Source organism: Gossypium hirsutum, chromosome A01 (assembly GCF_007990345.1).
Source record: "Gossypium hirsutum isolate 1008001.06 chromosome A01, Gossypium_hirsutum_v2.1, whole genome shotgun sequence".
In the NCBI taxonomy this organism is placed as follows: Eukaryota; Viridiplantae; Streptophyta; class Magnoliopsida; order Malvales; family Malvaceae; genus Gossypium; species Gossypium hirsutum.
The window spans coordinates 41781313-41853401 of record NC_053424.1 but is presented as its reverse complement, the minus strand read 5'-3'; the positions used below and the strand labels follow the sequence as shown (position 1 = coordinate 41853401).

General features: G+C 33.2%; 2 protein-coding genes across 8 annotated transcripts in view; both read right to left on the bottom strand.

Moving 5' to 3' along the window:
* The window catches only part of LOC107922017 (insulin-degrading enzyme-like 1, peroxisomal), a 20434-nt gene extending 5509 nt beyond the window's left edge, over positions 1–14925 (bottom strand). The window contains exons 1-18 of one of the 4 annotated variants that reach the window (XM_041111061.1): positions 14623–14925; positions 14433–14508; positions 13917–13984; positions 13097–13188; positions 12925–12998; positions 12793–12836; positions 11780–11831; positions 10843–10965; positions 10622–10734; positions 10301–10469; positions 9485–9577; positions 9232–9317; positions 7893–7979; positions 1515–1618; positions 924–1026; positions 698–793; positions 423–612; positions 155–216 (exon numbers count right to left, since the gene is read on the bottom strand). In XM_041111061.1, the coding sequence (XP_040966995.1) occupies positions 155–216; positions 423–612; positions 698–793; positions 924–1026; positions 1515–1618; positions 7893–7979; positions 9232–9317; positions 9485–9577; positions 10301–10469; positions 10622–10734; positions 10843–10965; positions 11780–11831; positions 12793–12836; positions 12925–12998; positions 13097–13188; positions 13917–13984; positions 14433–14508; positions 14623–14745 (1755 nt within the window). In that variant the 5' untranslated portion in view covers positions 14746–14925. Of the gene's footprint in view, positions 1–154; positions 217–422; positions 613–697; positions 794–923; positions 1027–1514; positions 1619–7892; positions 7980–9231; positions 9318–9484; positions 9578–10300; positions 10470–10621; positions 10735–10842; positions 10966–11779; positions 11832–12792; positions 12837–12924; positions 12999–13096; positions 13189–13916; positions 13985–14432; positions 14509–14622 lie in introns of those variants that run through there. The other 3 variants (XM_016851842.2, XM_041111074.1, XM_041111070.1) reach the window with 3 other exon arrangements.
* Positions 14926–37458: 22533 nt separating this feature from the next.
* Positions 37459–60281, bottom strand: LOC107921220 (insulin-degrading enzyme-like 1, peroxisomal). 4 transcript variants are annotated; one of them, XM_041111075.1, is made up of 26 exons: positions 59889–60281; positions 59702–59777; positions 59189–59256; positions 58391–58482; positions 58226–58299; positions 58095–58138; positions 56941–56992; positions 56166–56288; positions 55932–56044; positions 55611–55773; positions 54189–54281; positions 53932–54017; positions 52777–52863; positions 49112–49215; positions 48574–48676; positions 48361–48456; positions 48083–48272; positions 47844–47905; positions 46866–46970; positions 40822–41023; positions 40485–40693; positions 39412–39536; positions 39278–39329; positions 39113–39199; positions 38121–38243; positions 37459–37973 (listed from the first exon to the last, which is right to left on the bottom strand). In XM_041111075.1, the coding sequence occupies exons 1-26, from the start codon at positions 60009–60011 to the stop codon at positions 37746–37748; spliced, it is 2880 nt and encodes a 959-aa protein (XP_040967009.1). In that variant the 5' UTR covers positions 60012–60281; the 3' UTR covers positions 37459–37745. The 4 variants fall into 4 exon arrangements, with proteins under 4 accessions (XP_040967009.1, XP_040967016.1, XP_040967012.1 ...); XM_041111082.1 differs by lacking the exon at positions 46866–46970; XM_041111078.1 differs by lacking the exon at positions 52777–52863.
* Between the last annotated feature and the right edge of the window lie 11808 nt (positions 60282–72089).

The following is a 72089-nucleotide window of genomic DNA, read 5'->3' as shown; positions in this document are numbered from 1 at the left end:
AAAGATATAATCTTTTTCAATAAGTAATACATTTAAGACATGTATGTGTCATAAAAATTCATCACCTTATCCATAGATAATTACCATTTAATTCAAAGAAAAAAAATTATCAGATAGAATCACATCAATGCCACAAAAAGAAAAGAAAAAGTACCTCAAAACCACTATCTGTGTGGCTTATGCCATAAAGAAGACCAGCAACCCGAGCATAATAAGCTGAAGAATGCCACAAAAAAAAAAGGCATTAATAAAGAATATAATCCTATTCAAAGGATAAGAACAATCTACTGTCACTATAGAAGGCTTTGCATATCAAATGCTCAACAAAGAGAAAAACAAAAGATGGGTCAGGAGGAAAGTGTAGAATCATACAGGCAAATCACATTAAACCACTATGGCAAAAGCATTGGCATTTATCATACCATATTCATTCAAGTAATCCACCAATAACTGTGCAAAAAGATCTGCAAGAACCTCAGTTTCGGGAGAGTTTCCAGCATGGGGACAGTTGAAGTCTATCTTAACATATGCCTTTGGAGTAGAGAACACTGTATCTGGCTTGTACCATAATTTGGAATAGGATGACTTTCTCAATAAAACAGGAAACTTGACCTGTTTCGAAGGATAATCATATGAGAAGTCAGAATGTCTGTAAAAAGAAGGTGATTATACTAAAATCAAATAAGACTCATCAAACCTCCTCTTGTGCATTCTTAATAGATAAGTCTTTTGGTATGAAGACATTAGGTGCAGGTAGATGCAAGTTCTCATTAGGAGCTGAGGACATCCATGCCTGCAGTCAAAAAAGGGTGATGAAGCACCTTTTTTTTTTTCAGTAGAACCAAATGACTAGTTCATCCATAGACAACAAACTTATTTTAAAAATATAATTAACGTATCATCAGCAAGATCCGACTACAGACCTGAATTGTTGAGGAGCTAACTTTCTCAATGGAATATGCAGTACCATACCATGGCTCAACCTTGTCAGTCAGTCCCTCAAATTTCTTTGACTCCCAGAAGATTCTGTCAAAAAAAAAAAGTACGCTTATCAGAAATAAACTGTATCAGAGCAAAACAGTAACTTCTCTAAACTGATAAGATACAAAAACATTCCTACTATTAAGAGGGGAAAAAAAGACCACTGGGAAAGTTTCCAGGTAGCTCCCAGAAACAGTTTGTAACGAGATAAATAAGATTAATAGTAATTGTGTTTAAGGGGAGCTCAGATGACTTAAGGCAAATTCATTTGATAACTTGATAACCCATTTATTTAGTAACATGTATAATATAATTCACACAAGCACAGAAGAAATTTTGGATGCCAAATTTAAGGAAAAGCCTCAAACTAATTAGAGAGAATGATCGTGTTTGAAAATTTATAAGAGTTACAAATGGAGGGCCAAACAAGTCAAGTAGATTTACTTGCATTAAAATAAAGGTAAATAGTGCTGTCTCTAATGGGATAATTGAATGCTTCAAATCTTCCAGTTTAACCTTACTCAAACATATACCTGACATTCTCAGGAGAAAGCTCATTTAGTATCTTCTGTATGATGGCTGGATTGAAATCCAAAGGCAATAATGACCCAACCAACCAATCTTTTGGAGGATATATCTGAAAATCACTTTTCAAAATATCAGAGTCAAAGCTTCAACAAGGGATCATCAATATTGAAGGAAATGCACAACAGAGTGAACAACTTATAGATGAGGGCAATTGAGACATAGAATGACAGTTTAAAGGAAGTCCTAAAGGCCAAAGCTAAACACATGCTAGTTAAATGATCAGCGATTTTCCTTAGAAAGCTCTAAAAGAAACTTGACAAGGAACTAAACAAGCATTTAAGAGAGCTACCAAATGAGCTTGAGAAAGATATTGCTTCTGAAACAATCCTTCAGTATCAGCTTTCACAGATGCACCAAATGAAAAAAATAGTATTCACAGATACAGAACCTCAGGAGTGTCCATCAAGTAATTTGAATTGGTGACCTTTCTATTTCCATAATTGCTTCTAGGTCAATCACAAGTTGCATTACACTTCTTCTAAGGGAAGACTAACATCATCTAGCATAAGGAAAAGCTGTTCCAAATAAGCATAACCATATAATATGAACAAGTTTAGGAAGAAGAATTATTCTTATTTTTTCTAATCTGACTATAGCCTTTTAAAGAATAGCAGGAAAAATAAAAAGGAAATAATCTCTAGAAATTAGCCTATCCCTAAAAATTAGTAATTTGATTATGGCTAATAGTACAAGGAAATTCCTAGAACTAAGGTAGAAAATCTGCTTAATTTAAGGAATTCCAACACTCCCCCTCAAGCTGGAGTGTAGATGTTAATCAAACCCAGCTTGCCCATAATTTCTTCGAACATTTTTCTGCTCAAGCTTTTGGTTAACACGTTTGCTACTTGTCTTGTAGGTAGATATGAAACACAAACTTCCCCTTTGTTAATTTTCTCCGTAATAAAGTGGTGATCAATTTCCACATGCTTGGTACGGTCATGGTGTACAGGGTTATGAGCTATGCTAATTGCTGCCTAGTTGTCACAGTATAATGTTATAGGTGTTGTATAGGATAATTTTAGTTCTCCCATTAGCCGTTGTAACCACATTCCTTCACATATACCGTGGGACAAAGCTCGATATTCAGATTCAGCACTGCTGCGTGCCACAACAGATTGCTTTTTACTCCTCCATGTCACGAGATTACCCCAAACATAGCTGCAATAACCACTTGTGGAGCGCCCGTCATTAACTACCCCTGCCCAGTCTGCATCAGTGTAGACTTCTATGCTTCGATTTACATCTTTCTTGAAATGCAACCCCTTACTAGGAGTCCCTTTTAAGTATCTCAATATCCTGTAGGCAGCTTCCAAATGTTTCTCCCTAGGAGCATGCATAAATTGACTTATAACACTTACTCCAAAAGCCATGTCCGGATGAGTGTGAGAAAGATAAGTTTTCCCACTAACCGTTCATATCTCCCCCTATCTACCTCTTCTCCATCCTTATTAGTTCCTAATTTAAGGTTGGGTTCCATAGGAGTCTCGGCTGGTTTGCAACCCAACAGTCCGACTTCAGAAAGTAGATCAAGAACATACTTTCTTTGAGAGATTGAAATACCTGCCTTTGACCTTGCTATCTCCATTCCTAGAAAATATCAAAGATTCCCCAAGTCTTTAAGTTGAAACTCAAGACTTAAGAACTCTTTTAGTCTTTCAATTTCAATAGAATCATCCCCTGTCAATATTATGTCATCTACATAGACAATGAGAATACAGCACTTCCCATTATCCGAGTGTTTGTAGAATAAGGTGTGATCAGCTTGACCTTGAGTATAATGTCTACTAGTCATGGCTTTGGCAAAACGATTAAACCAAGCCCTAGGGGATTGCTTTAGTCCATACAAGGACTTCTTCAACTTGCATACTTGGCCCTTGCTTCCTTCGAATCCAGGCGGAAAATCCAAGTAGACTTCTTCGTTTAATTCTCCATTGAGAAAAGCGTTCTTTACATCCAATTGGATCAAAGGCCATTCTAAGTTGACAGCAATTGAGAGAAGCACTCGAATAGTATTCAATTTGGCCACCGGTGCAAATGTTTCCTCATAGTCCAACCCATATGTTTGAGTGAAACCCCTGGCCACAAGTCTAGCCTTGTAACGATCAATGCTCCCATCTGGTTTAAATTTTGTGGTGAAAATCCACTTACAACCCACGGTCTTCTTCCCAGTAGGTAGTTTAAATGTTTCCCAAGTTCCATTGTCTTCAAGAGCCTTTATTTCTTCCAACACAGCTTGCCTCCATTTGGTTGACTTAAGAGCCTCTTCTATGTTTTTGGAGTTTCTATAGAGTCAACATTAGAAACAAAGGCATTGTAGGATTTAGACAAGTTCCCATAGGATACAAACCGAGAAATGGGATGTTGAGTGCAGCTCCTAGTGCCCTTTCTTACTACAATTGGAACATAGATGGAAGATGAAGGAGGTGAAACTTCTTCCTCAAGACAGTCCTCGGGTAAAGATGGCATTGGCACTGCTGTTTCTGTTTCAGGCAGCTGATGTCTCCGAGAGTGTACACGAAGCCCCTGAGTTTTTTCTTGTTTTTCAGAATGAGTAGGCTGTTTTTCTTCATTAGTATGGTTAATCACCCTTGTTTCTTGTTGCTGAACAGTGGAGATAGGAAAAACAGGTTCTAAAATAGGAAAAATAGTGGCTGTAGGATTTTCAGCAAGTTTTGTAGTGGTGGTAAGGTTGATAGAGTCTTGAGGTATAATGAAAAGATTGCTCAAGGTCTCATCTTCACTAAGTATCTCCCCCTGAAGATGAGAGGCTGAAAAATATGGCTCGTTTTCGAAGAAAGTAACATCAAGGGACACAAACATCCGGTGTAAGGTTGGAGTGTAGCACTTGTACCCTTTTTGTGTAGGTGAGTAACCAATAAAGACACAAGTGTGGGCTCTAGGATTAAGTTTAGATCGGTTAGGTTGATGGTTGTAGACAAATGCTTTGCAACCAAATGTTTTGGTTGGGAGATTAGGAACACGAAACAAGGGAAAAAAATTTTGAAGAGTATGTAAAGGTGTTTGAAAGTTTAATACCTTAGATGGGAGTCAGTTTATAAGATAACAAGCAGTGAGGGCAACTTCTCCCCATAAATACTTTGGTACACCCATAGTAAACATAAGAGCACGAGCCATGGCTACAATGTGTCTATTTTTCCTCTCGGAAACCCCGTTTTGTTGAGGGGTGTCAGGACAAGAACTTTGATGTATGATTCCTTGCTCAGAAAGATAAGGACTTAGGATAGAATTAAAGTACTCTCTCCCATTATCAGTTCTAAGGGTGTGAATATTTGAATTGAACTGGGTTCGAATCATTGAATGAAAATTTTTGAAGGCTCTAGAGACTTCGGATTTTTCTTTAAGGAGATAGATCCAACAAACTCTAGTGTGGTCATCAATGAAAGTTATGAACCACCTAGCCCCTGTGATGTTTTTTACTCGACTGGCTCCCCGTAGATCACTGTGAGTTAAAGAGAAAGGTTGAGATTGAACATAAGGTTTCAAAGGATAAGGGACACGAGTGTGTTTAGAAAGTTGGCAAACTTCACAATTCAATGAACTTATTTTCTTATTTAGAAATAGTAGAGGAAACAATTTCTTCAAGTACATGAAATTTGGGTGTCCTAGTCTACGGTGCCATAGCATGATAGAATCTTCTTTTGATGTAGATAAGGCCATCCCTTCTTGTGAACTGTTTTTGTTCCAAACATATAAGCCATCATCAACTTTAGCAGTGCCAATCATCTTCCCCGATTCCTGTTCCTGAACCACACAACCTAAAGCAGAAAATTCAACAAGTACTTTTTCATCCTTGGTAAGCTTGCTAATTGAGAGTAAATTATAAGATTTGGAACATGTAAAACTTTATCAAGGGAAAAATTTTCAGTAAGTCTAACTGTCCCAATTCCAGCCACGAGCGAGTAAAATCCATCAGCTATGCGAATCCGAGAGTGATCATGACAAGGTAAATAGGTGTGAAACAAACTTAGATTACCTGTCATGTGGTCGGATGCACCCGAGTCTAGTATCCAGGAAGTTGTGATAGGTTCGTTTGTAGTATTTAAAGCAGTACCTTGAATAGCTAGTGACCCACTGGCTGTAGGAGTCCTGAGTAGTTTATGAAGAGCCTCAAGTTGAGTTTTGGTTAGCCGAAGTTTATGAAGAGTCTCAGAGGAATTTTCGGTGTCACCCATGGTAGTAGGGTTTCTAACAGAGAAAACAGAACAAGAAAAGAGAAGAAAGAGTAGGATCAACTGAATTCCTGATGCTCTGATACCATGAACAAGTTTAGGAAGAAGAATTATTCTTATTTTTTCTAATCTGACTAAGCCTTTTAAAGAATAGCAGGAAAAATAAAAAAGAAATAATCTCTAGAAATTAGCCCATCCCTAAAAATTAGTAATTTGATTATGGCTAATAGTACAAGGAAATTCCTAGAACTAAGGTAGAAATCTGCTTAATTTAAGGAATTCCAACACAGTATATTTTGCCAAAATATACAACATAAAAACACTCAATGGAAAAATAGCCAACTCCTTTTAGCCAGAAGAGACAAGCATATATCTCTCCTAGAGCATGGTAAAACCTAATATACATATTATGCAACTTCAGGACCAGAGGGATAAATCACCATGGTCAAACACACGTTTAAGAAATCTCTCAGTAGTCAAACAGCTCTTTTTCATAGAAAACCCTCTCAAAACACCATACAAATTAGGACATTCATGAACAGTTGCTTAGTTTTGCTCAGTAGGAATGACGCGAAGAGGAAAGATGGAATGATGGATTAAATTTTTTCTTTTGGATTGGAAAAATTTAAAGCTAAGTTCAAAATGCCATAACTAGAGGAGTTTTACAGCATAGATCTGATTGAAAAAAACTTTCCCTTCCATCTCCCACCAAGTGAAGCCTAGAAGGGATATTTCTAGTTAATTGCCACGATCCAAGAAAACTCTAAACAACTCAGCTTCATCCAGGTTTTCTCTATTTGGACAGGAGCTAGATTAAGTCTAATGTAGCATCCTTGACCCTACACGCAGTACTTAAGCCACCAGCTATGGTTGAGTTACCTGATATTACACCATGCTAACCTTTAAAAGAAGAAATGTATTTGGAGAAGAAAAAAGTGTAAAACTGTTTGATAAAAATTCAGAAATTTACTCCAAAATCTAAAGAACCCAAGTGAGAGAAAACTATAACATCATATGGCCAATGTGTTTTGGTGAATTTAAGGCAATTCAATAGGCCATACAAGATTTGGACAAATAACTGGAACTTTCAAAACAGAAATGATACAAAATAGTACCTTTATAATCCTAAACAGCTCCAAATGTTTAGTAAAACCACAAGGCAAAACTTTTGGACCAATTTATACATCTGTTTTTACCAGAAAAAGATGACTACACAACACTTTGAATTTTCATAAGCTGAATTCTTCAAGTTTTGTGGAGTTTTGCCAATCTATTAATCTGTTTTTACCAGAAAAAGATGACTAAACATCATTTTGAATTTTCATAAGCTGAATTTTTCAAGTTTTGTGGGTACATTATCAGCCTATCTGTCTTATCTCTTCCATTTGATTCTTTCCCACAGCCATATTCTTCTTTTGAAGGATAATAATGGTTTAATTCATAGACCAACATTTAAATAGTGCACTCTCTTCAGTCCTACGAAACTTTTAATAAAATCTCAATATCTTGTAGTGTCTGTTTTCATTGTGTTCTTCCTAATTCCTCTACTTCCACGCTAAACACCTATTCTCGCATGTACCTCAAATGTGTATGTTATGGATTAAATATAGTCCTCATGAATAGATTTGGATTTAACATGTGACCACTTCAAGTTGCAATAGACTCTTCAATTCCATTTTGCAAGTGGTACATAAAATAGAAAGCTGTGATTATTATTAGATGATGGTCATTCCAAGTTCCGTTAACATCAAGTGGTAAAAGCCATTCAAATAATCAAAGTAAATTTACAATTCAAAGACATTGAGTTGCCCATGTTACTTCTATTACACACCAAATATATAACAAAACATGTAAAAATATGTTTCATTTCATGTCATCAAATATACAAAAAAATCCTTTCTTTCCATTCATTGTAATTAAAGTAGCAAAATCAAGAGTAGCTTTACTGGCTTATCCCTCGTGGAAAAGTTCTAATTTAGATAGGTCTTTTCATAAAACTATGGCATGAAACAAAAGAATACAGAACTATAAGTGAAAATGACATCAAAACACTAACGGAAAAACCCTTAAAGAAAAATTTTCAAGCAATAAATGGGGGTTAAAAAGAGATAAAAAGGGATGTAATTGAATTACCTGCATGTTTGATGAAATATTTACAACATAATCGATAGGAGAGATTTTGTCCTGATAGTGAAATCCTGTCTCGCAAACAGCTGATAGCTTCATTCACAAATTAAAGTATCTTAGAATCATTAATATAAAGAGATACCACCCACCACTAAATCAAACCATTGGTGCACATACATAAATTGACACATTGAGCAAACTCTCTACATGAATTCTGAAATCACCATGCCCAATGTGCCTATGGATATGAAAGCTGATCAAGTCTTCTTACACTTGTTCATATGTTTTTAAAAAAGCGCCCCGGGGGGGGGGGGGGGGGAAGACCCCACGAAGAGATCCAAAATGATAAACATGAAAGTTTTCACTTCTATTACCCAAAAATTAACCAAATTAATCATAGGGTAATCAACTGATTTTTGGCTGCAAAAGTACTGCAATAGAATAAATTTCCCCCTAAAAGAGTACCAATCTGATCTTGTATTATTATTTTACAAATTTAGGTTGCTTTCATGTCAAAGGCAAAACTGTAGTTCCTTAATTTTAGTGCACTAGGTTTAAGCTGTTGAGAGTAGATAATTTGAGTTACATTACTTTCTTGGAGACCAAGCTGGTTACATGGTTCTTTTATCAGAAATGGTTTAAATTAGTTCAGAAATCATTGAAACACCAGTTATTTAGATTTCACTGTGCTTTCAATTAGTAAAGTTATGATTCCTAGCTAAAGCCCAAATACTTTCCCAATCTCAATCTTCATGGTCACAAACACATTTCCCCCATATTCTGATATTAACTCCCTCCCTTTCTCCTGACTTCTCTCCATTTCTAGCTTACCCATATATTTAAATCAAATCCCATAGAAAAAAAAAAAAACCCACTCTCTCACTACAATCTTCTTGGGATACTGTTACTGCTCATAGCATAAAATCTCTGCCTCTAAACTGTAATTAACTCTCTTCTTAGTAGCCTTAGTCACATTCCTTTCTATTACCCATCAACCCTTATCCTTACCATAGTTTAACATAATTCCCATAAGCCAAAAACTCAATGACAAAATAAATCCAAATCTTCTTTTTTCCCCCCTGCCAAACAAGTTAAATCTAAGAGAGCCACATTTCCTCTAAAGAGGTTATAGACAAGCCAATAATCACAAATCAATACATTTGTTTTCACAAGATCTAATAAACAGCAGTATATTATCAATCAAAATGCAGTCTTTGTGGGTAAGTTAAAATAGACATATGATCACACACACAAGCAACAAAGACATATTCAAATGATGATAAACAGTAACAATGAATGGTCAACAACTCCTAAAAGAATTAATTTAAGTATAATATATGCATACCTCATCGAATATCCATTTACAAACGCCAGATTGCTGCAACAGCTGAATATATTTAAATAGTAACCCAACTATGTCTTGCATGCGATCTGAAATTTACTCAATGGAAAACAATATTAGTCAAGTTCAAAGACATCATTGTTTTCCGACACAAACTTTACAAGCCTTTGTAATATTTACCATTAAATAAGGCTCCAATGATCATATCAAACACCATATGATATAAGAGAGGATGTTTATGAAAATAAAAACTAACCCTGGCCAGCATCAGTAAGATCAATTACAACGTTGAAGAAAGAAAACTCTGAAGTCCATACACCTTCACCAGCAAACAATCCAGTAGCCCATCCTAAAAGGTTCCATACATATGCATGTACAAAATTCACTAAATATACACATGATAAAGACATATGATGTCCTTAGACATATATAAATAAATATGCATATGCAAATATACATTATGTATTCCTTCCTCAATCATCGAGATGAAATGAACCTTTAAAGAGAAGTGAAGCATATGGAATAAACTAAATATTCAAGTAAAGAAGCACATTACTTTTAGGAACAAATAAAAGATAAACAAATACTCCGATAAAATTTGTCGTAATGATATAAGATCAAAAGGCCAGTCTAAGACTAATAACAAGGCCCATGATTGAGTTCGGTGCAACAAATGCAGTGACGCCAATGAATTGAAAACACAATCATAAAATGAAAAAAGAAATTGTACTAATAAAACCATATATTATTTACTTTTCCTATGAAGTAGGGTCAGAGTCCATAAACCCATTTACATGACAACTTCCGACTAGGTTCTTTTACACACATGTACTCCATCAGACCGACTTCTCTCTTTCATATTTTAAGATGCCTCAAATTCTTTAATATTTCATGTTGTTTAATATTATCTACTTTACCCATATAATGGATAGGCATGGACTAGGATTTTTGTATATGAGAACCAAATGCAATACATGTCTGCATTTAACCTGGATTTTAAGAGGACACATCCTAAATATTAGGGAGGCATGAATTTTGAGATTTCTAAAGCATATAATGACGTGCAACCTACCCAATTTTTTCAAGACATAAAATAAAGATCCTTCTCCTTCATGGCCAATAAGATGACCAAGATACCTGCATGGCCCTTCTTTGTAATGAAGAATGCTGGGAGTTATTGGCCATACAATTCTTAATTTATGGCCTTGTTTTATTGGAACAGCTCTGACAAGAATCTGCAACTTGAAGAGAAAAAAAACAAACAGAAAAGAAACCAGCCAAAAAAAAAAAGTCTCTTAGAACATTGAACCTTGCGGAAGAGTACTCTCTCTTTGCTTAAAACTGTGACAAACATAAGATGATGATGCATAGGCAACATCACAGCACTGTATACCTGAAGGTGTTCTGATGTGCAAGGCTGACCAGGAAACTGGAAACGGCTTCTATCAGAGTTTCGAATTTCCTGGAACTTGTCCTCCACCAGACACTGAATTTTATCAAGGCTTTCTGAAATTAAAGAACAAAGAAATTATAATTTTGATGATTATAGCAACAGCTTCTTTTCTTCTTACCAAAGCCAGAGCCCTTAAGTTACTGGAAAATTTAGTTACCAACCTTTTGAATAAACAACCAGATGCATGAGGTTGGCTGAATATTTGTCTTCATAGAATTTAAGGAGTTCTTGCCTTATGTCTACTCCCTTCGCTTTTGGTCTAACATCCAAAGTATCCCAATTCCCTATACAGGAACAAGTTACTGATAAGCATAAGAAGATAGAGTTACAGAGTAGTATCAATTCTGTCTTTACAAGTTCAAAACACAAAGGAAGATGCCAAAAGGAGGAGAGGCAAACTGTGATAGAGATAAGGGAAATAAAATTCATACACACCCAGTAGAATAAAAGAAGAAAAAAGAGAAAGCCAAAGAAATTATTTGAGAAAGAAACAGATGCATATGTATCTCAAAATTAAGATCCAGTACAAGAACCGATCCTTGCATATTTAAGGAATACTGAAAACAGGAGCATACGCAAAAAGGAAGTAAAGTAATTAAACTGAGCACTTAAATCTAATCCATTCAAGTCCAGATAAGAGTAGGAAGATATTAGCATCTGTCAGGGGAATAAGTATCTCAGAATCAAAGACATCCAGACAGAATTGTTGGCAAAATAAAAAATGTAGAAATGCTAAATTACACATCATCAGCTTCAGAATTGGGTTTTTATTGCAGAACTTTTCATTCAATTTTTTGATAATTAATATCCAATATCACCAGCCAACAAAGCCCCAGTTCTAGTGGCAAGGTTGTTGTTTTAATTGGTACCAATGGCCAGGGTTTAAAACTCCGCAACCCATCTCCCTCCCACAAAATTTGAAATGATCCAAAAGGAAATATATATCCGATATCCAATATCACTAGGTTAATTGATTGACTATAAAGCAGAAAATATGCCCTATAACCTGCTTAGGCAAGAATTCAACTTAACAGAAGAGGGGAGAGAGAAAAGGTAAAGGGAAGAAGGAAGGAAGATCAACTAGGAAAGGTTTTTAACCTGTGCTGAATTTATGATATGGATGACTTTCCAGGCTTAGATGTTTCTGAAGCTGCATAGAAGGAAAAATTAAAACCAGATAGGAATACATCTAAAAGGTTCACCATTGAAGAATATTAACATGAACTTAAATGAGATGGATCAAGTAGTAAGTGCAAACTAGTACAAAATAAAAGTTCTGAATCAATTTGATCACCACCAATACCCATAATCCGTCAAAATTTTCTTCTACTCAACTAAATGCAAGAAACACATTCTCATTTATTTTCAAGAAAGACAAAGATTGGGAAGTTTCTAAATGTTTGCTAATTTTTCCAACAATCATCAATTCTTAATTAATTTTAATAGCATAAATCAACCACTTGAGATGATTAGATTGCATTCAAACTCAAACAATTGCTCAAATACGAACTGCAACCAAGTGTACTTAATAATCACAAATCTCTCTCTCTCTCTAAATAGCAATGAAACCACAATAACCATGACACCATAAACCCTCAACAGGACCAGAGGAAACAATTGATGAATAGCCCTTAATGACATGGTATATCCAATCATCTTCATCTATCAATATCAAAGGATGAAAGAACACTTCAAAACATAAGCTCAGTTCACCACTTTGAGGAATCAACATGTTAGTAAGTGACTTTTGTCTCTGTGAATTCCAGCCAAACACCAAGTTAGTAGTAAATGAGAATCGAAACTTGACAAGCACATACGCATATGGAATTTTCAACAGTAATTTATGGAAAACATTACAAGATGTTCCTAAGACAATAGTTTTTGGGCTTTGGTTTTGATCATTAAAGCAAAAGCGATAAGAATTAACACCATAAAAAGCATTGACGGGAGAGGAATCACAAAAAATATTAAAGTTGCAATTGAGGAATCGGGGATCAATTCGAGGTTCCATTTCTTCCAGAAAAAAATGATTAACATTTTTAAATAGTCAAAGCTGAGATCTTGCAAGCTTCCAGAAGACAAAGGGTGATTCAAAAAAAAGAAAATAATACCTGGTTCATTCTCCATGCATCGGACAGTAAATTTTTCTGGTTCTCTAGAAAGAAAGAGAATAGTGTTGATTAATTATTGATTAAAATAGAGGAAATCCATTTGTAAAGTAAACCAAGAACCAAAAAGCTAACCAGAATCGACAGCTTTAATTTCCCTCATGGTAGCATCAGCTGACATCAATGGTTTGATGAAGAACTGTGCGAACCTAGAGAGCAAGGGACAGGAAAACACCCAATCTCACATACATTAAATGAACATTGATGAAAATAAGAGCTAAAGAAAGACTGCACAAACAACATCTACCGGTCCAAAGCCTCTTCAAAGCAATCACTGTTGACATCAAAATAATAGTTGGTCATCTCAGAAGCTGTGAAGGCGTTTGTGCTGCCTCCATGCTGTAGATCAGGAAAAAAGAACTACGTAAATTTTAAATCAAAGGAATACTATCTGAAAACAAGTCATACAAATAATTTTACTTCACTATAAGCCTCTTGTTTTATGGCATCTCTTCAAAAATTTTGAAGTTAATTTTATTCAAAGTTAGCTAACAATAATCAGTTATTAGATCACATACATCTTACAGGAATCCTTTCAAATTTGATGTTCAATTGGTTTAAGATTAAGATTTCTTATCTATTATGTGTATTTCTGTGATTATAATATTATTGAAATATTTTGGCAAAAAAAGATACCAAGAATTTGTAATCACCCCTTTTATTTATGCTTCAAAAATAATATTGATGCTTTTATAGTTTAAAAGGTTTGTATCAATAAAACATCTTTTGATCTGCTTATCTATTATACAGTTTTATACATCAATAACGCCCAATAACTGATCCAAATACCTGACCTAATAAAGGCACAGTAATTGTAATGGCATGACTATTTAGGTGTGATGCAAGTGACTATGCACTTAGTAAGCAATACTAGAGATACTAAGAACCTTAACCCCTCTCAAACTTGGGATTTTTCTTTCCTTTCCTTTCTTTACAATTTCAATCTACATACTTATATAGCAAGTTAGTAATAAAAACATGAAGAACTTTAACTTTATTAAAAGTAATCATTAAAACTGCATGCACGCATCAATACATGACCATACTGCATTTAAGAAGAGCAATACCTCTGTTATATACTTTGAGTAGCTATCTTCCAAGGGATACTTCTCACTAGCATAAAACAGCATGTGCTCTGCAAGGGAGGACGACATGTTAAACATAAAAAAACTAAGTAAAAATCATAACTATCGCACTACCATGCAATTCTTGTTCATTTGCTGGACCAGAGTTATTTCAACAATTAAATCAATGCACAGAAACAATAATACCACCAAAAATAATCATAAATTCGATAAGATCATTTTGAATTATTTACGATAAGGGAAGTTGAACCCAGAAATAATAAGCTTACTTTTACTGACCAAAAGAATTTTTGTAATCAGCATTAATGGCATATACTAGTGAGCGATACAGATTACAAAATTTTAGCCCCTTCAAATTATTTAATAACACTATGAGGAACAGAATTACTAAAGTCACATACTGTTAAAATTTAAAGTATAAAAGGAACAAAAAATTTCCAGACAGTTCACAAATACAAATGGAAGATAAAATAAACGGATGAAAAAGATAAGCAATACCAAGAAAATGGGCAAGGCCTTCGATGCCGTCAGGGTCACAAAAGGAACCGACACCCACATTCATAGAAGCAGCACACTGTACCATCAAAAAAACAAAGAAATTAGAAAGAAAGAAAAAAAGAAAGGTTCATAATAGTGATGGAATTGCTAATGAAATGAAAGTGAAGAAGGAATTGAAAAATTAATTTGCCTTGTCGGTATCGAGATCGCTAATAAGAAGAACTTGAAGGGAATTCCTAAGGACGATCCTCCGATACTCTCGTTTGTCAATTCTGGGCTTTAAAATCTCCACATCTTCTCTCCCGACCGCCATTTCTCAGTTCTCTGCTTTTCTATGTTTGGATTTTCTTGTTTTGGTTATGGAAAGTGGAAGAGAAGATGGACTTATTGTTTTGCTATTTCCAGGCTTGATAAAGACGTTTTTAAGGACAGAAAGAGGAAGATTCCTAGTTCCTTTGTATATATTTTTTCCGAGAAAATTAAAATATATCCAGTTCTTTTTCGGCCATCAATATATTATCCTCTTAAATTTGAGATGCTTTGAGTGATTGGGCCAAATTGAGTTTATGGATTAGGTTTTTAGATTTGGTCCGGGTATATCAAACAATCAATTCGTTATTTTAATTATATTCGAATTTCAAAAAGAGTTGGAAGTGGATACACTTGTTTTTGGTTACTAACTATTACGGCCACAATACTAGAATGTAGTAGCATTCCTAGCATCAATTTCTAAACGCACCGTTTTTATTACAATTACACTTTGAGAATAACATTCCATATTGAGAAAGTTATGAAGCTAATTTGGGGAACAATATTCCATGTTTTAAAGGTTGAGGAGTTAACTTTGGAAACGACATTCCATGTTAGAAAGGTTGTAAAGTTCACATTAGGAACTGCATTTCATATTGAGAATGTTGTGGTGCTAACCTTAGGAAGATTGATAGGATCTTTACGTTTGTTCCACCATTAGGATGTTGAAAAGCACAGTTTGGAGGACTCAAATATGAAGATTGTTAAGAAGCATGTTTCTTAACCTTTCAATGAAACATATGGGCTCCTCTCCCTTCTCATTATTGAACAAATAGTGCTCTTGCACTTAAGAGTGCAAGTAGCACTGTCCTTGTAACACTCCTTACCCAGCTCGATCGCCTAGTCCAAACTACAGGATTCTAAAGTTGTTGTCAGAGTAACTACAATCATTTAACATTCAATCCAAAGTATAATACATGCAAACATAAGCATTTCAAGAAATAGATATGATATACAACCTTTCTCAAGTCTTATACAAGCCTATGTGTGCTCTTAAAGTTAGCCCGAGATCGAACGAGGACCAATTTGTAAAAGTTACAAAACTTCAGGTCAACATCGCGACATGACATACTGACTTGGCCTCGTCGGGACAATGGTATCCCTCGTCACGTCATAACCTGAAGCCCAGAGCTCGTCACGACAACCATCACCTACGTCTCAACGTGGACTCTGATTTTGGTAAGATTTAAGCCATTTGGTACATATTTCATAACTACCACACAATCTATAAATTTTGTGCACAAAACACTTAAATTTAAATGCACCAAAACATTCCAATTACATACCAAAACAATTCATTTAATCATTTACAAGTTTCGCACATTGGCAATCTACAAGGGAAGGGGAGATAACGGAGTAAGCATATTGAATGCTTAGTAAATCTATAGAAATTTTCTTAACTTACCTTGATTTTTGAATGATGTGCAAATGTACACAGTCATCAACAAGTAATAAAGTAAGTAAAAGTATCGTCTCCACAAGGGCTGTGTAGACAATTATGGTGAAATTTATCACTTAACAACTTGGGGATTAAAATTAATTAAGAGAATTTTGAACTAACTAATTAACTTAACTAAAAATCAACTATGTATGCTAAAAATTTAATGACTAGTGTGAACACAGAGTAATAAGCAATAATCCACAAGTTTTAATTACTGTGGCATAAAAGAATTGCCTTCTTTAACTTAGAATTACTTAAACAATGCTAATGATGTTACAAAAGAATTCCATGGCAACTTGGCTATTTATTAACCCATAAAGTCACACTTAATTAATTATTAAGTTTTTTTAGCATATGTTTATGTTCAATCAACTTAGTAATTTTCATAAGTAGACATCAAATTATGTGAGGTAACAATAATATTTCTATACTAAAACAGTTTAATCACACTAATACTAAGGTTATACAAGGTGATAAATTTCTTTCGATATTATGACTAATTTGACCTAATTTTATCATAAAAAGATCAAACATGCACCATTCAAATATTGTATAATTAATTACAATCTGGTTCTTATTTAATAATGAATTCAATTGCATCCCTACATTTATAATTCATGAATAATATGTTCATGATTTTATCTGAATGAATAAACAACCAAGCCACATAACATCATTAACAAAATTTTAATAATTTAAGCTAAAAGAATGAAATCAATCTAATATAAACAGAGTTAAGCAATTATAATCAAATCTAAAGTAGAAATATATTTAGCAATCATGTTCATAAATTTAGAACAAAATAAAAAGAATTGAGGGAAAGAAACTAGAAGACAAATCTAATGTTTCTCCGTTGCACAGCTTGTATTACTTTTCCTCCGTTCTTCTGCTTTGCTTTTTTGCACAACTACCTTCAAGATACCGAATTTTTGCTGCTTACAAGAACTTCTAAAATACTCCTTACAACTCTTGTGTTGCTCTCTCAAATGAGAAGTGAAAAAAGAGAGAATGAGAGAAGAGATGGTGAGTGAGGGATGAGTTAAATGAGGGAATGACTAGGGGCTATTTATACTTGTAGAGGCTGGCTATTTTTAGCAAATGAGAGCCTTGAAAATCTCTCTTTAAATGATGACCCTTGCTTTAAGGAAAGTGGGTGGATGACTTTTCTATTTTTAGCTTGATTCATTGGAAAGAAAATTTGAAAAGAGGAGGAGAGTTGGATGGTCACATGTGGGATTTCTGTGGCTGATTTTAGATATTCTACCAAATCTTGGTTGGCTGATTTGGGCACCTCTATGGACAGTCGGACCTTCTCCTTCTTAGTGGACAATTTGGGCTTCTATCTCCTTAGTAGACTTTTCATTTTGCTAACCCAATTCTTGAGCTTTGTCAAGAAAATTTCCAAGGTCCAATATTTCTTTAATTGGGCATCCAAATTTGATCATAAATCAACCCTTTTCTACATGGCTTATGCTGTGAAAATGATGCAGCGTTAAGCATCAAAAGGTGAGCTTCAAGACTGACTTTTCTTCTAATGTATCAACTAACTCAAAAATTGCAAAAATAATGTGTTTTAGTGTATGAAATGATCAAATTAGCAAATTCATCTTAGTATTAGATAATAAGACAAAATTATAACAAAAACTCCAAAATTTGTTATTAAACACTGAAATTTTGCATGAATTACTAGTTTAATAGTGCTAAAGATAACTCTAAATAGAGTTATCACACCCCTAAACTTAATTCATTGCTCAACCCAGGTAATGACACTTTATAGAGGCAAAAACTCATAATTGTAACACACTAAGCATAATTAATTCTTCATTTGGTCATGCATAAGTGAAATCATACTCAAATTAAATTTCGCAAAGATGCAACTCAAGTATGTACATTTTCCAAATTTTCTTAAGTACTAAGGTGTTATAAAATTTATGGATTGAATTCCTTCTCCTCATGAATGTGCATTAAGTTCTTTCCAATCAATTTTTGTTTCCTTCGAGTAATGCTAAGCAACAATGCTAAAGTTTAAATTATGTCTTCATATGTTGAGCTCAGTAAGTCCTCTCCACTAATGTAGTAGGCACAAAAATCTAAATCAATAGGTCTTTATTATAGTTATAATGTAGCTTAGGTCAAGGTAGGAAAAAGATATATAATTTTTAGGCTAAAACCTTAGACTTAGCTTACGTCAGACCTTCCAAATGTAATTATCCCCAAGAACACCAACTTCTTTTCAATTTGTGTACACATTCTCTTTGTACATCTTTTTTCAACAACTGAATTTTTTAAACATATATATATTTGCTTAGTCGATATAAAAATGACAACCTCTTTTAAAGACAAAAACATTACAAATACTCTCAAAGCAATCTTTCGCTTTGAAAAACACTCGACCTGAGGCAATCAACATCAACTCAAAGCAAAACTAATATGTAGCCCACAATAATCATCTCCCAACTTTCAAAAACAAAGGACTCCTTTTACTTGCTATTGTTAGAGCATCAGCCATAATATTTCATTGCCATTGAACAACTACGAGATAAACTCAGCACAATTGATCAATACCATAGTCAATACCAATAACTAGATTCTACAACATCCACATCTATAATTTCTTTCCAACTACCACTCCATTGCCCACGCAAACTAGATTACATACTAATGGGACTTTCCCATGCTAACCATACCAATAATCAGTGCCAATGCAATCAGTACAAATAACAGAACAAAGCTACTTCATATGTCTCCTAGTGCCCTTCTAAAAAATAATTGTGTTATGAAAAGAAAAAGGTAGAGTTGGATTCATCTTCTTGTAATCAGGACAGTTATGTATTTTGATGCCTTACCAATTCACAGAACGTGATAAGTTCCCACAACACCATATTCAACTGACCAAGCTCTGTGTGTTTTTTAACATAAATAGATGCTTTCTTGAGCATACAGCTCAGCATTTTGTTCTTAAGCATCCAGTACTTCTCTTTAACTCCCCCAAACTTAATCACAAAAATATTCTAGATGAATTGAGTTTAAGATTTGGGACAAATAGCGATAAATATTAAAGAAGTGGTGGCTCATTAATGTAAGGTTTAGAAGAAAAATCAGGTTATATAGCTCAAAGTAGGGTTTCAAAGGATGCATATTCACTAAGGTTGGCATGAAAGGCTTAAACAGATCAAACAAAATTCACCTAAATCATTTTTAAACTACCATGCCTCTTAGGGTTTTGCAAAGAAATTACTAAGTCAATTCTAAAGACTTAAACTTTCATGCATGTTTAGTTTTTCTAAGGAATTACAAATTTTCATGGCAGCCCTTATACACAATCACTAAGATCAACGTGCATATCACAACTTTAATTAGCATAAAAATACTTGAAATAATAAGGATTTATGCATACACTAAAGCTAATATTATTGTACAAAAATTTAAAACTTGAGCAAATTTCACTTAAAACATACCTTCATGAAAAAAATTGATTAACTTATATTACAATATGGTCTCCCCACTTAGTATGTGACACCCCAAACCCGACGGGATGGCCATCCCAAATTTGAAGCGTTACATTAGTCACAGAAGCAACTCTCCAGCTAACGACCACCCAACGCACACCCCCACCTTATAACACCTCATTTATGACTAATTAACTATCATTTATTAATGTAGAAGCAATTTGTAAACCATTTTAAACTTTTTATAAGTATTTAAACCTAAGGGTATTTTGGTTATTTTACCACCTAAGGTTAAACTATACCGATTTTATTTCCAAATAGTTACCGACCTTCTTTTAGTCAAATTATGCAAACCTTAAAAATTTTAGCTTAACTTGAGTTCATTTACTATGTCTAATTTAAGTTTTAGTATTAAGGACTAAATCGTAAGTTTTACAAACTTTTAGTACATTTTCCAAATTAAAAAAAAATTGAAAGTGTTTCTACTAATATCAACAGTTGCAAGTTTAATCTTAAAATATTACCAAGTTTTCCTATCATTAAAGGCTTCAATTAATCTAATCAAGTTTTATAACTAAATTATAAATTAAGCAAATTAGAATACTAGATTACAAAAACCAAAAATCAAACCCCCAAAAACCCACACGCCCATGTGAAAGGACACACAGTCAAAAATTCATTCTAATTACCCGATTTTACATATTTTACTTACCCATAAACTTGAAATAGCTACAATTAATTACCATAAACATCCATACATCTCCATTTTAATTTATTTATAACAAATATGTAACAATTAATCAAAATTTAGCACCTAATTACACACTTAGCGAACACCAATTAATTCACACAAGCTACATATCTTAGTCACAAGCAATCCACTCCATGGTAAGCATCAATTAAACATTGTTAGTATGAAATACATGCTTCATACACCGTATTATCAACCACCGTACGAACACTCATCAACGTACCATAAATCAAACATCAATTAAACATAAAATCATATATTAAAGCAATTATAAAATCACCAAAATTAAAGTCCAAAGTTTAATGTTCAAAGTCCATTACAAGTAAAATAACACTAGTCTCAAAAGCATTACAATGCCCCTATATAGTCTTTAAAGTAAATTTTTTAAGCCACTACTGAGCCTTATTCTTGGATCACCCTTGCAGTCGCTTCTTGACTCCTTACGCCCCGAAATTCTTTGCATGAATGATAGTAAAAATATCAAGTAATTTGCACCCAATCATGCATAAATCAAAGCAATTAAACATTAAAATTTCAGTCACAACATGCTAGCATTTCACTATAACATCACATGCTATTTAAAGAATTAATAATCAATTTTTCCATGGAATGTAAAATCATCTTTTAACACATAAACATTCAATTATATTGGTAGAATCAATCAATTATATTGGCATAATACATCCATGGCAATAAGTAAACATGTGATCATACATTAGATAAACGGATCTCTGAACTCCCACAAATCAAATACAGTCCTACGAATTGAGCGGGCAAAAGCGACACAGTCCCTTATAACGCCTCAAATAACCTGATGAGTGGAGACTCAAGCTCAACACTCCCTTATCTACTCCAAAAAAATCAATCTGCCAAGAGCCATATGCTTTCCATATCACAAATAATGGTGAGTACTCACAAATCCTATGGCATGCCAACTATATCCAATGGATCCACCATGCAACTTTGCCAATATAATCATACATACAATGCATGGACTTTGCTGTTTAATCACTTAATTTAGGATGTTAAAATGCAAGTAAAAACATGTTTCTAAGCAATTGTAGCATCCATAAAATTAAGCATCGCAAATATCATTTTCCCAATATTCATATACCAATTAAAACACCTTTATCAAATGTTCAATAAATCAACGATTCATGCTCCAAATATCAATTTATTTCATACAATTTTTGTAACACCTCTTACCCGTAACTGACACCAGAATAGGGCACGAGGCATTACCGAACTTACATCGAATCATTCAATCACATTTCATAACAAAACTTGCATACAATTTAAAACTTTTATACATTCATCGATATTGTCCCTTCTAAGGTTTTACGATACCTTAAAACATGCTTAAAAGAGGTTCGAGACTAAACTGATAACTCGAGAAAACTTTACAAAACTTAGAAAATTTTCCTCACTGCATGGGTCACACGCCCGTGTGAACAGACCGTGTGCCTCACACGGTCTCAGACACACCAGTGTGACTAAACCATGGCCAAACAGGGCATACATACTGACTTGATCACACAGCCAAACCACACGCCCGTGTGTCCAGCCCATGTTCCCTTCACACGCCCGTGTTCAGGCTGTGTGCTAGGCCGTGTTAAAACTGGAGGGTGTACTGACTTTAATTCGAATGGGTACCCCAAGGGACACACGGCCATGTTCCAAGGTCGTGTGTCACACATGGTTGAGCCATACGCCCGTATGCTCAGCCGTGTGGAGTGAAAATAAGCTTGGATAAAGCCACATTTCTCACCCTCCACAAGCATACCTAAATACCACACTTCATGCCATTTTAATACACACATAAGCAATCACAACATGCCAAATTCATATACAAATCAAGCCATTATATCACAATCCAAACCACTACTCAAAACTCAACCTTAAACATATCCAAAGCAATATATCATTATCAATAATTTTACCTATCTTCCTTATGCATTTTTCTCAATCTTTCATCACCTAAATCATGCTTCTCAAACATATCAATTCATCATCTATACTTCATACTAAACTATGCCAACACAAAAGCATTATATACATCACGTATGTCATTTATCAAACACATACTTTAGGCCAACTTAAATGGCCAATATACACCAACATTTACAAGCCAAATCACATGGCCAAAATCATAATTCAAGACATATCTTCTTAACACTAGCCTATACATGCCATAAACCAAGCTCTAAAGTGTAAAAATATCGTAAATCAATAACCGGATAGTTTGATACGATCTCTGTTGACTTCCAACCCGAGCAAATCTCCAAAAATCTATAAACATAGGAAAAAGAAAACACAGAGTAAGCTTTTAAGCTTAGTAAGCTCGTATCTTAATAAACTTAACATAACAAATACTTTCATTTTAATGCCGTAAACATAATATGCTATCTCACACAACCTTTCTAAATTTCATAACATGTTTTCATATCAAATTATCATTTAATACTATACTTACTCACTTAACCAACTTTAACTTTCACAAACTTATTCAATTAAATTTTCATACATCAACCCTTTCACACTTCCATATAGGCAAATGAACACATTATGAGAAATAACACATTTAATCATATATCTTTCTCATATGAATCTCGTATGATCATTTATAATCAATTCACTTTTTATTCATATAGCATCTGACAAATTTTACATATGCAACTTTACAAATCACATCTTATTCATTCATTTATGTTTCATTGGCACATAATCATATTTCATTTCTGCATAAGTCACAATACATTCTTTGCACATATACTTACCTTATTTTCAAATAGGTAATCAATTATCACGTACCTAATCATTTTAGCTCGTTTAACGTATTCAACTACCATATCAGCAATAAATCTTTTAGGCATAAACTTATAATAATTCATCGGCATAAAGCCTGCTAGGCCTAAGCTTATATCTCACACCGGCACAAGTCCTGCTAGACTCAATGTAATATCCTGATTTTGGGCCTAGTCGGAATAGTGGTTTCGTGACCACAAAATCCGAGATAGAAATAATTATTTTATGATTATTTTAAGGTCTATGATATGATTGCATGATTGTGTGAAAATTTCGTGATGAAATTCTATGCCTAAAGTGCTTAAATTGAAAGTAGGGACTAAATAGAATAAGTTGCAAAACTTGCATTCTAGAAGTTTTTAGTATGAAATTGTTTTGGAATATTAATGAGGAGGTCTTAAATAGAAATTTGACCAATTTTAAGTTCATGGACAAAATTAGGACATGGAAGGAATTTTTGGAAAGTTTAGCAGTAAGGGTATTTTGGTCATTTAGTTATTAAAATGAATTAAGTCTATTAACACCTCGTGTTCGACTCCGGCAATAGTCTCGGGTACGGGCGTTACATTTAGTGGTATCAGAGCAGGTTTAGTCGGTTCTCGGACTAACCGAGCATGTGTAAAAGTTTAGCTATACATGCCACTGATTTGTGATAGTGTGATGTCTTCCGACGCGTATGAGTACTGTCTTATTTAGACAGGGTACTCTCCAATCGAGCTGTGCCGACCATGTTCAATGTTATGTGAAGGTATTTGAGTAAAGTTATGATTATGATAAGTCTCGGTTCAGAAAATTATGAATAAAAGTTTATGATACATATGTGATAATATGTGAGATGAAAGTTCATGTTGTGATAAATATTCATATTTGCTTAATGCTCATATGATGTAGTGTACGTGGCTTACTTGATAAGATGAGCGGAATAAATAGAAAGTAGTAGAGGTATGAATAAAGGTCATAATATTATGATACGAGTGAAAATGTCCTTGTCTTGATTTGGACGTCGAATGTTGATAAATGTTAATAATATATAATTTTTATGAGATAAAGGATTATAATGAAATGAACTTATCTATGTTAAATTGTTGGACTGAATTATATGATTGTAATGATATGTACATGATGATGCACGAAATGAAAGTTGTGATTGTGATGCAAATATCTATGTTTGTTTGGCCTTATATAATGTCATGAGCATGAATTAATTTAATTAAATGAATGGATAAGTAAAGCTGTCTAGAAAACATAGAATGTATGCATAAGTATATTGTCTAAATGGGACAATAGGAAAATTGGTGTAAGCCAACATGAATGAATGACATGATTTTGATGATGTTATTATGATGATGGAAGTTGTGTCATATGTGTATGTATAAGAAAGTCGAGTCAGAGGTCCTACAACCCCTCCCCTTACCGAAGTGGTACTTATAATGGAATTTCAGGTCTCTTTGATTGTTGGATTTCTTGGAATTCCGGTCTCCATTAAATCAAGTTGAGATCCGGGTTTTATGTCATGATATCATGGGAAACTGAGAAGGGTTAAAAGTTTAAGAACAGTTGAGAGTTGAGACTGTAAGCTTTTAGATCATATGATAAATTGAAGAGATGTATTGGAGGTATAGTTTAAGTGCAAGTTCTTCAGCACCGAATATGAGATTAAAAGTGAAGTCCACTTTTCTGGTAAGATTTTCGGGGACGAAAATCCCTGAAGGGGGGGAGAGTTGTAATATCCTGATTTTGGGCCTAGTCGGAATAGTGGTTTCGTGACCACAAAATCCGAGATAGAAATAATTATTTTATGATTATTTTAAGGTATATGATATGATTGCATGATTGTGTGAAAATTTTGTGATGAAATTCTATGCCTAAAGTGCTTAAATTGAAAGTAGGGACTAAATCGAATAAGTTGCAAAACTTGCATTCTAGAAGTTTTTAGTATGAAATTGTTTTGGAATATTAATGAGGAGGTCTTAAATAGAAATTTGACCAATTTAAAGTTCATGGACAAAATTAGGACATGGAAGGAATTTTTGGAAAGTTTAGCAGTAAGGGTATTTTGGTCATTTAGTTATTATAATGAATTAAAAACAAAATTAAAAGCCAATTTTTGTCCATCTTCTTCATTAGGCCGAAATTTCAAGGGTTCTCCATATCTAGGGTTTGTTTCAAGCTTCCAAGCTCCATAGTAAGTGATTCCAAGCCCCGTTTTTAATGATTTTTACGTTTTTGGAGTCCCGGTAGCTCAATTGAGCTTATGCTAGCAATAATTCAACCTAGTGTTCATATTTGGAAAAATACCCATAGGTGAAATTTGTGTATTTTTGTGTTTTATGATAGAATATGAGGTTTTAAATTATGTTAGACAACTTGTGCTACTCGGTTTTAAGTGAAAACGAGCAAAAGGGCTTAATCGGTAAAAATACCTAATAGTCATAAGTACATGTTAGAGTGAGAATTTGATGTTTCCATAGAAGGGAAAAATGATCAGCATGTTATGAAACATAAGAATAAGGAATAAAGTTTAAATCCCGAGCCTAGGGGCAAAAGTATAAATATGCAAAAGTTTAGGGGCAAAATTATAATTTTTCCAAAATATGATTTTGGGTCAATTTGAATAATGTGAGTCCTAATTAGACTATATTTTAAATGATAGAGCAAGGAAAACTAAAATTCGGGCTAAAATGGGGAAAATACTAAGTTGTGGACGAAATGGTAAAAGTAGCCATTTTCGCATACGAGGTAAGTTCATGTGTAAATGTAGTAACATAATTGTTGTTTTAAGGAATTTAATGTTGTTTATATGATATGATGCTTATTATTATCATGAAACGTTATGTTCTGTGGTTATTGTTGAATAATATGTAATTATGTGAATTACTTGATGAGTATGAACTATCACCGAGTATCGGTTCCGATATTCCGTGGAAGACGGCAAAGATGTGAGATCGAGGAAAAAAGCCCGTTTTAACCTTAGGAATAGATTAGGATACAAGCGACATGTCACTAGGATGGTTGAGCATCCGAACTCGTTGAGTTGAGTCCGAGTTCACTTATGGATGCGAATGTCTGAACTCGTTGAGTTGAGTCCGAGTTTGAGAGATGTAACTAGGCATCCGAGCTCGTTGAGTTGAGTCCGAGTTCACTTATGGATGCGAACGCCCGAGCTCGTTGAGTTGAGTCCGAGTTCACTTATGGGCGGGTTACATGGTAGCTTGGCTACATATGTGGCACTTATGTGTAAACTTTCCATGTATCCGAATTATATTCCGATGTGTTCAACGGGTAAAGTTCTACTGAAATAGAGGAATACTCAATATGAAAGGGATGTATTGGCAAGTGTTGTGAAATGGATACTTTGAACAGGTATGTACTTAACCCTCGGGTTGAAAAATCGATATAACAACAATATGGTAAGATGATAAATGAAAATGTGATATGAATGTCTTGGTGATGATTATGCAAATGATGTTTTATGTTTGCTTATATGGTTATGTTACTTGCTATTTGCATGTGAACTTATTAAGCATTTATGCTTACTCCCTCCTTTTCATTCCTTGTAGTTTTGACAAGCCAGCTCGGAAATCGGGAACGGTCGAAGGCTCGCTCACACTATCCGTATACCATCTTGGCATAATGGCTTGTATATTTTGAGTATGGCATGTATAGCATTATAATCATTTTGTATATATGGTCTTATGATATGGTTATTGAGTGGTATGGAAATGCTTGGTAATGATTAGTCATTGGAATGGCTAATCATGATCATATTTGGTGTTATGTATGCTAAATTGCTAGCTAATCCATGGAAACCATGAAATAGGTAAAATTTACTATAAAATAGATTCAGACAGCACCAGTGACGTGAGTTTGAAAAATTACTAAAAATAGTAGAGATACAATTAGATGATGAATAATATATGGAATTGAAGAATTATGAGTCTATTTTCATATGGATGGAACAAAATAGGTATATGAGTTATATTTTATGAGATGTTTAAATTTTTGTGAAACAGGGCCAGAACGATTTTTGGATCCCCTGTTCTGACTTTGTAAATTAACCATAAATTTTACAAAGATAATTAGAAGTCATGCTTTATATTTACAGATTCCTTATTGAGTCTAGTTTTATTAGAGACAAACGACATAGTCATTGAAGCTCTGTAGAGGGAGATATCTGATTCGTAATACACAGAGGGCAGAGTAGTCGAACCCTGAAACAGGGGAAACTTTAACTAATAAACTGTACTAATTGGCATGACAAAAAATTCTAGAAAAAAATTAGTAGATAGATATATGAGTCTAGTTTCAGGAAAAATTTGCGGAATTGGATTTCGAGTTTCGTAACTTGAGATATAATTTTTAAAGCGACTGTGATGCAGTTAGCCAGCTTGTCTGAAAATTTTAAAATGAATTGTATGAGCTGTTTAAGTAATGAATTAAGTCTATTAACACCTCGTGTTCGACTCCGGCAATGGTCTCGGGTACGGGGCGTTACACTCAAAGTATGATTTTATACACCGGCAATAAGCCTACTAGGCATAAGCCCAATTTAATTCTTCAGCGTAAGGCTTGCTAGGCTCAAAGCCCGAATATCACCATTATAAAGTCGTCTCATAAACAATTTACATTATATAGCATGTATACATGTTCACTTTGCTCGATTTAATCATTCAATCACAATTTATAATTGCCTTTTGAATCATTCGATATTTCGCACACTAAGTGTTATTCTCAATATCTCGCACAGTAAGTGTCATTCTCAATATTTCGTACATTGAGTGCCATATTTGATTACCCGCATACTAAGTGCCACATTTAGTCAATATGTCGTCAGACATTAAAATATTCATGTATATACAATTTATACAATATTAAAGCATTAGAAACATAAATTTCACAATTCTTATTGCATACGAACTTACCTGGCTAAATTGTAGAGATACCAAAATTCAGGGGCGTTTTGGTAATTTTCCCATTTTCTTTAATTTTCCACCCGATCTTGATCTAAATTAATAATTTCATTCAATATATTAATTTAGACGGTAAAACACTTTATTTCATACAATTTGGTCATTTTTGACATTTTTACAAAATTGCCCCTAGAGTTTTACTTTTATTCAATTTAGTCCCTGAGCTCAAAACAGCAATTGAACCATTTTTAACTAGAATTAAGCTTAGCTGAATGTTTATAGTATCAAAACAACCCATAATTCATTTTATGGAAAAATTATATTTTTGCCCCTAATATTTCAACTTCTTTATAATTTAATCCAAAATTGACATTTTTACCAAAATTCACTTAACAAAACTCATTAATCTCACATCAAAAATTTATTTTCTATCATTAAACATCAAGATACTCAAACATTCAATAATGGCATCATCCAAACACTTTAACAATTTTAAAATCGGAGGTACGGACTAGCTAGATTACGAAGCAACGATCTCAAAAACGTAAAAATCACTAAAAACTGAGTCAAAATGGACTTACCAATTTAACATGCAATGTACGAATACTTTGAAGCTTCAATGGCTTCTTTTTATTTTAACTTTCGGCAATAGATGATGAGAATGAAGCCAAATTTTTATTTTGTTTTATTTATTAAAACACTTATTAGCTATTTTACAATACTAACCTTCAAAAACATTTAAAACTACTCTAACTACCCTTCCACTATTATCCATTAACTCAAAAATGGTCTAATATCCTTATAAGGACTTTCACTTTAATAAACCATAGCTATTGAAACGATTTAGTCCTTTTTGCTTAATTTACTATCGAAACGATAAAATTTTTCAATGAAACTTTAATACCATCTTATTGTCACTCCGTAAATTTTTATAAAAATATTTACGACTCGGTTTATAGAAACGAGGTTCCGATACCTCATTTTCTAAACCCACTTGACCTTAGGGTCATACCACTTGAATTTAATAAATCGCTTATAAAACAAAAATCACAATATCAAAAACATTTTTAAAATCACAATTAACTCGTAAATAGTAAATATAATATTTACAAACCTACTCGTCGATTTGGTGACCCCAAAACCACTATTCTGATTAACCCTAAAAATGGGCTATTACAAGTTAATCATACTAAAAGCATAATACACAACTTACCAAACCACTTGCCATTTTGCTCTTTTATAAAATAAAACATATTTTTACAAATCCAACCATCCAATATATAATTAAGTCATTAATAACAACAATTAAACCTTTAATTTAACACATAATCAGACTAATTTACCAAATTGCCCTTAATATCAGTCACCTCCACACTTAGCTTTTTAAGCAAAAATGTATTCAAACAAGCAAGTTTGAGCTTCAATTTTGATTTGCACCTTCCTCCTCTTGATGTGGAGCTTTAACAAAGACAAATTATGTATTACAAACTAATAATAGCAACAAGAAACATGAAATTTGATAAAGCATTAGAATCTAAATCATTGTTCTAAACTACCTTACCAATGTTGCAAACTAAGCCGAAATATGGAATTCCTCAACTAAACTCCCTTTTCAGCACCTCAAAACACTTCTAGTCTTCATTCTTAGTCCAATAACATGAATTCTAAGTTTTAGTTTCATCATTTAATCCATTTCATAATTTTCTAGAAAAATCATCCATGTTCTTGATCAATTTCGAATTTCTCAAGATTGATCCATAAAACGTGTTTGATCTTTTGGTTTAAGATTAAAAACCTCTTATTAGACCTATTTTGAGCTTAGACATCCATTAATATTTGGATTCCAACTCAAAATTAAAGATCCGCCATTGTTGATCCTCAAGTTCAAGAAAGAAGAAATTAAAGTTGAAAGTCCATTATAATCACTTTAATTAACAAATAATGATTGAAATAAACTTAAAAATAAGTTTAGAGATAAGGATTACCTTCAATTGAACTCAAATAATTGATTTAGAACTTTGAATCAAAATGCTTGAAGAAATTCGGATGACTTTTTGCCCAACTTTGAAAATTATTTTGATAGATTGATTTAGAAGTTTGAATCAAAATGCTTGAAGAAATTCGGATGACTTTTTGCCCAACTTTAAAAATTATTTCGAGAGATTTTAAAGGGAAACAAGTAAGAGAGAGAGAGAGAGAGAGCTCTCAATTCGGGTGAAGAATGAGTAAAACATGAGGTAGTTGCAAAGTTTTTAAAACTGAAAACCCTCACCTGATTTTCAAAATTTGGAGAATTTTCCATCAGACCACTCCCCCTTTTCCCTTATTTTACAATTTGCTCATTTTCCTCCAAAATTTTGAAAATATGGTTTATTTGATATAAAACCTTTTACACATTTCCCTTGTTTTCCAAATTAGCCCCATGTAATTAATATTTTAAATCACCCAATTAAACCCCCATTTTAAATTATTTTTAAATTTTAATTTAACCGAAAATATTTATTTTTACCCAAAAATTATTTAAAATCATAAAATTAATTTTTATAAAAATATTTTTATTTTCTAGAATATTATTTACCAATTTTTAGATAAAATTAAGCTAACTAATTAAGAATATAAATTGCTAATTAACCCGATTAGTTCCCAATTTCACTTGAAACCCGATAAACTTACTCGAAACTATTAGATCTATTTTCGGGGCCTTACAAAAGAGAAACAATATCCTTATTGTTTAAAACCATTAATCAGAAGGGCAAAAAATAGAGAAGTTAATGAGAACTGTACACCATGTAGGGTCCTAGGAAAGGGAGGTGAGTCTTATTTGACTGCTTAAATACCAAGCTTTTCATTGATAGAACCTATCCTATACATGCACATTCACATTCACATTCACATTGCCACACTTTTTATTTTATGATGAACATACTATAATCCAAAAATTCATTATTTATGAATTAAACATAATTTTATTATGCGAAATAAGGAAAAATAAAAATAAAATATTTAAAAAGTAATTAAACCTAAAATATCCTAAAATATTAAAGAAAAAGAAACCCCATTATTTATTTAGTAGCATCATCGCTATCCGATATTGTCTCCACTTCTTCATGACCATATTTACACCTAGTTCCTCTTTTTGGAGTGGTGAAATCACTGTGCCTAGTATCCGAAGTTAGAGTCCAAGGATTGAAGATAAAATCTAGAAATTTAGGTACAAAGTCAAATGAGTTACGTGAGAGTTTTTTAAACGCACCTCTTATTAAGTCATCTCGTATTTTTGTATATCTTCAATAAGCTTGCTGCTGTCAATGCATGTGTTGTAGCATGTCCATGAGTGCCGATTGATCTAATTGTGCAGCAATGCTAGATGATGAAAAGGTAGGTGTTAGTTCGATCCACCCGGGGTTAATAGGCCAATTGGTGTTTCAAAGTCAGTATAGGTAGTTAGTTCTGGTTCAGGAATCGGTTCCAACATATCTAGATAATCGAGTAGTTCTGCTCTAGTTGGTTCATCAACTGGTTTTGTTTGCCTTTGTATAGCAACATCACCCACTATTCTGGCTATATCAACATCCATTATACATCCTTGGTTGTATCTTGTTCCGATGTCTATCTTCAGAGGGATGTGAGATTGTAAACAAAGTAAAGTAATTAATGATAGGAAATAGGTAAAACCAGCTTACTTTGCAACACACTCCCGAATTTCCTTAAGGATGATTCTTCTGACATCAATGGACCTTTCTGTCATAATAGCATACAATAAGAGCTGGTTTTACCTATTTATTAAAAGAAATAAAATAAATAAACAATTCATGGGTCCAGTAAAGTGAGCGAAGTTTTCTTCCTCTTGACTTTACTACCACAATAATGTTTAAGGCGTTGACCATTTACCTTGAACTTACCTCCCTTACCATCCTAAAGTTCAACTACTCCATATGGAAAGACTTGGTGATAGTGAATGGCTCGGACCATCGAGACTTTAAATTTTCGGGAAACAACTTTAGTTTGGAGTTAAACAGTAAGACTTATTAACCTACCTCGAACTCACGGAGTCGGATGTACTTATCATGCCATCCTTTTGTTTTCTCCTTAAACAACTTGGCATTCTTATAGGAAAACATTCAAAATTCCTCTAACTCATTGAGCTGCAACATCCGTTTCTCTCCAGCAATTTCTAGGTCCAAGTTGAGCTGTTTGAGTGCCCAATAAGCTTTATGCACTGACTTTAACAATAAATGACAGGCTTTACCAACACTAACTGATAATGAGACATCTCTAAAGGAGTTTTGAAAGTTTTCTGGTAGGCCCATAGTGCATCATCAAGCCTCTTGGACCAATCTTACTAATTCGAACGAACCACCTTCTCGAGTACCCCTTTTATCTTTTTATCTGCAAACTCAGCTTGCCTATTTGTTTTTGGATGGTAAGTTGTGGCAACCTTATGCCTCACGTCATGCTTGTCGAGTAACCACATTAACCATTTATTCGCAAAATGCAACCCCTCATCACTGATGATAGCCATTGAAGTCTTAAAGCTTGTGAATATATGCTTCTATAAGAATCGCATAACTACCTTGGCATCATTTGTTGGATATGCCTTGACTTCCACCCATTTAGACACATACTCAACTGCCACTAATGTGTACATATTACCATAAGAAGGGGAAAATGATAAAGAAAGTCAATACCCCAAAATTTAAATAATTCTACCTCAAGTATGTTTATCAGTGACATCTCGTTCCTTCTTGATATGTTTCCAACCCGCTGGAAATTGTCGCAATGTCTCACGTAGGCGTACACGTCTTTAAATAAGGTTGGCCAAAATAATTCGACTTGCAATACCTTGGTTGCGGTACGTGAACCTCCAAAATGTCCCCACTTGGGGATGAATGACAATGATACAAAATATTAGCTACCTCATTTTCTTCCACACATCTCTTGATTATTTGGTCTGTGCATTGTTTGAATAGGTATGGCTCATTCCAAAAGTAGTACCTTTCATCATAAAGGAACTTCATCCTTTGTTGGTATGGAATCTCAGGTGGCATCAAACTACAAACCAAAAAGTAAACATAATCAACAAACCAATGAGTATTATGAAGACTTACCCTAAAACTGTGCTCATTTGGAAACTAGTAAATTATCGATACCTGATCAACTTTCATTTCAAATACTCTAGAATCCAGGATATAAGTTAAAAATGCATCACAGCCTTTTCGAATAAATTTATATGCGGATATTGCTAAAATCATATTCGAAACATAATCAGACTTAGCAAATTTAACAAAAATCAATTCACCGTTCTAGCAATCTCAAATCAATTCATTTTTATCAATAATTCACTACAGCATTGTGAATAGTCAGCCAGTCCATTCCCAAAACAATGTCAAATTTATTAAGTGGCAATAACATCTAATCAGCAGGAAAGTTATAGCCCTAAATTTTTAGTCAAAACTTCTTGCAAACCAGGTCAACTATGACATTATGGCCTAAAAAGTTCGTTACTTTAACAACATAATCAGTTGACTTAATTGATAAACTCTTTTTCGTTACTAACGTAGTGCATATATATGAATATGTTGAACCAGGGTCAATTAATGCATATACAGTAACATCATAGATAGAAAATGTACCCACAATAACATCAGGAGCTGAGGACTCCTCACGCCCACGGATCGGAAAAGCTCTGGCATGAGCTCAAGCTGCAGATCGAACCATTGAATCCTTGGTCCCACTTTTGTTGATTCCAGTAGTACCACTATTCCCTAGTCGTCTACCTCTAGTAGTAGTAACAATTGGTTTTGCGTTCTGATCTCATTTTTGCTCAATTCGATTTAGGAAATCTTTCTTGAAATGATCAAGAGATCCACAATTAAAGTATAAATCGTCTTTCACTCCAAAGTGATACCAGCCACATTGACTGCATTCAGGTTTTGTTTACATTACGAACAATACCTACGTTGGCTATTTAAGGCGTCGACGTTCTCACGCTATTCTATTTCGATTGATCTTTGCTTAAAAACTAGATAGCTCTAAAAAATGGCTACTCGATTCTTTCATCTTTTATGGGGGAGAAAAAAATGTTCCGATTGAGTTACGTTTATTGAAGTCACGAGCTTTCATTTTATTTTGTTTCTTGTGATTGTAAACTTCTTTCTTTTTCTGAGCTCGGCCAGACAATACTAGAAATTCTCTAATTTCCATTGCACCAACTAACAACTTTATTTCGTCGCTTAAGCCATTTTCAAAACGAATACACATTTTTTCCTCAGTAGACATAACTTCACAAGTATATTTATTGAGCTAAATAAACTCACGCTAGTACTTCGCAACTGATCTATGACCTATTTCAAATTGAGAAATTCATTTTTCTTCTTATCAATATACTTATTACTGATGTACTTCTTTCAAAACTCAATTTTGAAAATTCCCAGTTAACCCATTCTTTGGGTACAACTACAATCAAAGTCGTCTACCAGTAAAAAGACTCATCTTTTAACAACGATACCACACATCTCAGACAATCTTTTGGAGGACATAACATTTCATCCAAAACTCTATGTGTGTGTTCTAACCAGTATTTAGCTCTAGTTGAATCATCACCCACCTTACTACGGAACTCTTCAGCTTCGTACTTTCAGACTTTATCAATAGAAATTTTATGAGTATTCGGTCGTATAGGGCCTAAATTTTCAAACTTTGCTCGAAAAGCACCCTCAAATGATGCTTCTTGTCTCATATTTCTCCTTTGTTCTAGAGCCTGCAATGCATTTACTAATTTTTCCAACGATATACTTGACAAATCCTTAGATTCTTCTAATGAAAAAATTTTAGACTCATATTTTTCTGGCAAAGTGACAAGAATTTTTTACACTACTCGATCATCGGAAAAATCTTTACCCAACAATCTTACCTTGTTTACTATGCCTTCTAGCTTGTCAGAATGGTCTTTAATGGTTTCTGTCTCCTTCATTTTCATCATTTCAAACTCTCTGATTAGATTGAGCACTTGCATATTTTTTGTTCTTTCATTGCCTTGATATTCTTTCTTGAGGTAGTTGCAAATTTCTTTTGCTGACCCCAAATTCATGATTCTTGTAAATATTTTGCTTGAAACAGTAGAGAAAAGACATGCTTTAGCTTTGGACTTTCTTATCTTCTTCTTTTTGTGAGTCTTCAGTTGATTCATCATTAGATTTGCTGGTAAAGACGGAACATCGTAGTCTTCTTCTACTGCAACCCAAAGATCCAGTGTATCAAGATAGACTATCATTCTAACAGCCCAAGCTTGATAGTTACCACTATAAAAAATTGGTGGAACAATATGAGAAAACATTGTGTCAACTTCCATGTCTAAAGCTTATGTGTTTCTCTCAACTCACAGATCCCTTAAGATAAAAGCTCATATACCAATTGTTGGTATTTTAGCAACAATATAAAACACAGAAAATGTGAAAGAAAGATATATTGGAAGCACACTATAATTTGTTGTATTGTTCATATTATATAGTAAAAAAAATAACAAAAACTGCAAAAATTACTCTTAAAAAACATGCCAAAAACACTTAACTTACTCCTAAAATCATGTAACATAAATCTAAATCCCTAAAGGCTTGGTCTATAGACCTATTATTAAGTAAGTCTAAGGCACATCCTTAACAGTTATTCGAATTATCTAAGTTATCCGAATCGTAAAATTCAACTCGACTCGAACTCAAAACTCAGAACTACTTATTTGAGTTGACTTGAAAAAACTGAATAACTCGATTCGATTAACTCAAAATTAAAAAAAAAATTCAAGTCAAATTGAGTTTTACTCACTCCTTACCAATTACTATCCCCTCACATATCATTTCAATGTCATCAAAAAGACCTTGCACTTAAGTGTGTTACAAATACCAAAGATTTCCATCTAATTATTGCATTTGATGAGATGATCAGTAGGGTCAATTCCTTCATATGTTTCTTTTGGTGCTTGAAAGAGTGAGACATCTTTTCAACAACAACTTCTAAAGCTTAAAGATCATTAGAATAGGTTCATCCCACATCATCAGCCATGTTTTACAAAAATAATGCATCTCTCTTTTTAAGGCTTTCGTTTGACCCTTTACAAGCGTATTCTGATTTTAGAAAGGCACCAATTTAGAACGGTATACTTCATGGTTCTCTTTGATTGGCTTGCTATCCCCCAATAGGTTACGTAGGTAGCTCGACACTAAGGAGGCAACATCTTCCTACCTTAATGGTGGTTGGGTTTAGGGGGTTGGTTTGGTCTAAGCTCTTGAATAAATTGGGCATTTTGTTGTAATGTTTTCTAATGCTATCGGAGTTGCATTTAAAAGAGTTCAATTTAGGCTTGCAACTCTGATTATTGTTCAAGTGTAGGGTAGAGTTTTGAATAGTAGAGTTTTCCTTGCAGTTTGGATGTTTGATAAACAAAATAATAATGGAAGGACGACACTTGAAGTTTTGATGGGTGGCAACCATAATTAGAAGGGTCACTATAAGAATACCCATAACAGTAATTGTATTGATCATGTGGTGTGTTGGTTTGGATGTTTGATAAACAAAATAATAATGGAAGGACGACACTTGAAGTTTTGATAGGTGGTAACCATAATTAGAAGGGTCACTATAAGAATACCCATAACAGTAATTGTATTGATCATGTGGTGTGTTGGTTTGGTACCATTGACTACTTGTTGATGCTAGTTGTTGTTATTCAATGACATAAAAAAGACAACATTGTGCCGCAAGTTGGTAGGGTGGCTTATGTTTGGAAGCTTGTGCGATTTGGGTAGAATGTCAACAATAGTAACTTGAAATCTCTTAGGTGATAAAAGGAATTTATATAGAAGAGGAGCTTGGTGTGAACCCCTCTAGATAGATGCCCTGCTATGTAAAGGTTAGAAGGTCATGGATAATTTTATTAGGATAAGACAAGATATAACCTAACCATATCTTAAAGAGTTAGTAGTAAAGATATGATAACTTTTTTTTTTTTTATTTTAAACTTGGATGTGATAAGAAGAATCTTCAAGTAGATTTTAATGTAATCTATTTACAATTCACATGACAAGAATATGTCTTTGATTAAGTGACGGTCCTCATTAACATCCATTAGCGAGTTAACAAAATGGTTTTGAATAGTTAGATGATTATATTATAATATTTTTATAATTCACTAACCAAACAGTAAATTTACTTGTAATTCACTCAAAATCTTAACACACTTTGCCATGCACGTGACGCATAGGAAGTGTTACACGTATTTGATATCTGAGCTAATGATACAATGACGCATAGGAAGTGTTACATTGAAATGTGTGTACATAAAGTAACATAGACATGCACATTCAAATTCAATAAATATATTCGGACCACAGGTTTAATTTGTTGAATATTGGAGTCGCAACAATTCTGCTTCTGTACCAAGAGAATTATTTTCCATACCTAAGATACAACAAATAAAATCACAGAACAATTTTGTTTCTGAATCAAGAGAATAAGTACAATACAACACAAAATCACAGACAAGAGGGATCCTCTGTTTTCTCCAATGTAGAACAACTTAATGAAAACTAACAGGAGAATCTCTCTGTTTTTCTCCACGGCAAGCATGTCCAATCAACAAGGGAGACCAAAACCTCACCTAAATGAAGCATAAAGTGGTCGAGATCTTCTAAAACTAAAGATATCATCTACTTGGACGGTATTTGGTTGAACTGCTTCACTTTTCTGGGAGTTGTATTCTGCCAAATGTTGGTTCCCGTACACTCGCACACTAAGTGTTTTCTTTCGAGTTGCACCGACCTTTATATTTTCATCGAAGAAATCTATCAGTTCTTGTTGTGTAAGTTTCTTTAATGCTTCAACCTGTTAAAAACAGATAGTAAAAGATGAACTATTCAAGATAAAACTAAAATATTCATTGCAGATTAACAGTAAAGTAACATGTATATGGGTTTTCTTTGATGAGTAGCCTTTCAATATTTAGAAAAATATCAAGATTGATTGAGATACCTCAGCTTCCCTCCTATCAAATTTGGGAGTCCCACTGATGATCTCAGTCCAGTAAAATTGAGATTCTTCGCTTAAACTTTTGTGCTTCTCGAGCTTCATATTGATCAATGCATTTACGTTGCCCTGTGTAAAAAGTCAGGAATTTACGATTAGATTACAAGCTCTCATTCAAACCCAACCAAAGATGCATACAAATCGAATCTTTTTTTTTTTTTTTGGGGGGGGGGAGTCATGAACATGCAAGCTTGCAACAAATGTTTAAGAAAAATATTGGAATTAGTTTGAAATTCCTCCATCTACTAAATGCACAAAAAATTCAACTAAGATGCTCGTTAGACAAAGGATTTCCAATTGTTATGAGGCTGAATTGTCAAATGAAGAAAGAAGATTACGTATCACTCTCTCTCTCATAAATTCTTGGGTAACTCCGGTTTTGACTAGCAATAAATAGATATAACTAGGAAAAGTATTACTAACCATCTTTCTCAGACTAAGATATTAAAAAAAAAAGAAATACAATAGCCCTCAATTAATATTAGGATAATATACCGGCAGTATACTTTTTCAAATCCATGAGCAGAGTTATAAATTTTACACTTGCCATCAACCCAAACCCTGCTTGTGGAATTTTTAAATTCCACCGACAATATACCAAATATTGTTCCTTAATATTATACTATGAAAATATATTTTAGAGTCCTAATATCTTAATTAAGCCCAAACTAAGACCCATGGACCACGACAAAGGCCATTCCAGAAGTACATAAAATAACAAAATCCCACTAGAGGCCGAAGTTAAATAACATCAATAACTTGATTTAGAAAAACTTTGTAATGAAAGCCAAGTTTTTCTAAAAAGGCTACTAGTGCCCTATAAAACCACCTCATAAATTACCTTTAGACTGTCGTGCAGTTTAAAAATAAAGTCCGTAAAAAACAAAAAGAAAAAAAGGAAAAGAAATTACTTCCAGCAGAAGAACTCTCCATCTTACCTTAAATTCATCATTTTTCATTTCAGACAGTTTACTCTCAAACATTCTGAGGAATGCCTCAACTCTGGAATCAATATGTCCAGGATCCTGTTAAGAGAGATTGTGTTCTTAAGTTAAAAGGTACAAGGTAGGAGGTACATACAAAAGAAAGAACCTATTATTCACCTTTACTGTAGACTGGATAATGAACAGCAACCCATGGATACCGAAATCATTCCTAATGAGAAACAATTAAAGAGCTTAACATTTGGCGTACAATCCTAGAATAAAATAAGAAGAATTCTTTTTTTCTATCATACCTCTGGCCTAGGTAAGTAATATATCCCAGCTGCTCAACAGATCTAAGCTGATGGAAGGCAGCTTGCTCTCCAATAAGAGCAACAAGCTGAAGTTTCACATTCAAAATAAAATCATCCCGATGAACCTGACCATTCACATGAGATTCATGTCAGAACTAAATAAAGCCTAGATAATCAAGAAGCAGCATAATGTCAACTAAAAGCAAAAGGACACACACACACACACACACACTGTGACAAAGAAACAAAGCAAAAAATAATCACGTTAGTGTCTGATTAATTGAAAGACCTTCAGATTGTCCCCAAGATAGGTTTCATAGGCCATCTTTTTCCAGAATCAGCAGTTGTTGCCAAAAGTATTTCCCACAATAATAGCCTTAATGCATATCATCCATCACATAATCATGCAAAACTTTGCAAAATATCAATGTTGTTTCCATAGAAAGCAAACATATACTTGTTTATTCACCACAAATATCTTCTTTTCGGAACCTTAGAGCTGCATTGACATGCATTAAAAAAATTTTCACGAAGCTTGGCACCACGGTAGGAGCCAAAAAAGAAACATACAAGATTTTCGATTTTTGTAACTAGCACTTGGTCTCTGAAAGTTTTTAAGACATAACAGGTTAAGTTGAATAGATGAGTTATACAACATTCTGACTAGGTAGCAGTTGTCTAAACTAAATGATAAACATTAAATATGAAAACGTAAAAATTATCTTCATAAACATGAAAATGCTAAACATCAGACATATTCTTTCAGGACTATTCTATTAAATAGTACATATATATACATGCCAGGGCTTATTCTAAAAGTAAAGAAAACAAAACAAAATCTAATTAAATCTAATCCCAATAAATCTGCTATTCAAATATTACACATTCTTTAAGAAGCAGCAAAAATTTTCTTAAATGAAAATGGCATAAATTGGATACTTCTGAGCTATGCATTGACTCAAAATTTAACGAACATCATTGTCTTTAAGGGTGATTAAGTGGTTCCTGAATGAAAATGCAATTCAAAAAAGGGGTCACAAAAAATTTTACGTTCTCCAGACAAACACAATTACCTGGATATAGTGGATTAAAGCAGAATTCTCATCACTTGGATTAAGGCCTTCCTTACTGTAGCAGAAATTCATGCCTTTTCCTAGTTTAACTACTCTATTTCTTAGAATCTGGGATGGAAACAGCGGTTGGCATATAGGGTTTGAACCCTTAAAGAACACATCTTCAATGTGCTCAATCATTGATACTGCCTCCTCATGTTCAATGTTTCCTACAGGAGAAAAAAATTAAAATAAAACAAAACAAAAAGGATGACAATAGTTAGAACCAAGCACAGGTAACTAGATGCAACCGAAAAGCAATCAAGGTAGAGAGAGAAGGAAGGAAGATATGACAAACCTGCTATATAACACTGTAAAAAGGCCCGTGAGAGCATGATTGGAGCAAATTTTGCAAGGTCTTCCTCATCAAGACGATGCAAAACTTCAAGTTGTTCCATCCAAGGCCATGTTTGATCCTCTATTATTAATGAATAATAGTCGTTAGCCTGTTCATAGGGTTGCTGGAACTTGAAATTTTGATAGGCTTTAATTGCCATTTCCTGCTAAAAACAGAGTGCAAAGGCAGAACAAAGGTTATAAGAAATGTATTAATTAACAGGAAAAAAACATTTATAAGCCACATGACCCATTAATGAATTTGATTCTACGACCACCACTGTTGATTTTTTTGGTGTTTCTCCGGTATACCTTGTTGTTATTGGCTCTAGTGGTGCTGTTTTCTGAAGAAGAAAAAAAATGACTTGACAAAAAAATAATTATTTATGATAATCCCTCGTTACAAATTAGTCTTGTAAAACTTGATGGGCACAATTATCTCGCATGGTCACGATAGTGCCACACTAAATGATTCCACTTATGATCAATGGGACTTTGATAACCCTCTTGTTATCTCTCGACTTATCAACTGTATGCAACCCCAGATTTTCAAAACATACCCGTTACTTGACTCTGCAGAAAAAATATGGCATGCAGCTGCTCTCATCTACTCACAAGTTGGGAATGATGCTTAGATTTTTTAAATCCGCAATAAAGTTCACAACACTAAGCAAGGTGAGATGTCAATTTCAGTATTTTTCTGAACTAAGCGATTTATGGCAATAGCTAGATTATGACTAAGATTTCCAAGCAGACTGTACCGACGATGCAGTTAAGTTTCAGAAGCTTGTGGAAAGAGAGGGTTTACGATTTTTTGGCCGGGTTAAACATTGAGTATGATCAAATTCCAATTCAAGTTCTCAGAAAAATTAATTTTCCTTCTCTTAAGGAAGCATACTCCAATGTTCACAAAGAAGAAAGCAAAGAGGTGTTATGCTTTATAGAACACCAACTGAGAAGGCTGGGTTGGTCGCTAGTGGCTCTCAAGAGAAAAAGAAAGATGGTAACCCTGATAAAGATAATCTGCAGTGTGATTATTGTGGGAAGCCAAGACATAATAGGGACATGTGCTGGAAGTTACATGGTTGACCCACCAAAGGCTGGGGAGGAAAACAAAATAAGTCAAATTGGGGTCAAGCAAACTTGTCTAAGGCTACAGAGTCATCTATAGAAACTGCATCCACTAGAACATTTTCTTCAAATGAAATTCAACATTTCTGACGTCTCCTGTCCCAACTTGACTCTTCCTCGAATCCAACATCCAATTTTGTCCAGTCAAGTAATGCTTTTAATACTCACATTAATACTGACTCATGGATTATTGATTTTGAGCGAATAGACACATGACAGGTTCCTCTAAAAGTTTTTTAAACTACTCCCTAAGTCAACAAAAGATAGTGTCAAGATAACTAATGGGTCTTTTACTCCTGTAATTGGATCAGGTTCTGTCAGTTGTATACCCAATAGTAAACTATCCTCTGTATTACATGTTCCCCTTTTCTGGTCAACCTTTTATCTTTTAGTACCATAACAAATACCTTAAATTGCAAATTTGAGTTTTTTCTTGATCATTGTGTATTTTAGGACCTTTGAAAAGGGAGGTAGATTGGCAGTGGTAGATTGCATGATGGCTTATATATGTTGGGGGTTCCATTGAAGCTATTTTTGGAGGGAATAAGATTATCAACCAAGAAATAATGTAGTGGCATCGGCGGTTAGGGCACCCATCATTTTTTGTTATAGAGAAGTTATACCCCAGTTTATTTTCAAAGACTCAATTTCATTCATTGTTTTTGTGAAGCTTGTAAGTTTGCTAAACACACTAAAAATTCTTATCTTTTGAGAAATAATAGAAGTAATACTCGACACGTCTCGTTATCTAGTAATCGGTGGTTTGTTACTTTTATTGATTGCTACACTAGGATGACTTGGGTGTATTTGCTAAAATAAAAAAATTTATGTGTTTACATGCTTCCAATCTTTTCATAAAATGATGTGTACTCAATTTGATGCTAAGATACAATTTTTTAAAACTGACAATGGTGCAGAGTACAATTTTGATACTTATTTGGAGTCTTATGGGATGAATCATCAGACAACTTGTCCCAGTACTAGTGCATAGAATAGGGTCACTGGAAGGAAAAAACAAGCATTTGCTAGAAGTCGCCAAATCTCTTTTGTTTACCATGAACCTTCCTAAACCATTCTTGGGGGACGCAATTCTTGTAGTGGCCTACCTTATTAATAGAGTGTTACTCAAAACCCTTAATTTCAAGAGTCTTTTGGAAACTTTACAAGGACAAAATACTTATACTGTACCTTCAAGGGCATTTGGATGTGTATGTTATGTCCATGATCAAAAAGCAGGCAAATTAGATCCACGAGCCCTTAAATGTGTATTCATTGGGTATCCTCCAACATAGAAAAGTTACAAGTGTTATCATCCTCTGTGACGAACTTTCGTTAGTAAGGATGTTACATTCAGAGAAACTAAACCCTATTATGGTACAACTCAACCACTTATTTAGGGGGAGATCAATGAGAGAGAAGTGGTACTTGACTTAATTGACTTAATAACTATTGAAAAACTTATTCCAGACAACACCATTGTTCAAGAGAAAGCTATTGTTTAGAGGGAGACTACTGTTCAAAAGGAGATTGTTGGGCATTTGGACAAACTAGATTTAAAGAAGTATTCGAGAAGGCCTAGAACAGAAAAAGCCATCATGCAATTATGGTACAACTCAATCACTTCTTTAGGGGGATATCAATGAGAGAAAAGTGGTACCTGACTCAGTAACTATTGAAAAACTTATTCCAGACTCGAAAATCTTCCTCTTTTGGTGAGTTACCCTTACTTTCCTATCTTCCAAATAATTTAGATAAACCTATTGCCCAAAGAAAAGGTGTTAGATCTTGCACTAGACACCCTATGTCTAACTTTATTTCTTATAAATCATTATTCCCTTCCTATAAAGCCTTTGCCTTGTCTTTGTCTTCTATGTCTATTCCACAGTATTGGCATGAAGCATTTGAAGATCTCAAGTGGAAAGAAGCCATGATTGAAGAAATGAAAGCACTAGAAAAGAATGAAACTTACTATAAAACACAAGTCTGATAATTCGATTAAAAGGTTCAAAGCCAGATTGATTGCTAAAGGCTTCATTCGAACTTATGGAGTGAACTATCAAGAGATATTTGCCCCTATTGCCAAAATGAACACCATCAAAATTATGTTATCTTGTGCAGCCAACCTCAATTGGAATCTACAACAGTTTGATTTAAAAAAAGCATTCCTACATGGAGACTTAGAAGAGGAAATACGTATAAAGATTCCTCTTGGATTTGATAATACAAAAACGCAAGGGAAAGTATGCATATTGAAGAAAGCCTTGTATGGACTGAAACAATCTCCCAGAACAAGGTTTGATAGATTTCGCAAAGCTATGATCCTTTTTGGTTATCAAAAGAGCAATGCTGATCATGCCCTTTTTATGAAACATCACAAAAGTAAGATCACTCTTCTTATTGTATATGTTAATGACATAATGATGATAGGAGACGATGATGAAGAAATGGCTCGACTAAAACAGTCTTTGGCTCAAGAATTTGAAATCAAAGATTTAGGTAAGTTACAATATTTCCTAGGAATTGAAGTTGCCAAATCAAAGAAAAGAATCTTCATCTCTTAGAGAAAATACATCCTAGATCTATTGACCGAGACAAGTATGATGGGATGCAAACCTGTAGAATCACCTATAGAAAGCAATCATAAGTTGCAAGCTGGAATAAGGAGTCAGTGGATAAAGAGAGATATCAAAGAATGGTTGGTAGACTAATTTATCTCTCTCACACTAGACCTGACATAGCATATGCAGTCAGTTTAGTAAGTCAGTTTATGCATGATCCTCGAGAATCTCATATGCAAGTTGTCATTCGCATTCTACGCTACCTGAAGTCTGCCCCAGGAAAAGGCCTCTTTTTTTCTAAGCATTTTCATCTCTAGATGGAAGCTTTTACAGATTCAGATTGGGCTAGATCTCTAGATGATAGGAGGTTTACATCTGGATATTGCACACTTTAGAAGGAAACTTAGTCACTTGGAGATGCAAGAAGCAAAGTTTGGTTGCTCGATCAAGTGCTGAGGCAAAATACAGAGCTATGGCTCAAAGAGTTTGCGAACAACTATGGTTATTAAAAGTTATGGAAGAATTGAAGTTGTCGAATAAAGGAAAATTATCCTTATATTGCGACAACAAGGCTGCCATCAGTATAGCCAAAAACCCAATACAACATGATCAAACAAAGCACATAAAAATTGATCGACACTTCATCAAAGAAGAGTTGACTATCGGCATCTTGGACTTAAGTCATATAGCCTCTAATAAACAATTAGTTGATGTGTTCACTAAAGGACTCAACAAAAAAAGCTATCATAATTTGCTTTGCAAATTGGGCATGTCTAATATCTACGCACCAACTTGAGAAAGAGTGTTGACAACTTATCTCTTGACAGCTTACCAATCCCATTGCTGATTTTTAGGGATTTGATTAACCTAAAATTAGGGATTTTTAGTCTCAATGTACTATTTACATATCCTTAGTTAGACTTATTCTTTTAGTATAAATAGCTATGTAAATTTTTGGTTTTATAATATAAGAAAAAGAATTTCTATTCTCAACACATTTTTATTTCAACAGAGAGAAGATAGGCTACCACACAGAAATTTCATTAAAGATTACAAAAAATTGTATTCTTTTCTTGTCATTTTTTTAACAAAACTGAAGGAAAATGATTATATATGGATGACCAATGTCCCATGACATGAATCATATCTTCATCTGCTCTTGATTTCAGAAACCGAGACAAACTGATAGTTAAAGTATGTTTTGTTGTAAAGCGAAGGTCATAGGTACTAAAGCAACGTAACAGCTACAAAAAGGACCTTAGGACAACATTACCTTCCCTTCAAAGCAATTTTACAAAAGCATTGCATTTGATGGATAGGCAGTTGCCTACTTTGCGGCTACCTTTACATAACTAGTAGCTGTGAAACTTACATAAATATCCATAGTTAAACTGCCCTTATCTATTTGTCCGGGAAAAGAATATCTTCTACCCTCCTAACACAAATAAATTTATTGAGAGTGACTCGTGAAGATTTGAAAGCCCCTTGCCATGCTACTCACACTGCTTGGTTACTGTCTTTTCGCAGATGGCATAAGACTCCCCCATCTCTTGAATATATCAAGCCTATGTGGCATAAGGGGTTAACTGGAGACATTTCCATTAAGCTATTGCTTTCGAAATTGAAGCACCATCAAACGTTACAAAAATTTGGTATCTTTCAAGTATTTTTTTTGTTAGAAATTATTCCAGGAAATGTCTGGCTACACTATAAAAAACATAAATGTCCTTTGAAACTCTAAAGGTGGTTTTAGGTCTTGGTGTATCAACGTTGCCTTGAATTTTTAATCATCTTCAAACTTGGCTATCTATATGGTACACTTAACCAAACAGTAAAGAAACATTCTTTTTCAGACTATCAAATTTGGATATGACAATAAGAAAAGATGAAACAATGGATGGAAAAATTGCAGAATGGCCACAGGACACTTAAACTAGATATAAACATTAGGATGATTGTGCGTCGGCATGACAAAGTACCAACATTATGAAGTCTCAATGAAAACCAAACAAATGCATAACTAATTCCACAAGAGAGAACAACAAATACATTCACAAGGACCTAAATTAAATTTGCTGTTAGTGACAAATTTGAGGAGAAATAAAAGGCTGCAATATCTGAATATCGGATGTAATTAACCTTAAGGCATAATGAGTCATAATCATTGCTTTTTATTCTTCTTTAAATCAATAAGAAACAAATGACTAAGACATACATGAAGGACAAGAGCAAGGAAAGACAACAGCATGCTGACAATAAAAGGCAGTTCTTATTTCTGAAGTGAAATTAGAAATTAATATTGCCTCCTAGTCATTACCTTGATTACTGAAAACCTGTCAGGTCTCACTTCAAATTTTGCAATTTTGTTGACTATGGTTTCTAGCAAGATCCTTAGTTTGTGATTATAACCAACCAAAGTCACCTGAAAGTGATTAAATGATACCATTTAATTGAGTAAAAGAAATGATGAATACTATACACCACCTGGAAGCTGCACACATATATAGAGAGAAAAAGAGAGAGAAATGTTTACCACAAAAGAAAATTTGTCCCTAGGATCATTTCAAATTAAATATGCAGTTTGAGCATCCATATCATGTAAATTCTAACTTCAATCTAACTATAACAGAAAACAAACCACAGATAGGTACAAGAGTAAGGCAGGACTTTGGGTGTGGAAGTGTAAGTTAATTGTTTACATTCTCCAAAGATTATACATGCTATGCATTTCAGTAAACTTCCCAAGAGCAATAGCATAGAAGGTCTTCACCAAAAAAAGAGATAATAAAGTAGAGCAATATTTGGGGTTCTCTTGAATTGGTAGTCCATTAATCTCAGTTACCTTCTAGCATTCAAAAAATCTTTTTCTTTTTGTCAAAAGAAGAAAGGATGTATAATTGTTTGAAACTACAAGGCATTTGTTATCATTTTGTTCAAGACAAAATTTGTAAACAGACCCAACCAACCAATTGAATGTGGATGAGTCAGGAAAGGTCAGGCATAGGTTAAAATGACCCCAGTAACCCTCAGAAAATTTGCCAAACTTGAGCAACGTTGAGCTTTAACAATGAAATATGCAACCCCACCTCCATATTACTGTGATAGACATCTAAATTCCGTCTCTGTTAATATTCTTCATTAAGAATATAATCTTTTTCAGTAAGTACTACTTTTAAGATAGGTATGTGTCATAAAAATCCATTACCATATCCATAGATAACTCCCATTTAGTTCAACGAAAACAATTATCAGATGGAATCACATTAATGCCAGGGAAAATAAAAATAATAAGTACCTGAAAACCACTTTCTGTGTGACTTATATCATAATGAAGACCAGCAACCTGGGCATAATAAGCTGAAGCATGCAAAGATAAAACAAGGCATTAGCAAAGAAGATAATCTTACTCAAATTAAAGAACAATGTATTGTCACTATTGAAGGCTTTGCTTATCAAACACTGTGCCTTCGGACATTTAAACCACTATGGAAAACACAGAAACCACTATAGAAAAATCCTCTGCATTTATCATACCATATTCATTCAAGTCATCCATCAATAACATTGCTAAAAGATTGGCAAGAGCCTCAGTTTCGGGAGAGTTGCTAACATAGGGGCAGTCAAAGTCTATCTTAACATATGCCTTTGGAGTAGAAAACACTGTATCAGGCTTGTACCATAATTTTGAATAGGATGACTTTCTCAACAAAACCGGAAGCTTGATCTGTTCCAAAGGATAATCAGATGAGAAGATAGAATATATGTAAAAATAAGGTGATTTTAATAAAATCAAATGGAAAGGCTCGTCAAACCTTCTCTTGTGGATTCTTAATCGAAAAGTCTGTTGGTATAAACACATTAGGTACTGGTAGATGCAGGTTTTCGTTAGGAGCTGAGGACATCCATGCCTGCAGTCAAAGAAGGATACCTTTTTCTTTCAGTATAATCAAATGACTAAATCATAGAGAAATGAAGGTATTATGCAAATGTAATTAACATATCATCAGCAATATCTGACTACGGACCTGAATCCTTGAGGGGCTAACTTTCTCAATGGAATATGCAGTACCATACCATGGCTCAACCTTGTCAGTCAGTCCCTCAAATTTATTTGACTCCCAGAAGATTCTGTTAAAAAATGCAGGATTCAGAAATAAACTATATCAAAGCACAACTGCAACTTCTCTTTACTGGTAAAAAAGTTTCCAGATAGCTCCCAGAAACTGTTTGTAATGAGATATATAAGATTAATAGCAATTTTGTTTAGGGGGAGCTCTGATGCGTTGAGGCAAATGCATTTGGTAACTCGGCAACCAATTTACTTAGTAACATGAATAATATAATTCACAAAAACATAGAACAGAAATTTTGAAAGCTGATGTTAAGCAAAAGCCTCAAACTGATAATTGAGTTTATCATTATTGAAAAGTTATAACAAATTCAGATGGAGGGCCAAACAAGTCAATCAGATGTATACTTGCATTAAAATGAAGGTAAGTGTTGTCTCCAATGAGACAATTCAATGCTTCAAATCTTCCAGTTTAACCTTACTTGAACACATACCTAACACTCTCAGGAGAAAGCTCATTTAGTATCTTTTGTATGGTGTCTGGATTGAAATCCGAAGGCAATGATGACCCGACCAACCAATCTTTTGGAGGATATATCTGAAACTCACTTCTCAAAATATCAGAATCAAAGCTCCAACATGAGAGCATCAATATTAAAGGAAATGAACGAATTGCAGGAGAACATATAAATGAGGGCAATTGAGGATGACAGTATCAAGTAAGTCTTAGAAGTAAAAGCTAAATACATACTAGTTAAAATAAGCAATTTTCCTTAGAAAAGCTCTACAAGGAACCTAACAAGGAACTAAACAAGCACTTAAGTGAGCTACCGAATGAACTTGAGAAAGATATTGCTTCTGAAATATCATTTAGTCACAGATTCAGCAAATGGAACAAATGGTATCCACATATAGAGAACCTCAGGAGCACCCTTCAATAGCTTCTAGCTCAGTCTCAATTCCAGTTTTTCCAAGATCTGCATTCTTACAGCATCAAATTTAACATTTAATCCTACAAGAAAATCATAAATACATTTTTTTTCCACAAATCGTTTCAGAATTGATGCACCTTCACAGCAGTGCATTTGGATGCATTGATAATGATCAATCTCTTGCCACAAGCCTTGTAAGAGACTCAAATACCCAGTGACAGTTCGAGTCACTTGTTTGGTTGCTGAAATTTTCGTCTTAATTTCATAGGTTTGTGCATCATTAACCTTAGAATGTCTGTCAGATAGCTTCCCAAATCTCCTTGGTTGTTCCGAGAAACATACATGTATCACTAATTTCTGGCAGCATAGACTTCCATAACAATTACATCACCATGGAGTCTTGTTCGTCCTGCGAAGGACCTGTGCCCATTAAATGGCTCAATTTTCCCCCGCCCTTTTTTAAAGTGCGGACCAATTGTGACCACTTCAAGTAATGCTTCCCATTCAATGATATGTGGCTTGAATGCTCTGCAAGTCTCCGCTTGTAACAGCAGTAATATTTTAAAATGCAAGGGAACTTGTGACAGGGTTGGTGATTTCGGCAGAACTTTTGTGAGATTCCGACATGATTGATTGAATAAAAAGTAGATAAAAATAGGGAAATATTAGAGAGAAGGCAACGACCATTGAGAGGAACAGAGAAGATGGAGCTCGGTTGAGTATGGCCAGAGAAACAAACAAAAAATAAAAAAATAAAAACTTCATTTATCGGGGAAGGTTCAACTTGGCTCTTGATACCATGTGCAATAGAAAATAGCTGCTGTTGCAACTCTACTGTTGGCTGTAGCAACGTGAAAAAGAAAGAGAAATAAAAAGAAAAGAGGAGAAAATTAGGGGAAAACTTGTCACTTTACATTAGGTTACACAGTCTATTTATAGTAAAAAATTAAACACAAATAAGGAAAGTCATAAAGAAAGATATGATTTTGTAATGTTGTGCTAATTAATCCTAGAATCATGATATAATTATGCAAGATATTATAGTTGTTCACAACACTATGCATGATTATAAACATGATGTCCAGAAGATGGTGACGGCAAATTATACACATTTGCTCCCTCCCCCACCCATTCAGCATAAGTCTAAATCAGATGTTTGTCCATATCATGAATATATTATACGTATAACATCGAAAATCTATATTAATCTTAATAACCTTCGATTACATCTTTCCGCTAATTTTAAACTAATCTCTCTCTATTTCCGCAAAGTTAGCATCACTATAAAACCTTGGTGCAAGTTTATTGTTGGTTTCAAAAATTGAGCAATCGTCCATTGTACGAATTTCCCCATTGTAATATACATATACTATCAATTGGTTACTAATCTTGAGGCTTCCATAAAATCGCATAATGAATTAAATCGATTTTGAATTTCTTACATTATCACAAACAATTTTGATGTCTGTCGTTAGAGGATGAATAGTTGCAATGCAATCTCAGTCAAAATGAAAAAAAAAAATTATAATTTTACCTTTCTAATTCGGCATTCCAGAATTTATATTGACCAAAATGTACTTCCTTTCAGTGTTTGTTGGATTATTTGGGTGGTTTATGGTTTTTTTTAGTGGTCTTGAGTTAGAAGAAAACTTCAGAAATTTTAGTACACTTAGCGTAGTATTTTCGTTTATATATACTTATATTTTTTAAACATATTTATTTAATATAATATCTATTAATTTCATTAATATCTTATTATCTTTAATGATTTTTAACACACAAAGTAAAATGAAAATAAATATTGGCTTATTGATTATATAAGGTTTAACTAATATTAAACAATATTCCATAATCGAATTGTAATACGAAAAAATTACTTATATTAGTAGATAATCTAAACGCATACTTAGTCTAATCAAGATTAAATGAATCGATTGAAAAACTAATATGTCGTTTATGAAATCCAATAAAAGATATAACTTTATTTTGAGTATCAGAGAGAATGACTCGTAAAAGATGTTATAGATGTAGCTGATTGGACTAATAGTAAATAGGACATGACCTAAGTGGAATAAATCTTAAATCCATTTATGGATTTTATTCACTTATGACAATCATAATGTGAATATCTTAATTCTAAGTGGATAATAAACTATGTACATGTGACTCGTATATTTTGATGTGAATAAAAGCATGAATTTAAATAAATAAGAAACCAAAAACCAGTATTCAAATATAAGTTAAACTGGAATATTGTTTAATATTCTGCACCCTAGGTCATGATTTTTAATAACAATAGAATTAATGAAAAGTAAAACATGGGTCATTTGTCTTTGTGATTTACTAGGGCTTCCAGTACACCCTATACTCCTAATTGGAATAGAAGTTGTATTTCTATTAAATATTATTATTTAATCAAGCTTTATTCGAATAGAACTCTTATACCGTTTCTCTAGAAATAGGAACTATGTGTTGAGTAATTTACAACATGTCTCATTCATCCTTATTCTGTCAAGAAAATAGTGAAAAGTTGTTTCACAAAATAAATTCTATTTTTTAGGAAAAACCACATAACTTCAATTGTAAAGAAAATTAACTTTCCTATTGAAAGTTACTAAAATTTTTCATTCTTTGCTTTGATAGAAAATGGGTTTCGGCTTTAGTTTGCCTCGAACAAAGCACAAATATAATTTCAATTAAAGTTTATCACCATAAATAACACAATAGGTTCAGTTTTAAAAAATTTTAAAATTTCTGTTGTACCTAAAATAATCATTTTCTAAATCGAATTTTCCAACACTTGATCGCTACACCCCTTTTTATTGTAGCATACGTATCATTTTTGGTAAAAAAATCCTCCCATGTTATTTCAGTTAAAAAATATTAATTTTATATCATTTTAGTAAATTTCCCTATTTTTTCAATAAAAAGTTCTTTAATTTGTATTATTTTAGTAATTTTCCCATTACGAGAAAATAAATGTAAAATATGTTTCATGTCATGTCATCAAATATACAGAAAAATCCTTTCTTTCCACGTATTTTGATTAATGTAGCAAAATTGCAAGGGGCTTTAGTCAGCTAGCCATGTCCCTAGTCAATAGGAGAGATTTTGTCCATGTAGTTTTAATTAATATTACATCAAAACACTAACAGTATAAAACAAGAACAAAAAAGTTAAAGCAATGAAATGGAGAAAATGGGATGGAAGGGATGAGATTTAATTACTTGCATGTTTGAAGAAATACGAACAACATAGTCAATAGGAGAGATTTTGTCCTCATAGTGAAATCCTGTCTCGCAAATAGCTGACAGCTTCATTCACAAATCAAAATATCTTAGAATAATTAATGTAAAGATCCTGGCTATAACTAAAATCAAACCATTGATGCACAGAAAACAAAATGACACATTAGGAATTCTGAAATCACCTTGACCAAGGTGCTTATAGTTATGAAAGTTTATCAAGTCATCTTACTCTTGTTCATAAGTTTTGAATAAAGGGGGAAAAGACACCAACAAAGAGATTCAAAACGATAAACATGAAAATAAGACACTTGACTTTATTTCTATTAACCAAATTAATCATAGGGTAATCAATTTACTTCCGGCTACTAAAGAATCAGCAATAAATAAGTTTCCCAAAACAAGCGCACCAATGTGATTGTATTAAAAATTTAGGCTGCTTCCATGTACAAGGGCAAAATTGTAGCTCCTTATTTCAGTGCACTGGGGTTAAGCTATTGACTGTAGACTATATACGAGTTACATTTATTTTCTTCGAGACCAAGTTTGTTCTGTGGTTCTTTTATCAAGAAGGGTTTGAAGTTTAGGGTAGTCTAGACATCATTGGAATACCAGTTACTTAGATTTCACTATTCTTTTGATTAATGAAATAACTATTCCTCGCTAAAAGACTAAATACTCTTCCAATCTCCACTATTGATATCAACTCCCACCCTTTCTCCAAGCTTCTCTCCCTTTCTTGCTTACACATATTTGTAGCCTTAGTCACATTCCTTTCTATTATCACCCATCAATCCTTATTCTTAACCATAGTCTAACATAATTCCCATAAGCAAAACCTCAATTAAAAAATAAATCCTAATCTTCTTTCTCCTGCCAAAAAAAATTAAATCTAAGAGCAAACATTTCATCTAGAGATGTTACACGGAAGCCACAAGTCGACAGTTGTTTTCACGAGATCTAATGAACTGCAGCATGTTATCAATCAAAAAGCAGCCTTTGTGGGTAAGCTAAAACAGAAATATGGTCACATATGCAAGCAACAAGGACATGAAATTATGATAAACAGTCACAATGAATGGTCAACAACTCCTACAAGACAATAACTATAATTATTCAAGTATAATATATGCATACCTCATCAAAAATCCATTTACAAACACCAGATTGCTGCAGCAGCTGAATGTATTTAAATAGTAAGCCAATTATCTCTTGCATGTGATCTGAAATTTACTCAATAAGAAACAATATTAGTCAAGTTAAAAGACATCATTGTTTCCTATGCAAAATTTCCAAGCCTTAATAATCTCTTATCAATAAATAATACTAAAATGATTAAAAGCATATCAAACACCATATAATGAAAGAGAAGTGTGAAGGAAAATAAAACTAACCCTGGCCAGCATCAGTCAGATCAATTACTACATAGAAGAAAGAAAACTCTGAAGCCCTATCATCTTCACCAGCATACAATTCAGTAGCCCATCCTACAAAATTCCATACATATGCAGGCACAAAATTCACTAAATATACACACAATAAATATATATAATGCCCTTACACATATATACATAAACATAAATTCACAAACATTCACAACTTTATCTATGCCTTAAAAAAGGAGAAAATAGAGGGAGCCAGGGGGGGGGAGAAAAAGGGAGGGGGGAGGGTGGGCATGATGCCTATTTGTCCATGTGTATACATTCAAACTTATCCTAGTGCAGCGTAAACATATCATGGTTTCAAAGAATAACCACATACCTAAAGGATAAAAAAATTATTGAAGCATTCAAGATGATCCTAATTTGACACAAAACAGAGAAGCAAAATACTTGTACTGACCAAAACTATCATTTGATGAATTTCCAAATTGATTCATGCGGTATGAATTAACAACAGGATTCAAAATGCAGCAACATATTTTGCAAAACCTCAACTTGTATTTCCACATCCATGAAAAGTTTAAAGGGTTGTCAACAATATATAGAGATTAATGAACCATTAAAGGGATGTGTAGAATATGGAATAAACTGAATATCTTTAAGTAAAGAAGCACATTATTTTTAGGAAAAAACTAAAAGAAAAACAAAATACTTGGATAAAATTTGTCTTAAAGATATAAGATCAAAAGGCCAATCTAGACTAATAACAAAGCCCATGATTGAGTTCAGTGTAACGTGTAAAATCTCACAAAGGGAATAGAAGAAATTGCTGTATTGTTTCAGGTAGAAGACTAGGATATATAGTTGTTACAGTAGCTGAGAAAAAGGAAGTAAATAAAGAAAAATCCTAACATTAGCCTAAGATCAGTCAATAACTCCTACGATTAGCCTATGATTAGATTAATTATAGATTCTATATGGTTAACTAATATATTACGGTCTGCAACATAATGAATGCAGCAACACCAGTGAATTGATGAGAAAACCAATCATAAAATGAAAAAATAAAACCTGTGATGGTAAGACCCTATTTGTTATTTACTTTTCCTATGAAGGAGGGTTACAGTCGAAAAACCCATTTACATGACTATTTTTCTGAATGGTCTCTTTTACATGCATTTATCCGAAAGACTGACTTCTCTCTTTTACAATTTAAAATGACTCAAATTCTTTCGTATTTTATGTTGTTTTAATATTACCTACTTCATACACATAAAGGATGTGCATGAACTGGTATTTTTGTATATGTCAACCAAAAAGCAAAACAAGTATACAACTTGGATTTTAAAAGGACGCATCCTAAATTTTAGGGATGCGTGAATTTTGAGATATTTCCAAATTGGTTTATCTAAAGCATATATATGAGCAACCTACCTAATTTTTTCAAGACATAAGACAATGATCCTTCTCCTTCATGGTTAATGAGATGATCAAGATACCTGCATGGCTCTTCTTTGTAATGAACAATGCTTGGAGTTATTGGCCATACAATCCTTAATTTGTGGCCTTGTTTTATTGGAACAGCTCTGACAAGAATCTGAGAATTGAGAAGAAAAAGAACAGAAAAGAAACCAGCCAAGGAAAAAAAGCCTCTTATAACATTGAAGCTTGTGGAAGAGTCTTGCTTGCTTTGCTCAAAATTGTGACAAACATAACACACTTACAGCGCATAGACAACATAACAGCACCATATACCTGAAGGTGTTCTGATGTGCAAGGCTGACTCGAAAACTGGAAACGGCTTCTATCAGAGTTTTGGATTTCCTGGAACTTATCCTCCACCAGACTCTGAATTTTATCAAGGCTTTCTGAAAATACAAAAAAAAAAAAAAAGAAATTAAATTGCAACATTGATTATTCAAAGAAATATAGCAACAACTTTTCTTCTTACCAAAGCCATAGTCCTTAATGGAAAATTTAGTTACCTACCTTTTGAATAAACAACCAGATGCATGAGGTTGGCTGAATATTTGTCTTCATAGAATTTAAGGAGTTCTTGCCTTGTGTCAACTCCCTTTGCTTTTGGTCTAACATCTAAAGTATCACAGTTCCCTATACATGAACAAGTTACTGATAAGCATAAAAATATAAACTAGTGTCATTTCTTTCTTTACAAGTTCAAAACACAAAAGAAGATGCCAAAAGGAAGACCAGAAAACTGTGGTAGAGATCGGCGGGTAAAAATCAGACACATCCAACAGATAAAAAAGATCACAAAAGAAGAAAACCAAAGAAATTATTTGAGAAAGAGAGATACATCTGTATCTCAAAATTAAGATCTAGTTCAAGATCCCATCCTTGCATATTGAAGGAATATTGAAAAACAAGAGAATGCTCAAAAGGGTAGTAATTAAATTAAGCACTTAAATCTAAACCATCTAAGAAGAGTAAAAAACCTTAGCATCCCTCAGAAAGGAGAATAAGTAATCTCAAAATCAAAGACATTCAGACAGGAGTCTTGGGAATTTTTTTTTAACTGGAAATGCTAAACTAAGCATTTTCAGGTTCATAAATGGGTTTTTACTACGGACTTTCTCATTCAATTTTTTATAATTATTCTCCAATGTCACTAGGTTAGTAGACTACCTATAATGCAGAATGCATCCCAATAGCCTGCTAGTCTAAGAATTCAACTAAAGAGAAAAGGGAAGACAGAAGGGGTCAAGGGAAGAAGGAACGAAGATCAGTAAGAAAGGGTTTTAACCTCCACCGAATTTATGATATGGATGACTTTCCAAGCTTAGATGTTTTTGAAGCTGCAAAGAAGGAAAAAGTTAAAACAAAAAAAAAACAGTTAGGAATACATCTAGAAATTTCACCATTGAGTACGAATTTTTAACATGCAAGTAAGCAAGCAGACTAATCCTTTTAAATACTCATGTAAAATTACAATAAAGCATAAGTAATAAAATCTTTTTTTTTTAAACTTTGTTTCTCTATCAGGTAAGATATTATGCTAATCAATCAACCAATCATTATGTGGATAAACTACTTCAAATACAATATTCAAACATAAATTGAAAATAATTAACATACGGGTCAATTACAAATCATACAAATAAAATAATTAATAAAATAATGAAATGCAGGCGACTTGAGAATTAACATGCATATTAACACTTTAAATAGAATTTAAAAATAAAATTATAAACTTTAATCTAAAAATAAAAATAAATAATATAAAATATTGTTTTTTCTTAAGTTCAATATAGATATTAAATAGATTAATGAATTATCATCCACAACAATCTCTTTGAATACATCATTTAAAACATAATAATAGATAATCAATAAATTAATTCTTTTTTTCAAGCAGGTCAAATATGAATCCCAAATCAACTTGTAACTTACCATGTAAGTTAACCCCTTTAAAATATCATTTTAAAAGTAAATCAAGAAACTTAAAATATTTTTTTTAAAAAACTAACAACCAATAAAAACATGCCCATAAGGGCTGTAAATTAATCCTAGATCATGAGATTTTTTTTTTCCTTCAAACAGTTTAAGTTTTAACCCTAGATCAACTTATGAGTTGCCATGTAAATTAATCCCTTTAAAATATCATTCTAAAATGTAAAACAAAGAAAAAACCAAATTAAAAAAAAAACTAAATTCAATAAAAATGTACTTGTATTGCAGAAGGGCTGGACATGTGTCACATAGACACTCTGTTAGGGGATTGCGGGATGGGGATTCGACTCCAAAATCCATTTCTTCCAAAAAAAAAAAAGAAGAAAAATAGGTAGTAACAGAAAGGGAAATTTTTACCAACATTTTAATTTAGTGAAAGCTGAGATTTTGCAATCTTTCAAAATGGTTCAACAATAAGAAAATAATACAACAATAAGAAAATAATACCTGGCTCATTCTCCTCTCATCAGACAATAAGTACATTTTGTTCTCTACAAAGAAAAAGTCATGTTGATTAATTATAGATTAAAATAAAGGAATCTATGTGTTAAAAGTAAACCAAGAACCAAAGTGATAACCAGAATCAACAGCTTTAATTTCCCTCATGGTAGCATCAGCCGACATCAATGGTTTAATGAAGAACTGTGCAAACCTAAAGAGCAAGGAAAACACCCAGTCTCGCATGCATTAAAAGAACAAGATGAAAATAACTGCTAAAGGAAGACTGCATAAACAACATCTACCGGTCCAAAGCCTCTTCAAAGCAATCGGTGTTGGCATCAAAAAAATAGTTGGTCATCTCAGAAGCTGTGAAGGCATTTGTGCTGCCTCCATGCTGTAAATCAGGAAAATAAAACTACTTAAATTTTAAATCAAAGGAATATTATCTGAAAACAAGTCATGCAAATGATTTTACTTCACTATAAGCCTCTTGTCTTAAGGCATCCCTTTACAAATTTTGAAGTTAATTCTATTCAAAGTTAGCTAACAATTAATCGGTTATTAGATCACAAACATCTTACATGAATCCTTTCAAATTTGATGTTCAATTGGTTCTAAGATTAAGATTGCTTATCTATTATGCATGTCTTTCTGTAATTATAATATTATACAATTGTTTTGGCAAAAAAAGATACCAAGAATTTGTAATCACCCCTTTTATTGATGCTTCAGAAATAATTTTGATACTTTTATGGTTTAAAAGGTTTAGAAGTGCTTATCTATTACAATGGTTTTTATATCAATAACAGCCAAATAACTGATCCAAATACCTGACCTCATAAAAGGCACAGTAATTTTAATGGCGTAAGGTATGATGCAAGTGACTAGTAAGCAATACTAGAGATACTAAGAACCTGAACCCCTCTCAAACTTTGGTTTTTTCTTTTTCTTTTTTTCTCCCTTTCTTTTAACAATTTCTGCATACTTATATAGCAAGTTTGTAATTAAAACACGAGGAACTTTAACTTCATAAAAAGTAACCATTAAAACCGCATGAACTCATCAATAGATGACCATTCTGCATTTAAGATGGGCAATACCTCTGTTATATACTTTAAGTAGCTATCTTCCAAGGGATACTTCTCGCTAGCATAAAACAGCATGTGCTCTGCAAGGAAGGACAACATGTTAAACATAAAAAACAAAGTAAAAATCATAACTATCCCACTACCATGCAATTCTTGTTCAATTGCTGGACCAGAGTTCTTTCAACAATTAAATCAATGCACAGAAACAATAATACCACAAAAAATAATCAGAAAATCAATAAGATCATTTTGAATTATTTACGATAAGGGAAGTTCAACCCAGTAATAATAAACTTTACTGAACCAACAGAATTTTTTTTTAATCAGCATTAATGACATATTTTAGTGAGAGCTATACTGATTACAAAATTTTAGCCCATTCAATTTATTTAAGAACACGATGAGGAACAGAATTGCTTAAGTCACACACTGTTAAATTCAAAGAATAGAAGTAACACAAAAAATTCCTGGCAGTTCACATATACAAAAAGAAGATCAAATAAATGGATTAAAAAAAATAAATACCAAGAAAATGGGCGAGGCCTTCGAGGCCGACAGGGTCACAAAAGGAACCGACACCCACATTTAAAGAAGCAGCACACTGTAACATAAAATAAATAAAAAAAGAAACAAGGAAATTAGAAAGAAAGGTTCATAATAGTAATGGATTTGGGAATGAAATGAAAGTCAAGGAATTGGAAGATTAATTTGCCTTGTCGGTGTCGGGATCGCTAATAAGAAGAACTTGAAGGGAATTTTTAAGGACGATCCTTCGGTACTCTCTTTTGTCCGTTTTGGGCTTTAAAATCTCCACATCTTCAATGCTGACCGCCATTTCTCAGTTCACTGCTTATCTATGTTTGGATGATTTGAGCTTGGGTATGGAAAGCGGAAGAGAAGATTGAGTTATTAATCTGCTACTTCCGGGCCGGATGATACGTCTATAAAGAGAGAAAGAGGAAGGTTCGTAGTTTCTTTCCATACTTTCTCAAACTTGACTTTGCTTCACCTAAAATTGACTGTACATGGATCAAGTCTTTTTTTTTTCTCTTGTTCTTTTGTCCAACACATGGATCAAAGATTGTTTTGATTTGGGCGTTTAGTTTGTATACAGCGTTAAGATTACATAACTTGCAGGTAAAACCTTGTACTCTTTACAATTTTGGAATGTAATTCTATTTTAAGAAATTTAGCGAAATTTAGCCTATTCTAATTATTAAAATTGTTAAAATTTTTTTTGTTAAATTTATTAGTGTGAAATTTTAAAATAATAAAAATACTCATTTTGTAACAATGTAAATAAAAAAAATGAGATTTTAATTAAGTTAAATTTTAAAATTTGAAAAGTATAAGGAATAAATTTCTAGAAATAAAAGCCTACAAACTAAATTTTAAATTTACAAATCTTAGAATGACTTATGGCATATTTTTACTCAAAAATAATATAAAAATATATAAATTAGCTATCTATAAAAAAATTATATTAAGAAATTAATCTATATGTAACACTCATTACCCGAGTTACATAAATAACTGAGGAAAGGACGTCACACAGTGGCGTAGCCAGGGGGGCTAGCATGGGCCCCGGCCCCCCCTAAAATGGAAAATTTCACTTTAGGCCCTTACAATTTTTTAAAAATTTTAAATTAGTAAAGGTAAAATTGCACTTTAGCCCCTCCTAAAATTATAAAAATTCAATTTAATCATTTACATATTATAAAAATATAAACTATAAAAAATTAAAATTTCATCCGGCCCCCCCTAAAAAAATTTTCTGGCTTCGCCCCTGATGTCACATTTGGACATTAAGTTCACTAACTTCACAAAACTTTATAGATAATATTAAACACTTCATTTGAACTTTATTATGGTCTTTTAAAGTAATTTGAACCATTTCTAAACTTCCTTTAAAGTTTGTTGTAATCAGGATCATTCTAAGCTTGTTTGGACACAAAATAGTGAAAACAAGGCACTTGTTGCGCAGCATCTAGGGATTTTGCGGCACAAGTCCTTATTACTATTTATTTTTTCTCTTTGAAGGACTTATACCGATACTTATTGGTATTTGTTGCAGCACATCTATCCTAAAGTGTCAAAATGACCTTAAAACACCTTATTTACATGCCAAAACATGTCAAATTCTTGTTCAATCATTCTTGACCATTTTTAAACCTTAATCCACTTAAAAACATCATTTAAGATATCATACATTCGTCCATGATTAACCTCTAAGTAATATATTCTAGGATTCTCAACAAATTTCGACTTAATTACATGACAAATTAGTACCAAAATCATTATTTCTCAACACTTATAATACCTAGGTACTTGTAACACCTATACCCAACCTGATCATCGGGTCAGAGCTATGGGACGTCACATTCATTGTCAGAGCAATTACAATCAACTACGATTCAATTTAACCAAGTATAGATGCTATTAATTATAATATGTATTCACCATATGTTATACATTCATTTCCAGGTCCTTTACAAGCTTACGAAAGCTCTTAAGATGACTCGAGGTTGAGTAAGGACCAAATTATAAAGTTTTCAGAATATCGGGTTGACGTCGCGACTTTAAGAGTTTCTCATTGCAATGCAACTCACTAACTTGATCTCGTCATGACGTTAAGGGGCCCAATGTCGCAACGTGACCATCTACTTTCAAATGGTACAAATTTTGCAACACCTAAACAATTAAACTTATGATCCAGTTCGACCATTTCAACAAGGATTCATCTCAAATATGTTTACTTCTAAACATTAACATCTTTTATACATATGCATTACATCAAATTTATCATTTCAACTTAAACACATATGCCAAGTTCCACGAGTCTAACTATTTAACCATATGATAGAAATACACTTATATGCCATACGTCATACATCATCTCATTCAATTCATATATATACCAATCTCAATTATATAACCAACCATTTGGCCATACTAAACTTTACCATTTCTAGATTTAATTATCAACAAGATCTCATATTATGAAAATTGACTCAAAACCTACGTACATGCCATTTATCGAAACAAAATGATGTTAGAAAAAACGAGTTTGAAAAACGCAGCGGAAAATAAATTTAGAGAAAAACCATGGTTTTAAAATTTTTCCAAAACAAGATATTGGTTGTGATATCTAAAGTAATAAACACTTACTCAAAATTGTACATTTTCGATTTGTCTAGGATGAGTGCTTCAATCGATTAGTCTTCATTGTTATCCTCAAGCTCACGTTTGTCGAATGTAGGATCACTTCGAATCAAAATTTTTTTCAAAAATTACCAGTGGGTTAATCTTGAAATTTCTCTAAACTTTTGGGTTAAGTTGTAAATCACAAAAATATCTCTATAAATTTTCTAGAATAATCTCTTCAGAGAAAATTTCTCTTTACAACTTTCTCTTGAATTCAAATGTCTATACATAATGACCTAATGCTCTCTTTATATAGGGAGAGTTTAGAGAGTTCAACTATGATTAAATTTAATCAATTTAATGTTAAATTTATTAAATTTAATAATAAATCTCATTAAAATATAGAATGTTTATCTTGTAAATAAACATTAAATTAAATTTAATATTAAGATAATCACTTTAATATTAAATTAATAAAATACTATTAAGATAAGTATTAAATTTAATTTAATATTAAACTATTAAAATAATATTATTTTTGAATAATTAATCTGAAATCAAATTCTCTGGTAGAGTCCCAGTACGAGTGTAACCCTTCCACTGCTTAACCATCGATGACCAGCCACCGGGACGCTGTTGTCGCAGCCACCGGCACTATCGTGTCCAGTAATATAGGTGCGACACCCTTACGGCATTCCGAGCCAGTTCGGTTGCTGTCGATTCGGTCCGAGTCGATGACGACCTGACAAATCCAGTTTAGCCACCAGTTAGACCGTTGGCCCGGTTTCACATACCGGGCCCAGTTCGACCAATTATTGGGTCTTGGTATCGATTTTGGGCTTTCGGGCCCAATTTACGATTTTAGGTCCAACTTTCAAGTTCAATTACCCATTAGGCCAATTGTCTGACTTGAAAATTACCTTAAAGATAACAAAACATTACCTTAAAGATAGGTCGTTTCCTCCATTCATCGCAACTGTTAACCATATCTCAAGCTAATTACAATAGGCACTTAACAATGACTAAAAGCACATCAAGGCTCAAACTTAAACCAAAAATACCAACATATATATACAACCACAAAACTTACTTAAACCAACTTATAAACAACATTATCATGAGCAAAATAACTTAAAGGCTCCTAGTACATGCCATTTATAACCTGTCATCAAAATGACCAAAATTTCTACTGATATGAGGGATGGATAGTGTGTATGTACTCTGACTTGATTCTCAATCGATTGGGCTTTCTGATGATCTACAAGAAAGGAAAAACACTACATAAGCAAATAATGCTTCGTAAGCTTGTATAGATCTTAAACGTAAACTTACTAAATAGGTTCAATTTATATAGTTCATGCATAATTCCATAAGCATGATCATATATTTAACCAATTCCTTTTCACATCACCAATCTCACAAGTTAGTGAACTAGTACATAAAACATACAATTCGTCCATATCAAGAAACATATTGGCAGTATATCCACTTATATAACATTCAACACATTTCCAATGTATCATTCATACATCTCAAATCATTTGTACAAGTACTCTTAATTTCATCCATTTAACATATAACTTATCAAGAAATCATGTTCACTTAATTTAAACCTTTAATATCCGTTGAACCAAATGAAACAACATTGGATACACGGGAACCATGCTCACACAAAGTGTGCCTGTATCTATAATCATGATTGGAATTGTAATGCTCACATGAGCTGTGAAATGGGCCTACTCACATGAGCTGTGGGTTGGGATGTTAAGCTACACGATGATGCTCACACGAGTTGTGGAGAATTCGCAATAAATGTAGGACCTCAGCCATCGGTAGAACATCCAAGACTAGCACCCGGAACCGTATAACCCTTAAATGTCATTTGTATCCTAGGTATTCACGAGGTTCAAATGGGACTCATTATATATTCTTATCCTTGAACTTCACTTCCGTTATCACATTTCATACTCATGTTCATGAAATTCACATTTTCAACCAATTCATCAATTAATCACTATGACAATTTAATCCATTTTAGCATATAATACACAATAAACATTTAAGTTACCTAGCATAATTATTCATTAACATTTAATAAATTCCACAAGCAATAAGTTAACCATGATACGAACTTAGCTGCACCAAAAAAATGATTTTTAACACGAACTGACGACTACTTTGCTACTTTGGTTTTTTTGAAATTTGTGTTCGTTTGAGTTATTTCTTGATCTAGATAATAATTTTTGTTCAATTAATCCAATTCTAGTACTTAAATAAACAGATTTATATAATTAAGTCCTTCTATCATAATTTATAAAATTACCCCAATATTTTACTCTTTTTCAATTTAGTCCCTAAACCTAAAACTTACAAATTAACCACATTTATTCAAAACTCAAGCTAGCCGAATTCCTTAGGGTGTCTCTACAGCCCACATTTGTTACAATTTCACTAAAATTCCTTGAAGTTTTACCATTAAAACAATGTAGTCCTTTAACATTAAAATTATCAAAAACTATTATACAAAATACTTATATTTAGTTATTAAACTCAAGAATCTAACAACTATGTTCACAAACACACCTAAATCATTCGTGGTAAGTCCCTAAAGTTTTAACAAATTTATGAATTAACCCCCGAGTTAGCTAAATTAAGCTAAAACGATCACAAAAACATAAAAATCATTAAAAATGAGAATAAAAAAGTACAATGCATGAAAAACAAGCTTGGTCGAATGCTTTTTAGGTTTGCCTATGGCTTTTTTGGTTTCAAGAAAAAATAAAGGAAGAAGATGATAGTTTTACTATTTGTTTATGTTATTATTTTTATTTTACTTAATTACCATTTTGCGTTTAAAATAACATATAATATAATTAAAATATATGTATAAATCGTCTACTAAACAACCAATGGTAAAATTACCAATGAATCCAACCATTCTTGTTTCCTTGTTAAATTAACACTTTTAACTTATAAAAACTAACTTTTGCAGCTTTTACGATTTAGTCTTTTTTACTTAATTAACTAACTAAACGTTAAAAATTCTTAATCAAATTTTAATATGACTCTAAGAAATGCTTGTAAATATTAAATAAATAACATTTACTGACTCATTTGTCAGAATTGTGGTCCCGAAACTACTGTTTTCGACACCACTAAGAATGGGTTGTTACATTTTGTCTGTACTTCTTGGATTCTCCGTATAACTTAGCCAGATTAGTCAACATTTTTATGTTTTGATGCAACAAAAATATGTTATTTGTAGCAAGTAGTTTTGTTGGTTGGTTAATTGGTCATATTTTATTGATGAAATGGGTTGGGTTGGTATTAGTTTGGATACAACAGAATAATTTAAGTAGGTCTAATGTACTTATTCAATCTAATAAGTATATTGTATCATAATTTAGAAATCCTATGGCTTGAATCTTTAGTATTCTATTATTTATTACCTGTGTTTACTATTTAGGCAGAATACTATCACTCATTCTAACTAAGAAACTTAGAGGAATCTAGAAATAGGGGACAGAAGAAAATACTTCTTGTTCCCTTTTTTCGGAGGAAAAGGTGGATCCAAGCAAAATCGATGAAATAGAAAAGCTACAAGTCAAAAAAAATATTAGTATACATGTCAACGTGATGGAAAAGAAAAAATATCTTTTATGTATCCACCCAGTTTAACAACTTTTGGGGGAAATGATACAAAAATATATATTTTTTTCACACTAGAAAAATTGTTTGCTGATGAATTGTATTCTGATTGGAGTTTTATCAATGAACTAAAAAGAAGAAATTTTAGTAAAGAGTTTATAAAAAGAGTTGAATCTTTAGATAAAGAATCTTTTGGGCATACTTGAAAAAAGGACTCGACTCTCTAATAGTGAAATTAAAAGAGAATACTCAAGAACAAATTTTATTTTGTTTTTATTAAATAAATAGAAATATTAAATTTAAATTAAGGCTCCATTGGAGAATTTAGACCTAAGCGTTAATTGAGAGCAATAGGGACGACGGAACTCGTGAATGTAGAGGATTCTATTGAAAACGAATCTTAATGATTTATCAAGGAGGAGAGTGGAATAAACCGAGACCACTGCATTTCTTTTTATTCTGATTCTGAGAGGTCATGAGTTAACCCGATGACTGAACTGGAAAAGAGTATATATTCGCCCATGAAAATTTGAGTTTAATTTTATTTGATTGTTCAATTCTTGTCGATCTGAATTTGATATAAATATGATAAAAATACAAAATAAAGATTTGTTATAACATTAAAACAAAACCAAGATAAGACATTATCTAGAAATAGAATTCATGTTTAATTCTTTATATATATCTCCAATATATCCAAACAAGGCAAAGCACCTTAAGGTTTGTTTCTTAACTCGTTAGGTAGTTGTCTCATTTGGTTCTCCAAATTCGTTAAAGTTGTATCGTTCTTAACTATATATGCTTCCAATAAGTTCTCCAAACTACTTGAAGACTCGGCTAGCTAATTTTTTTCATTTGTTGAGAAAAACTTGACCAATGATTTGAACGCTAAGGCATATAGGAATTACCTGGACCAATCCCTTGATTACTCTAGGAGAAATTAGGATGATTTCTCCATGAAGGGTTGTAATGATTGGATTGTGTACCTAAACCATTCCAATTTATTGTTGGTTTCCTACATAGTAGATAGATTCTGGGTTTGATAGACAATCTTCAAATGTATGAGCATCTCCACAGAACACACATGCGATGTTCTCAAATTGACTTGATTTTTGACCTGTCACGTTAGTGTTGCAACCATTAACAGTAATATTTTTTAGCATGGAAGTCATAGTAGATACCGGAGCTGGTAAAGACATAATAGCGTCGACTTCATAACTCCTGCCACTCTTCTTCTTGTGGCTGCTCGGTTGGCCGGCCAATGATAGTTGTTGCTTGAAATTCTTTCAAGAACATCATACGTTGAAAGTTTTCAAGAGAGTATTCAATAAAATTATTATAATTTTATTAAGGAAATAACTGAATATAAATAGAAAAAAAAACTCACAACATAATTGGGAATGTAATTCCCTTATTATTGTAAACTATTAAAAGATAAAAAAAATATTCCTAAAAAATCTTAGTTAATTATTCTAGGATTTATCTATCTCAATAACTTTAAAAAATATCCCAAAATATATGGGGCTTGAACACGTATTTCAATTCCTTTCTTTAAGTTCGTGCATATATATATCAATCATACCCAACTTGCTTACAAGAAAGTCAAAGCTTGTCTTAGAGAGCCCTTTGGTGAGTACGCCAGCAATATGTTGTGTTGAAAGAACAAACGACATGCAAACTTGGCGTTCTTCAATCTTCTCATCGATAAAGTGTCTATTAATTCAACAAGTTTAGTTCTGTCATGTTGAACTTGGTTAGGAGCAATGCTAATGGGAGCTTTTCTATCACAATACAACTTTATTGGTGAAGTTATTGGTTTCCTCAGCTCTTCCATAATTCCTTTTAACCACATTATTTCAAAAATTCTTTGAGCTATTGATTTAAAATCAACCTTTGTACTACTTCTTGCTACAATACTTTGTTTTTTACTTCGCCAAGTCACAAGGTTTCCCTAAAAAAACTTATTGTACCTTGATGTAGTTCTTTTATCTGTTTTTGAGCCTGCTCAATCTGTGTCTGTATAAGCTTCAATTCCTCTTTATTCAGATTTCTTGAAAACTAAGCCCTTACTAGGTGAACTCTTCAAGTATCTCAGAATTTGAAACACTGATTCTTCATGTTCCTTTATTTGAGAATGCATAAATTAACTCACTAAGTTTACTGTAAAACTATGCTTGGCCTAGCATGTGATAAGTATATTAACTTGCCAATTAATCTCTGGTACTGTCCTTTATCAACTGATCTTTTTTCTTTATTTCTAAATTTTACATTTGGATCAATTGGTGTGTCAGCTGGGCGGCAACCACTAATCAAGTGTCCTGTAAAAAATCAATCACATATTTTTTCTTAGAGACCATAAGACCCTTCTTTGATCGAGCAACTTCCATTCCAAAGAAGTATTTTAAGGGAACCAAGTATTTGATCTCAGGCTCCAATTTTAGATGCTCCTTGAGATGCCTTATTTCATCCACATCATCTCTTGTAAAAATGATATCATCGATATAAACTATAATAACTGTTATTCTACCTCTTTGTAAGTGTTGGTAGAATATTATTTGATTAACTTGCCCTTGTGAGTAACATTGTTTTATAACAAATTTAGTGAACTGTTCAAACCAAGCTCGAGGAGGCAACTTTAAACCATACAAAGATTTCCTGAGCTTACATACTTGAGTTCCAAATTTTTCTTCAAATACTAGAGGAGGATCCATGTAAACTTCTTCTTCAAGTTCCCCATTTAGGAAAGCACTCTTCACATCTAGCTCTTGTAAAGACCAATTAAGATTAACAGTAATGGATAAAAGAGCTTCTACAATATTTAACTTAGTTATTGGAGCAAATGTCTCTAGATAGTCTAAAGATCTAGCAGCCAGCCGCCAGTTATAGTATTTAACGTATGTTTGAGTGTACCCTTTAGCCGCCAGCCAAGCTTTGTATATGTCTAAAGATCTATCCGGTCTGAATTTGGTTGTGAACAACAATTTATAGCCCATTATTTTTTCCTACAGGTAATTCCACAGTTTCCCATGTACCCGTTTTTTCAAGAGTACGCATCTCCTCTAAAATAGCTTCCTTCTATTTGGGAACTTGTAAAGCATCTTTCATATTTTTGGGCATTTTCACAGTATCAAGACACGAAGGAAAGGCTGAGAATGTCGAATACAAGGCTTTATAGGACAAGAATTTATATATGGAATATTTGACAACATTTGTAACATATTTTCTTTTAGCAATTGGAATATCTAGATCAAAAAATTCATTGGTCAGATTATGAGTTTTAGTTAGACTTTTGACATGATCTTACGGGTCAGATTCTTGGTGATGAATCTGTTGGATTCCATTTTCTTGATTTCAGTTTCTTCTTGAGTAAACCAAAACCTCCTTTGTTTGTTCTCTATTTTTGTTATCAGACTCAATACATTCATGCTCTTTTTTATTAACAACATTAACATTATTCAAGTCCTTTTTATTAACAACATTAACATCATTAATTTCTATGTTGATCATAATTCCCCATTATTAGAATCCATATGTTGTAAATTCCTAATCTTTTCTTGATCAATTATTGAATCTTCCTTGCTATAATTCCCCATTAAGATTAGAATCAAAGTAACATTGTGTTTCAACAAATGTGACATCAATGGTAACAATAATCTTCCTATCAATTGGATCATAACATTTGTAACCCATTTTATTAGAAGCATTGTAACACCCCTAACCCGTATTTGTCGATAGATTAGGGTTATGGAGCATTACCATACAAACGAAACATTTAAACATACATTTCATACACTATCATAAACATATTATAAACCAATCATTCAAATACATATCATCCCTAAATCGAGCCCTCAAGGCCCTAAAAATGCCCTAGAAATAATTTGGGACTAAATTAAAATCATTTGAGAAGTCTAAGAAAAATTCACCAAAATTTGGAAATAAGGGTCACAAGGTCATATGCCTCACATGGCTGAGACACACGCCTGTGCCTCAGGCCGAGTAACCTTCAACTAGGGACACACGGCCGTGTCCCAGTTTGTGACCTCACCTTGTAACTCTCTGTGTAGGGTCACACGGCCGCGTCACACGCCCATGTACCAGGCTGTGTGCTAGGCCATGTAACTCAGTGACTTGCATACAAAGGAACCATTAGATGACACACAACCGTATGGCCAAACCATGTGCCACACATGGCTGAGTCATACGCCTGTGTCTCAGGCTGTGTGGACATAAATTTGCCTACCATTTCCTATGCCATTTCATGCATAACCATTTGACCAAATTGTGCACACTTACAAGGCATCAAACCATACTGAAACATGCATATATTTGTCATTCTAAAAGTCTTATTTGAACTAACCAATATGCCATTCAAAGTCACCTCCAACATTCTTCAAAACTTATCAAACATGTCACAACTTGAATATTACTGTTCCATCACAAGACATGTCATTTGAGCCATTCAAAACATGCAACATGATATAGCCACAACGACACAAACTAGCAAGGCATCAAATGTACCAACCAAGTTAACTTATATAACTATACATACCAAATCATCAAGTAAACATTCAACTAAACACCATTATAAGTACACTTATACATGCCATTATAACCTTGGCCAAAATATAAAAAAACTAGCAATATTTATGCTAGATAGTGTGATAGATCTCTGACGATCTTCCAAACAGATCGAGCTTCCAATAATTTATAAAACATAAGAAAGAAACTACGTAAGCAAGTAATGCTTAGTAAATTCGTAGAAAATAAACATAACTTACAATTTAATTTACATAACAGTAAGTATAAGCATAATGTAACCCAAACCACAAGCTTGGCACAAACCTATGCATCAAATCTGTAACAACTCTTTTTTAATGAAATCAAAATAGTGGTTTCCAGACCATAAATTTGACAAGTACATTATTAGTTTTTTATTATTTTAATTTCTATGGAGTGTTAGTAGGGTCGTATAAAAATTTCGTTAATAAATTTTGACGTTTACATGTTTAAGTACGTAAAAGGACTAAATCGTAAAAGGTGCAAAGTAGAGTTCTATTAGTAAAAGGAGTCTAATTGATATGAAACTTAAATGTGAGTGGAATTAAATGGTAATTAGATGAGTTATAATGTTAGTGGACAAATATGGACGTAAAATTAAGTGACTTTAAGGTTAATTAGTAGGTTTAAAAAGGTAATTCAATAATTAAAGTAGAGTAAAATATAGCAAAAATAATGTATCATCTATATTAGCTCATCTCTCCATCGAATTTAGGGATAGAAAACCCCATTGATGAGGCTTGAAGATTCGGCTAAGTATATCCCTTGCATGTAAGTGTAATTTTGTTCTGTTTTAATGGTTTTTATGTTTTCGGGATCGTTGTAGCTTAACCTAGCTAGCCCGGGGATCAATTTGCAAAACTGTTAAAGAATTAGGGTTTTTCCATGAATATTCTTGCATGATTCTTGATGTTTCATGAGAGATTATTAGTCCTTGTTGATAAATAAACTAGTTTTGTAAAGTTATTGTTGATGAAAATGGTATTTAGGGACTTATTTGTAAAAATGATAAAGTTCATGGTGAAATTATGAAATGATCGTTTGTATGAATTGATATAGGTCCCTAGTAAATTCGACTAGCATGAGAGGAGGATCAAAATGCTTAGATTTCAATTTATGAGCTTAAGGACTAAATTATGAAAAAGTTAAAATATGAGGGGTAAAACTATAATTTTGTAAAAATATGAAATGCAGACTAAATTGAATAATATAAGAATTAAATGAATTGGATTTGTCCATTTAGATCAAGATAGACCACGTGTGTAACGCCCCGCACCCGAGACCGTTGCCAGAGTCGAACACGAGGTGTTAACGAACTTAATTCATTTATTTACATAGTTCATTTTAAAATTTCCAGACAAGCTGGCTAACTGCGTCACTGTCACCTTAAAAATCATATCTCGAGTTCCAAAACTCAAAAACTGATTCCGTAAATTTTCTCTGAAACTAGACTCATATATCCATCTACAGATTTTTTTCTAGAATTTTTGGTCAGGCCAATTAGTACAGTTTATTAGTTAAATTCTCCCCTGTTTCAGGGTTTGACTACTCTGACCTTTAT

What these genes read in the sequence shown, in the direction of transcription:
- LOC107921220 (XM_041111075.1), bottom strand. Translation starts at nt 60,011, where the DNA reads ATGGCGGTCAGCATTGAAGATGTGGAGATTTTAAAGCCCAAAACGGAC. An exon ending in ATATCATAAATTCGGTGGAG is followed by an intron (nt 56,289 to 56,940) that starts GTTAAAACCCTT and finishes GTTCATGTATAG; the next exon opens with GGAACTGTGATACTTTAGAT. An exon ending in TCTGGTTGTTTATTCAAAAG is followed by an intron (nt 56,045 to 56,165) that starts GTAGGTAACTAA and finishes TTGTATTTTCAG; the next exon opens with AAAGCCTTGATAAAATTCAG.